We start from the raw sequence: 72089 nt of genomic DNA, 5'->3' as shown, positions 1-72089 counted from the left end.
TTTTGGTATCATCAAAACAAGGATTAGGATATTTCATTAAGTTCCCAACAATTTTCCTCTTTTTGATGATGCCAAAACCACACAACAGTTCTAAGCAAGAAAAAGACAGAACTCAAAGCACAAGTTATAAAATAGGGTGAATACTATTCCCCCTTAACAATAGATCCTAAAACTTGTACTCAGAGAGAAGAACGCAACAGTTCAAACAGAACAAGGACAAGACAGAAAAACATTAATCAGAGCCTGGACAAAAAGTCATTGTCTTTAGGTTGAGGTAAAAAAGAAGTTCTTTTTCATTTAAAGAAAAAATGGGGCCAGTCTTGCATGCGGCGGTCACACTGCAGTGCGACGGGTCCGCCCCGACCCGTGCCTAAATTCGAAATCCTGAATCCTAAATTATTACATTTGTTTATAATAATTATTACTTTTAATAAGCATGAAATATACATTTGTTCGCACAAATGTATACTTATATAAATATAGGTATTTACCTTCGTTTCTTTTTTCCCTTGTGGTTTCTTTGTTTCATTTTGTTCTCTTTTGTGTTGTGAAGCCGGGATTTTCTAGGGGCGATGGTACGGCCGGAGCTTCTGAGATTCTCCCATTTCAGCTTCTAAACACTTCTTTCTTTTTAGACGAGTACTCTTTTTCCTCTTGCTGAGGTTTTAACAAGGCTCGGCCCTTAGTCTGCTTTCTGTGCTTTCAAGGGTTTAGGTTTTTTCTCTTCTCTTTTAATATAATCCTATTTTAATAATAGGTATTTACCTTCGTTTAATATAAAGTATTATATTTTCTAAACCCTAAATTCTATAAACTAAACCCTAAATCCTGTAAACTAAACCCTAAGCCTGAACACTAAACCCTAAACCCTGTAAACTACCCTAAGCCTGAACACTAAACCCTAATAGGAGTATTTACTTTTAATAAGTATAAGATATACATTTGGTCGCACAAATATATACTTATATTAATATAAATATTTACCTTCATTCAATATAAAATATTATACATATCAATATACATTTATATGAACAAATGTATATATTATGTTTATTAAAGGTAACAATTATTATAAACAAATGTAATAATTAGGAGTATGGGTCAAACCCACGCGGGTCAGGGTTCCGGGTCAGGAGGGCGGGTTTGGAGCCGGGTCGACCCGTCGCATACCTGTGCAACGGTCGCACCCAAGAATTGGCGGAAAAACTGATGAGACATCAGTTTGAGGTACAGGGCAAGACATACAAGGGAGAAAAAACAACAAAGAAAACACATGGAAAACCCATGGACTCCAGCAGTCTGCTTGTCTACCCCTTGAACTTCTTGATCTTCGTGTTCAGTCTTCATGTTCCTAAGCTTGTTCCACTCACACTTATTTTCCATTGACTTGAGGTCTTTACTGAAACATCATCCTTACAACTTCTGGTGATCCTTTTGCTTTACCATCTTCAGTCTTTCGAGAAGATGCAGGGAACCACCTTTGAGAAGGTTTTTCTCTGACTTCCTACTTTCCCCATTTTTGGCAACATCAAAAAGAGAGCTGATGATGGAAGCTATGATCAGACGGTACTTAACTTCGATTCTCAAGAACTCATGAGAGGACTCGAGAAGAGGATGAGTCCAGAGATGCAGAAGAGGAAGACGCCAGTGGGGAGGTGAGAGATGAGAAGGGAGACGGAGAAGTGAAGGAGAACGAGAGGATGAGGGAGACGGAAAGATGAAGGAGGCTGTCTTAGAAATGGGATAAGGCTGCCTTGGAGGAAGAAAGAGAGGCTTAAGAAGAAGAGAGAGGTGACGGGGGTGGAGAAAGAGAGAGAGAGTAAGGGAGAAGGGCATGAGAAGGAAAAATCGAATCAGCGATAGTCGTGAGGACTAACACTATCGATATTGCGCCGGTTGACAACTAGCTCCTGCTTATTGTTGTTGCACACCATGGAAGCTCACAAAAGATGTGAGAGAAGCCTGAAGGCCGGGTGAATTCCTCTTTGGAGAGAGGGACTTCAAACCGTATCCTTGAGAACCAAAGAGGCTTCTTGGTGTCGGGCATGAGGATGGAAGACACTCGCGTCGCTGGATATAAGTTAGAGTAGCAACAAGTTTGACGTCGAAGAGACGTTGAGATCCAATGGAAGGGTCCGGTGTAGACCAAATATGTGAGCGTCAATCTCCCACTCCATGACTTCGCAGCCATTGATTTCTCCTTTGTCGGAACAAAATTTTTTTCTGCAACTTTTTGAAAGATTGAAATTTTTCTCACAGTGAAGGTTGTGGAAATTGTTAGTTGATGCAGAAAATAAAAGAAGACATCAAGGTATAAATAGACCATTTTTACCAGGAAAGAAGGTGAAAAGGTTTTCGAAAACTATGCCTTAAACGTTTTGAAGGAAAATTTCACGTCCGCCGTTACTGCAGAGGACGGAAGCTTCAAAAGGTGAGAAAGATCATTTCATTTTGTCAAATCAATGAGATTCTCAAGATTTTCATTTCAGAGGCAAAAGGTTGAAAAGATTTTGAGAAAAGATCAGGACAAGTTAAATCAAATTCAAATCTTCTTAAAAGTACTTGTCCTTCACGGATATTTCATTTTCCAACAATCAATTAAAGATTTTGAAACAAACTGATCAGTTAGAGAAAACTTTTGAAAACAAACAAAACACTCATAACTGAAATAACTGATTTTCAAAGAGTAAGTTGAAGATACTTACTGATCATAGTCAGTCAATACCTCAGAATTTGGTTGACTTATCAGAATAAGTTCTCTTCAGATGAAGGCTTGTCTTCATAGCTTTCCACGTCAGCAGTGTTGGAGCACCAGTTGGTTGACCACCAGTCATCGTGACTGTTGAGGAGATCATCAAACACAACATCACTCTTCTGGGTTGATGAGGTCGATCCTTCCACATAGATCGTTGAACCTTTCTTCAGGAAGAGCTTTGGTCAGCAAGTCTGCTCTCTGAACAGCGGTCGGAATCCATTCAACAGAGATATTCTTCTTTTTGACGTGATCACGAATGAAGTGATGTCGAATAGTGATCTACTTGACTCTGGTATGATGAACTGGATTCTGTGAGATTGCAATAGCACTGGAGCGGTCGCAATAGATTGGGACTTCCTTCTCTTCGATCCCATAGTCCTTCAGTTGTTGGACTAACCATATGAGTTGTGAACAACAGCTTCCCGCAACAACATATTCAGCTTCAGTTGTGGTGGTGGCGACTGAAGTCTGCTTCTTTGAAAACCATGAGATAAGTTTGTTGCCTAGGAATTGACAAGTTCCCGAAGTTGATTTGCGATCAATTTTGCATCCTGCAAAATCTGAGTCTGAATATCCGGTGAGCTTGAAGTCATCGTCAGCTGGGTACCACAATCCTAAGTTGGGTGTGCCCTTGAGATATCGCAAAATTTATTTTGCAGCATCCATATGAGCTTCCTTTGGATCTGACTGATATCTTTAGGGGTGAGCAAAACCGGACCAAAACCGACAAACTGGACCGAACCGGTCGGTTTTTTCGGTCCGGGCCGGTTTTGGTCCAGTGATTGGTCCGGTCCGGTCCCATTTTACTGGATCGAATTATTGTCGGTTCGGTTTCGGTCCGGAGGAGGTGAAAACCGATGAAAACCGGACCGAACCGAATATATATATATATTAAATATATATTTAATATTTTTATTAATATTTTAATTATTTCTAATATTCTGAAAAATAGAGTAGAAACCCTAATTCCCTAAACTGAATCTCCCCCTTCGTCTCTCTCAGTTCTCCTCCCTTTCTCTCCTAAATTGCGCCCCCTACTGTCGCCGCCATTGTCGCCGGCTCGCGGCCCTCTGTTTGCCGCCAGCGGCCCAGCAGTTCGCCATCTCCAATCTCCTCCACTCTCCAATCTCGCTCCAGCAGTTCGCCATCTCCTCCACTCTCCAATCGCTCACCTCACCCTCACCCCGAAGTCGCTAGCCGCCAGCACCCAGCAGTTCGCAGCGCCCAGCGACTTCCCTCCGGCCGCAACTCCCCTGCCGGCCGCTCCAGTCTCCCGTCGCCTCACCAAAATCATTTCTTCATGTCAGATTTCAGTTTGTGCATATTGTGATTTCTGAATTCTGATATTGTTGATTAGAGCTAGGGCAGATTTTGAAACATGCTTATGATTTCAATTTGTGATATTGTGAATTGTCGAGCTATATCTTTCATTATTTCAGTTTGTGTCTTTTTGTATTCGATTGTTGGGCAGATTTTGTGTCGAGCTAGGGCAGATTTTGTATTCGATTGTTGGGCAGATTTTTGTGTCTTTTAAAATGTGTAAAAATGTGATTTTTTTGTTTGTTTCGCAACTGTCCAATTTTTTCGGTTTTGGACCGGACCGGACCGAGAACCGACGGCGGTTTCGGTCTGGTTCCGGTTCGGTCCCAGTGTTTAGGTTGGTCCGGTTCAGTCCTACAAATCTTAAGAATTCGCTCCTCGGTTTTGTCGGTCCGGTCCGGACCGACTGCTCACCCCTAGATATCTTGCACAAACCTCGACTGCATAAGCGATATCTGGTCTGCTAGCAGTCAAATACAGCAATGATCCAATGATTTCTCTGTATTTGATTGACGATACAGATTTTCCTTCTGATCCTGGATCTACCTTCCAGTTTGTGTTCATTGGAATCTTGACTGATTTCATGTGCTGAATACCGAACTTGGCGATCAGTTCCCTGGCGTACTTTGACTAGTTGATCAGTATTCCTTTGCTGGTCTGCTTGACTTGTAATCCAAGAAAGAAATTCATTTTTCCCATCATGGACATCTGAAACTTATTAGTCATGATATCAGCAAACTTCTTGCACATGCGTTCGGATTTAGATCCGAAGATTATGTCATCGACATAAATCTGAACAAGTAGGAGATCTTCTCCTTCTTTGAGAGTGAACAAGGTTCTGTCCACTGATCATTTCTTGAACCCTTGTTCTACAAGATACTCGGAAAGAGTATCATACCATGCTCTTGGTGCTTGTTTCATACCATAGAGCGCTTTCTTCAGCTTGTACACCTTTTCTGGTCCTGCAACCTCCAAACCTGGAGGTTGTTCCACTTAGACTTCATCGGTGAGCACTCCATTGAGAAATGCGCACTTCACATCCATTTGGTGTACCTTGAATCTTTGTGAGCGGCAAAGGCGAAGAAGAGCCTGACTGCTTCCAATCTGGCAACTGGGGCAAAAGTCTCATCGTAGTCGATTCCTTCTTCTTGATTGTGTCCTTTTGCTACTAGCCTTGCTTTGTTTCTCACTACATTTCCTTCTTCGTCTTTCTTGTTTTTGAAAATCCATTTCAAACCAATCACTTTTGCATCGTCTGGTCGATCCACAAATTCTCAAACTAAATTTTGATTGAATTCATTGAGCTCTTCTTGCATTGCGATGACCCATTGAGTGGACTTCAGAGCTTCTTCAATGTCTTTAGGCTCTGTAGATGATAAGAAATAATTGAAGTTCCTATCTTCGTAGATGCAGTTCTGGTTGATATCAAAGACGAGGTTGCACATTGATCTTCGAGTCTTTACACCGTCTGATGGTTCTCCAATGTTGTTCTTCTTTGAATAGAGTTCAAACCATCTTCAATACTTCTTGATTTCTTCTGGCGATGGTGGAGGTTCTTCAGTCAGAATGGTTCTGAATCGTTCAGCAGTTTCTCGAGCAGGGGAGTGTTGAACTGGTGTTGCTTCAGCAGGTTCGACTTGTTCTTCGGCAAATGGAGTCCCCCCTTGACTGATGCCATTCACAGTGGTTCCAATCTGAGCTTCAGACCTTTGACTGATCTTCTAATACTGAAGCTTTTCAGTATCTTCTTCTTTTTTGGGTCCCCACACCAAAACTGTAGAAGGTTCGATGTCCTGCCTTTCAGTTCTGGAAACTTCAATGTTCTCAACACTTCTTTCAGTTTTCTGTTTCCTGAAATCATCAGTAGACTCATCAAAATAACATGTGGTGTTTCTTCAACACAAAGAGTTTGAGAGTAAAACACTCGATAGGCTTTGCTGGATCGTTCAGTTCCAGAGTATCCAAAAAAATTTCTGGATCAGCCTTGCTATGAAATGTGTTTAATCTCCTCTTGTCATTGTTGTGAATGAAACACCGAGAACCGAAAGCATGAAAATATGAGATTGAAGGCTTCATGTTCTTTCATAGTTCGTATGGAGTTTTCCCATGTCTTTGAGTGAGAAAGGAGCGATTCTGCGTGTAGCATGCGTTGTTGACTGCTTCTACCCAAACTTCAAAGGGAGTTTTGATTCGGCTAGCATCGTTCTTGCTGCTTCCTTCAAAGATCTGTTTCTTCTTTCTGCTACTCCGTTTTGCTGAGGAGTCCTCGCTGCAGAAGTTTGATGACTGATTCCTTGTTCCTCACAGTAGTCACGAATGACCGCATTGAGGAATTCAATCCCTCGATCTGATCTGATGCTGATAATGTTGACTTCATTTTCAACCGCTTAGTCTTCTCAGCAGCTTTGGCATTCCAGCAGTGTCTCTCTCTTGGTGAAGAGAAAGATAACCCAAGTATATCGTGACTAATCATCCGCGACAACTAAGGTATACTTCCTACCGTTGTAACTTCTGGGGGAGATTGGGCCAAACAGATCCATGTGAAGTAGTTGAAGAATTCTTCCAGAGGAGTGTCCTGACTTTGACTTGAATGACGTCCTGCTTTGCTTTCCTCTTTGACATGCTTCACATTCTTGCTTCTTCTGGAACACAATAGAGGGTAAGCCCTCTACCAGTTGATGGTTAGCAAGCTTGTTGATCATTTTGAAGTTGAGGTGGTTTAGTCTCCTGTGCCACAGCCAGTTGAGCTCCGAGCTGCTTTTTGCTGATGAGAAATGTTTCTGGAGGGCTATCTTCCCATGAGACGACATAGAGACTTCTTTGTCTGATCCCTCTCAGAACCACCTTCCTTTGACGTTTCTGACAGTGAATTCATCATTTTTGATCTTCACTGCGAATCGCTGTCACAAAATTTACTCACAGACAACAAATTATGTTTTTAGTCCAGAAACAATAGCTAACATTACTGATACTGGCGTTACCCATGTCGAGTACACCATAGCCTTTTGTTTCTCCGATTGAGTTATCTCCGAATGCAACTTTTGATCTAGCTTCCCCAACATATTGAGTTAGATATTCTTCGTAGCCCGCCGCTATCCAGGTACCATGTTCTGATTGAGGCTTTAACTTTTCCTTCTTTTTGTGTTTCCTATTTTTGTCCTGCAAGGAAGAGTTAATTTAGGTACCCAATCAATGTTTGGGTCCTTCATTGTTAGCTCATGTTCCTTTTGGAACCCATATCTGCTTCAGAACTGGTGTTGGTGCTGATCTCTTGCGCTTTGCCGGTTGTTGACTAAAGTAGTCGGTGCTTCAGTTGGCACATGAGCAATCTTCTGTTGAGCTTTCCTTTTGAGAGCCTCACTCTTGTAGAAGCTTTGTCTGGTGAGTTGTTGAGGTCTTCTTTGCTCCACAGAGTATCTCCTTTGAGATACGTGAGTCATTCTTGACTGACGGAGACTTGACTGATGTTGTGGAACATGAGTCATATGATGTCAAGTTGCATGCTGTCGTGATTGGCATTTAGCTCGTCCGGACTTATCATAGCTTTGTCTCCATGGATGTTTTCTCTTCGGAACTGTACTGGTTTCAGTTTCTGACTGATGTTGTTGTTCTTCCCCCTGGACTGGTGAGGAAGATTCTGCTTGAGTCCTGATGTTCCTTACCCTATCTTTGACTGAAATCTGCTTCAGTCTTCTTAGTAGGATGATCTGGTTGGGGGCCTCCTTGGCTCGTCTGTAGCTTTGTGGAGGAGGAACATTTGTTCTTGCCATCAGTTTGCGTACGTTTCCGAACTTCTTCCATATCATGATCTCTTGATTCTTCTAAAGTGTTGTTTCCAGAAACGTCAGCTGCTTCTTCGATCACGATATTCTTTCCTTTAACAGTTGAAGCAACCTTTCCTCCTATGCTTTCGACAAGGGCTTTTGAAGGAAAGTTGATCATCATGGGAGACTTCATCATGCAGTCCTTGACGTTTCTTCCAATTTGTGATTGAGCCTTTGATTTCATGAGATGCTCTGTCACACTCTGAAGTAGAAATTCTGAGCTTTTCTACAAGTCGACTGTTCTCCATGATCAGTTCGTCAAGACAAGTTTCATCCGAAAAGTAGATGATTGTTTGATTCTTGATTCGTTCATCATTGATCCCGTTTTCCATTTTCTGATTCTGCTTGAGGAGATGTTCGAACATTTTCCTTAACTGACAGTGATCAGACATGAGCTGATCGTACTCATCGTTTCATCGACTGAGCTTTCTCCAAATTCTGAGTGATCTCCTGAAAACACCAGGGAGTTATCAGTATAAGGAGTTTTTGAGTGAGAGTTTACCTCTGAGCCGTTCATTCCGTTGTCATAGCTGTTGTCGGCCACACTTTCAGTTTCGTTAGCCATCAGGGCTTGGCTCTCATCATCTGAGCTGGTAGAGTTGAAGTCGGATGATTCTGATGCTTCTTCGGAAGATCCTGCATCGTCAGCAACCATCGCTTTCTTCTTCGCTATTTGCAATCTCTCTTTGCTTTCAGCTCCTTGCGCTCAGACTGCGTCAGTTCAGAGCATTCAGATCGAAAGTGCCCTTTCTTTTTGCATCCAAAGCATTCCACATCTTTCAAGTCAAAAGCGGTTGATTTTCTTTCTCCGCTTCTGTCAGTGGAATATCTGGACTTGCTTTCTCTTTCTTTTCCTTCCTGTCCTTGCGGAACTTCCTGTACTTGCGGAATTTAGACTCCATCTTGTTGAATATTTCAGTCAATAAAGCATATTGACTGAAGAAGTCTTCGGGCTTGAGTTCCGCCGGTTCCTTTGTCTGTTTCTTGCTTTCTTTTGCTGATGCTTTCAGCGCTGCTCCTTTTGAGGTTGATGGACCATCTTCATCTGATCCTCCAGCCCTCTTGGTTTCAAGATTTCTCTGAATGTCGTACTCATTAGTCAAGAGATCAGAGAAAAGCTTGTTTGTCGGGAGTCGACTCAATCCTGGCTTATTTTGATGAGCGACTGAGTAGATCTCCCAATCTCCTCGCAGAAGTACTCGAAGAATCTTCAGGTTGATTTCTCGTTGAGTGTACTTGTCCTTCGAGATGGATTAAACTTCGTTCAAGATCTGGTTGAATCTGAGTTCCATCTCGTCGACAGATTCATTCTTGAGCATGAGGAAAGAGTTGAATTTCTAACAAGCTATGGACAACTTGTTCTCCTTTATCTCCTCAGATCCGATGCACATTCCTTCAAGAATGTCCCACATCTCCTTTGCAGTTCTGCACTTGATGATCTTGGTGACGTGCTTGTCTGGAAATGTGCTGGAGATGATATTTTTTGCGAGGTTGTCAAGCTCATCCTGCTTTCTTTCTTCTGTGGTGAAGTCTGCCTTTGGCTTGATCTGGACATCGTTGAATGGATCTCTAGATGGTTCTAGAGGAATTCTTCTGACAATTTCAGTGATCACGATGGGTCCATTGGTGATGACTTCCCACATTCGGCAATGCTGGGCGGTGAGGAAGCTTTCAAGCTGAAACTTCCATATGTCGTATTTTTCAATACTAAACATAGGTAGAGAGGATACTCTGCTGTGGTTAGTCTCCATATAAAAAGAGAGAACAGATAATAACAGATAAGAAAAGCAGTAAGCACTTTTTGAAAGAGAAAAGTTTTCGAGACCTTTGAGAAAAAAGATCTAGTTCAATTAGAACCTAATCAAAACAGAATTGTTCTTGTGAACAACCTGCTTTGATACCAATTGTTAGGTCCGGAAGGTCTCGAATAGGTGTATATGGGGGGGGGGGGAATACACCTATAGGCTATTTTCAATCTTTACAAGAGATTGAAATGAAACTTCAAACACAAACTCAGAAACCTGTTTACTGAAAAGAGTTTTGACCAAAACAGGGTTGATGACTGATACTGAATACTCTTCAGTAAGGAGTTATCAGTTAAGTCAAAAGAACTTAACTGATGCACGTTAGGCTTCAGTCGAGTTTGATAAACAGAGATGTTATAAATCTTACTGACTATCAGAGGATAGATCAGTAAGACTGATAACACACGCAGCGGAAAACTTTTGCTTCGCAATAGCCTGTGAGTTGAGCATGTTGTTAGTCTTAAGTTTCTCTTTGCAATTAATCAGTTTTCAGTTTACGAAAGGAAGAGCACAAGTAAGAACGTAAATACTAAAGGCTGTAAATAACACAGAGATTTTTACGTGGTTCAGAAAACACTTCCTATATCCACGGTCGGTGGATCAGACCAACAACTTCACTCTGCAAGTGCTTACTAGTGCACTGCAAACCTGAACATGTGCTTACAGGTACACACAACCGAAACAACCGAAGATCCAATCTTCAGTACCAACACACCTTGTTGGATTTCTCAGTCCTAGCACGCACTGGGCACTAGGATCTCACGGAGACAGAACGTCATTCTGAACTCCTTTACAACACAAACACTCGATTCAGTCATTTGAAGGGAGGTTTGAAAACTTGCCAACTAAACGTCAAAGAACAAGTTCTTTGCAGTTAGTTTGACCTAGGCTTTGGGTAAACGAAGTTTGCCTAAGGTCTAAGAGAATTTATGTAATCAGTAGTGACTGATTTTTAGCTTTGGGATTCTCTTCTTCGATTCAAACTTTGGAGAGTCTGGGCTTTAGCTGAAAAACAATTTTGGCAGAGTTTCAGCTTATGTCGTTGAATCGGTGAAGATTGAAGTGATCCTCGAGCACTATTTATAGGAGAAGTCTTGAATAGATCCGCTGGCAGAGAAGGTCTTCAAGATTTTTTCCGTTAGAGAGTAATTTGAACTCGGGCTGAGGCTTCAATCATCGAGGTTCCTTGTTTGGTGAGAACGACTATCTTGAAGAGCAGGAGATGCAACATCTCTGAAAAGGTGATCACCAAAGAGGAATGACCTCTGCAGAGAAAGGACGATCCTGAGATCTCTGCATTTAATGCGGTTGTATTTTTGGAATGCGTGGCTTCTTTTGAACGTTGGAGGTTCAGTCGAGGAAGAATGTTTAACTGATACTTGACTTTAGTATCAGTCCGCTGATTCCACGTGGCACGCATTAAGTAATCAGTCAAAACTGATTCTTCGACTGATGCTTCAGTCGGCAACTTCAGCCTTCAATCCTTCGTATTTCAGTCTTCAGTCTTCAGTCTTCAGAACAACAAGCTAAACTAGAAAAAGAACTCTAACACTTGAGTTCGAGCTGTTATAGTCTATTACAAAAGAAACCTATTGATTTTGGTATCATCAAAACAAGGATTAGGATATTTCATTAAGTTTCCAACATTAGTTAATCAGTCATAACTGATGCTTTAGTGAGATCTTCGTCCAGTTGACTTCACTAGTATTTGACTTGGTCTTTTCACATGTTGTCTTCAGTCGTGAGGTCTTCAGTCTTCAGAACTTCAAACAAACTAAGCAACTGAACTCTAACACTTGAGTTCGAAAAGTTCTAGACTAAAATGAAATTTTAAGAGTTTTGGTATCATCAAAACTAGGGCTAGGATATTTCATTAAGTTCCCAACAGGTACACATCCATTATTTATAAAGGTTATACATAACGGCTTTTCACCGTTATGTATTTAGATTTTACCATTATGTATTAAATTTTTTGTTTTTTTTTCATCATAATTAACAGTTTTTTGTACTTTTTATAACGGTTTAAACCGTTATCTTTGTAAGAAATACATAACGGTTCCTACCGTTATGTATTAATGTTTTTACCGTTATGCTATTAGATTTATATTTTTTCCATCATAGTTAACAGTTTTTTGTACTTTTTATAACGGTTTTAACCGTTATCTTTAATATTTAATATTTTTTCTCAATTGTTATGTTATTTATCTCAAGAATATTAAAATAGGATTATATTAAAAAGATAAGAGAAAAAAAAAACTTAAACCCTTGAAAGCACAGAGAGCAGACTAAGGGCCGAGCCTCGTTAAAACCTCAGGAAGAGGAAAAAGAGTACTCGTCTAAAAGAAAAAGAAAAAAGTGTTTAGAAGCTGAAATGGGAGAATCTCAGAAGCTCCGGCCGTACCATCGCCCCTAGAAAATCCCGGCTTCACAACACCAACGAGAACAAAAATAAACAAAGAAGACCCAAGGGAAAAAAGAACCGAACCAACAAACCCGATGTCTGTCATAGAAGGATCCCCGGCCGGTAATACGCCGTCGCCGAGACCCTCCTCCAGCCATCGAGCAAACAAAGAGAAGGTACCAATCCGACAAAAAGCACGAACGGTCAAGGAAAGAACCCCGGCCGGTGAAACGCCGTCGCCGAGGCCCTCCTCCAACCACTGAAAACATCACGAAGGCACCTTCTCTGCAGCAGCCACAGAATGCAGGTGGTGCGAGGTATGAGAGACTCAGCCGGTAAAGCGCCGTCGCCGAGCTCTCTCACCCCATAACACCAAGCATACCAGATATCGGGAAGATAGGCAGATTAGCCGGTGAGGAGCCGTCGCCGCAGCCTCGTCCATCCCAACGCCACCCAACCAACAAACTCGAAAAACAGGGAGCAAGCTCCATACAAAGTCCATGAAACGCAGCCCAAAGAGCGCCCCCCAACTGTTTGAAGAAAAGTCACCGACGTCTGTCATAGAAGGATCCCCGGCCGGTAATACGCCGTCGCCGAAGCCCTCCTCCAGCCATCGAACAACCAAAGAGAAGGTGCCAAAAAGACAAAAAAACACGAGCTGTCGTGAAAAGAGCCCCGGCCGGTGATACACCGTCGCCGAGACCCTTCTCCAGCCAACTGAAACTTCTCTGCAACAGCCACAAAATCCAGATGTGGCGAGTAATGAGAGACTCAGCCGGTAAGGCTCCGTCGCCGAGCTCTCTCGTCCCATCAACAAACATGCACGAAAAATAGGAGCCAAGCTCCAGCCAAAAAACCACGAAAAACATTCCCAAAAGCGCCCCCAACTGTTTGAAGAAAAACCACTATAACAGCCAATCATGCACATCAAAATCCAGATGCTCCGCTTCATCCAATAATCCATGATCATCAGTCCAATCAACGTCCTCCAACTGAATGAAAAAATGTCGCAATAAAAACTCTCTATGAGCTTCCTACAGCACAGCCAACCTCGCAAATTCCTAGTCATCTCTCCAGAGAACACACTTCTTGTAAAATCCCGCTCACCAACAGTTCGACAAAACTCCTCAGCCAAATGAGGAACGCCAACACGTAGCCGTTCGCTAACATCAAAGTCATTCCAGATCATTCTTGAGAGCCGCATCTGGAGCCAAAAAATCCTCCCGCAGAGAATGAGAAAGAACGCTCGGGGCAACCACCGGAGAGATCCGTGAATTTCGATTCCCAGCACATGGAAAAGAACCAAAACCTCCTCCAAAGTCCACCCAAAAATAAACCAAAAACTCATTAATTCTTGATACGCAGGTGACTATGCGTGTGCATGTCAAGACGAACAGCTTTTTGAATTTCAGTAATTTCATGTGGCCACCATCCCTCCTCACGTTGATGGTTTGCCATAATATCCGCCGCCGCGTTACCTTCCCGATAAATGTGAGAGATTTGTAGTCTGAAGGTATTGAGAATGCTAAGGATAGAATGCCAAGAAGCAGCAAATCGCCAAGGAACATCTCTAGAGCGCGTGTTAAGCAGATGGACAACATAGCTAGAATCCGACTCAATCCACAGGTGATGCCATCCACGCAAATTAGCAATATGAATGGCGGTAATGACAGCCATTAATTCCGCCTCATAAGCGAACCCAACTCCTCCTTTAACATGAAAACATCCTCTAACCCAACTCCAATTATCTCTGAAAACACCTTCCTGCAGCAATGCGACCTGGAGCTCCCATTGCCGAACCGTCGGTATTAACTTTCATTCCAAGGGGCCGCCGGCGGCCACCAATGCACGGTAATAAACTCCGGGGGAGGAGCGGTCCTAGGAGCAACGCCAATTTTCCTTAGCATGGTGTAATCTGACCAAGAGTTATACATATGGCCAATATTCTTGTAGTTCATGTCCATTTCCTTAAAACAAACTTTAGCCATTTGAATAACCCGCCTAGAATCAAAAGTTTTGTCTTCAAAAACACAGCTGTTACGTTGTCCCCAAATAGCCCAAAGAACCGTGATGACTCCAGCTTTCCAGAGACAATTAAGTTGTGAGCTAAGCTTGATATTCCAAGCAGCCACTAGAAAGTTATTAATATCAATCTCCTGTAAAGCATGCTCAAATTAAACCAGCTAAGCAGCTCTTTCCAGATAGGTTGCACCGCCGAACAAGACCAGAAAACATGAGGAATACTTTCAGCCGCTTTAAAGCAAAAAGGACAATGGTTCGGCATTTTAATACCTTGTCGAATCAACCGATCAAGAGTAGGCAATCTATTATGAATGATTCTCCAAGAAATAAGCGACCTCCGAACAGGAATATACGATTCCCACAGCCATGTTCCCCAGACAACACGCGGGAATTTATGACATTCATTAGCAAACGCATTAGCCTATGAAACATTACCAGTCATAGAATGTTTCCAATATCTCATATCCGTATCCTCCCCAATAGGAATAAGAAGAATGTCACAAACGACGTGAGGGTACAAGTTTATGAAATCTTGAGTGAAATGCCAAACTCCATCGTAAAAGTATTCAGAAACCTGGATAATGCAGATAGCTCCACATGAAATGAGGGACATGACATTTATCAATTAAACGATATCCAAGCCAGTCGTCAGTCCAAAAGTTCGTGGAGCTTACCGTCCCCAATGAAGGAATAAGAATTTTCAACCAGACCTTCCGACTTCCTCTCTAATACTCATCCATAAAGTGGACGGAGTCGTGAGATTTTTCGTCCTGCAGAAATGATTAAGATATCGATCCTTGATCAAGTCAAAACCAAAATCTTTCCCGCAGATAATTTTCCAGGCGATTTTCATGAGGAAACATTTATTCATGATAGAGAAAGAACGAACCCCCAGCCTACCTTCTGTTTTAATCGAGCAGACACGATTCCCAGCGACCGGGCATGAGGGTTTTTTGCAAGTGTCACCAGTTCAGATGAAGTTACGACATTTCGAGTCCAACTCATGGAGAAGCTGTCGTGGCCAACGGTAAACCATCATAGAATGCGTTAAAGAGCTTTGAATCACAGATTTAACCAAACACAAACGTCCAGCCATAGAAAGTTTAAGACCCTTCCATCTAGAAAACTTATTCAAAATCTTATCATGAATCGAACGAAGATGAGCAGCACGGACTTTCCCTTTAAATATCGGCACTCCAAGATAAATAAAAGGAAGATTCCCAACAGAGAACGGAAGAGTTCTAGTGATCGAGCGACGCAAGAAGGTCGGAACTTTGTTTGAAAAGAAAATCTGAGACTTTTCAGGATTGAAGCTTTGCCCCGAAATCTTCCCATAATAATCTAAATATTGAGAATGGTCTGAGCATTTCTGTCATTAGCCGGGCAGAAGACCAAGATGTCATCGGCGTACAAAAGATGAGTGGGGAAGGAGGAACCCCTGCTCAACTTCATCGTAGAAAGATGACCCGAGTTGACACAATTAATAAAAAGAGTACTCAGAACATCTTCTGCGATTCCAAATAAAATCGGGGAAAGCGGATCTCCTTGTCGAACACCATGAGAGCAGCTAAAATAACCGCAAAGCTTACCATTATAAAGGATGGAAACTTTTGCAGACTTAAGAATGACATCAATCCATTTAATGAACCTTTGATCGTAGCCAGCTACACGAAGAACATTAAGAAGAAAGGTCCAGTTAATAGTATCAAAGGCTTTCCTAATGTCGATTTTGCAAGCCATATTAATGCCACTACCAGTTCTGTGCATGCAGTTCACTCCCTCCGACCCCAGCATGATACAATCGTGTATCGAACGTCCGCTAATAAACCCAAATTGGTTAGGCGTCACATAGTGATGGGCCAAAGAGCTAAGACGAGTAGCCAACACTTTGGAGACAATTTTGAATAAAAAATTCGACAGAACAATCGGGCGAAGATCCATCACAGAAACCACCGTATCCTTTTTAGGAATGAGAACCATAGTGCTAGAGTTGCAACCCGTCGGCAAATAAGAGCAAGTAAAGAAAGTACGAACAACATGATAAATATCTTCCTTGATAATATTCCAACAACTTTGATAGAAGCGACCAGAAAAACCGTCCGGTCCTGGCGAGCTTTGAGCATCCATATTAAAAACCGCAGCTGCAATCTCATCATCTTTAGGAATTTTCGAAAGAAGAGCATTATGCTGGTCCGTCACCATCCTGTCAATCACCGCCTCCACCGCAGTGATGTCATCAGTAATATCCCCGCTATCATCGAAAAGGTTGGTAAAATAATCAACAATGTGGTTTCCAATCTCTTCCTGATCATAAACTAAATCACCATTAATCGATAAGTGAGAAATAACCTTCGGCTTTCGCTTATACTTAAGCATCGTGTGGAAAAAAGTGGTATTCCTATCACCATCCTTAAGCCAATTAACTCTACTCTTTTGCTGCATTAAAGAGTTCTTCGCCGAGAGAGCGGTATTGATGGTCGCTTGCGCCTGAACCTCCTTCTCAAATAACTCCTCAGTATAACCATCTACAGCAATTTGAGCCTGAATATCCATAAGATCCTGCTGTGTCTCCATGATTTTTTTATCCACATTCCCAAAAGTATTTTTATTCCAGATCTTGAGAACGCTTCTGAGACGTTTGATTTTTGCCATAGCCGTATAGATAGGGCAGCTACAATCAACATTATCTTTCCAAGAATTTTCCACAACAGTCAGGAAATCAGGATGTAAAGTCCACATATCAAAGAAGCGGAAGAAGCGCCGACCACTATAAGAAGAAATGCAATGAAACACCAAGGGCGAATGATCAGACGTTAAACGCGGCAAGGCCTGCGTATAAACCTGCTGCCACATCTCGGAGATATCCATAGAAAATAACGCTCTATCCAGCGTTGATTCCACATGAGACGGCATGAATCTGCGGCCAGACCAAGTATATTTGAGACCCATCGTAGGAGACTCTATGAGCTCAAAAGCATCGATAAACTCGCAAAAATCCTGGCAAGCAGCCGAGTTAGGTCTACAACGACTGGAACGTTCGTGCGAACCTTTGACAGCATTAAAATCTCCAATAATAACCATATGTCTGGAAATAAAGCTTAATAAATCAGTCCAAAGATGACGCCTAAGCAAATAGTCATTAGAGCCATGTACCACCGCAACTCTGAACTGGTGATTAGCCCAACAACAATCCACAATGACAACCTGATCAGAAGAATAGACAACCGAAGTAGTAAGATCTGGATGCGAGAAAATCCAAATATTAGAACTCATATTCACTCTGTTATTTTGAAACCGAGGCACCATATTAATAGATTTCCAAAAACCAGCATTGGTTCTGGAAAAATCAGACTTTGGTTCAATAAGACCCAAAAAAATAGGAGAAAAAGAGCTACAATGCTCTCTAAGAACACGTTTAGATTCATCCGAAATACCACGGATGTTCCAAACGATAGCATTCATCAATCAACTTTTGTGAGAGTCCCGGACATCGCCGGCTTCCACTTCAGCTGCCCAACTTTGAGTTGCAACATTCGACATGGGCCGTGCGCTGCTGGTTGGATGTTTCGTGACCACGTAATCCCTAGGGGTCTGTCCAGATAATCGTGCTTTATTTAACTTTGAACTTATAATCTGATCCGCCTCAGCCGCAGGGGCCGTACGCATGTATTCCGATTTTCGAAGCCTTCATTTGATACTATCCTGCGCTGTCGAAAGCTTTCTCATCCCCTCAGGTTTTTGCTCAGTTTTTGGTGGCCGCCCCCTCTTTTTAGGGATAGAGTTCTGTTCCATTGACGGTTGCTCAGTTTGTTTAGTCATTTTTCCTTGCGCCAGATGCTCCACATGTTGTGTTTGTATCTGAGTTTCAACAATTCTGCGAGTCTCTCCCGACACTTGCTCCGTGTCAATTTCCTCATCATACTCTTCCGAATCAGAGGCCTCAATCTGTTTATCTAAATCGTGGTTACCAGAGCCCTCACCTGTATGACTCGAAGCCAGCAGCGATAAGTCCGGCCCATACATAACAGGGGATTTATCACGATTCCTCATCATTTCCTGATCATCACCTTCTTTCTCCTTGCTCATCACGTTGCCCGAATTTTCAGTAGGACTTAAGACCAGACCGCTGTCACTCGATCTCTGTGGTTTCTCCAACTGTTCTGCCGAATTTTGAAGAACAGAAAATCTGTTTCCTGCGTTGGGTCCATTCACCACGTCCTTACCAGATTTGTCCATCTGTTTTTGGTGCCAATGAGGTTGACGCTTACCATTTCTGACCTCTTGAAATCCATTTTTGTTATCCGGCTTCCTGCTTTTATCCTTCTTTGCTTTCCCTTCAACCAAAGTTTCCTTCGCATTATCCGAAGATTTGATAATCTTGTTACATTTATCAATAGAATGTCCCGTAATCTTGCATTTATTGCAAAATAACGGTAGCTTCTCAAATCCAAATTCAACGTAGAAATATCCATCTTCACAATCAATCTTAACAGAGTCCAGCAAGGGTAAAGCAAGATCAATTTCCACTAACATTCTAGCAAAATGTCCAACATCTCCAGACGCCGAAGCATAGTCAACTTTTATGGGAGTACCTAGAGCACGCCCGATCACAGCAAACACCTCAGGGAGCCAGTATTCGCTTGGAAGGCGAAAAAATCCGCACCCAAACTTGGCAGACAGAAGAAATCTCCTTATACGGATCGAAATTGCGTACCCAATCCCGAACACGGAACGATCCAATCGGCAAATCCCAAACCAGTTTAGTTTTGGCTCTTTTTTTGTCGTCGAGAGAACTAAATTGGATAGTGTAAAAACCTTTAGCATGCGGTATAATTTTCCACTCACCCGTAGGTTTCCAAAGTTGCTTCAGGTCCTCCTGCAGATCATTCAAAGTACGAGGAGTGTCGCCTTTGCGAAGGAGCAATCTGCCGATGATAGCAAATTCAAAGTCTTTAACTTTTTGCTGATAAACTTCCTTAGGCAACGTGATAACGATTTCTTCGCCACACTTCTTTGGCTGGAGCAAAGAGTATCGATGAATTAAAACATCTGGCTTGCGAGCAATTCTAGGAGCAATGGCCATAGCATATGATTTCGTTGTATCATACGCCTTGGGAGTAGAAGCCAATTGTATGGATTCCGTATTTTCAGAAGTAGGGTTTTCAAAAACCCTAGCGTCTGCATGTTTCTCTATCGCAGAGGGAGAAGAAAGTTTCGCAGTGGGTAGAGACGGGAAGTCTCTTTCGGACGAAATCGAACCGCAGGCATTCGTGTCGATGTGTATGTTCGGGAGGCTATTGGAGTGACGATGGTTTTTGTTCACCGGCGCCGGAAAATCCATGGCGGCGGCGGCGGGGAAGAGCTAGGGTTACCACAAGAGTCGCCAGAGAGTCATCCGCTCAATTGTTCATCCATCAACATTATTATTATTATTATTATTATTATTATTATTATTATTATTATTATTATTATTATTATTATTATTATTATTATTATTATTATTATTATTATTATTCTTGTTCTTGTTATTATTCTTGTTCTTGTTATTATTCTTATTCTTATTCTTATTCTTATTATTCTTATTATTCCTATTGTTATTATTGTTATTGTTATTATTCTTATTCTTATTATTATTATTCTTATTATTCTTATTATTATTCTTATTGTTATTATTGTTATTGTTATTATTATTATTATCCTTATTATTATCCTTATTATATTATTATCCTTATTATTGTTGTTATTATTATTATTATTATTATTATTATTATTATTATTATTATTATTATTATTATTATTATTATTATTATTATTATTATTATTGTTATTATTATTATTGTTATTGTTATTATTATTATTATCCTTATTATTGTTGTTATTATTATTATTATTGTTGTTATTATTATTATTATTATTATTATTATTATTATTATTATTGTTATTGTTATTATTATTATTATCCTTATTATATTATTATCCTTATTATTGTTGTTATTATTATTATTGTTGTTATTATAATTATTATTATTATTATTATTATTATTATTATTATTATTGTTATTGTTATTATTATTATTGTCATTATTATTATTATTATTATTATTATTATTATTATTATTATTATTATTATTATTATTATTATTGTCATTATTATTATTATTATTATTATCAAATAGCTAGTGAAAGATTAGTAAAAGTAATCACAATACATTAACACTACCCTTTTAGTCTTTTACACCACCTTTTTCAGCTTTCTTAGTATCCGTGCCGAACCCCAACTGAGAGTTTTTTTGGTGGACGGAGGGAGTACTTTTTATTATAACAATAATTAAGTTTTGTTACAACAATAATTATAATTAATATAATATTTTTGAAATATTACATTTCTCCATATCAAATATTACTTTTTATTATAACAATGATTACTTTTAATAAGCATAAATAATTACATTATTATTTGATCAAATAATTATTATAGTGAGAAAAAGAAATTATTGATATGTATAATGTTTTATATTGAATGAAGGTAAATATTTATATTAACATAAGTATATATTTTTGCGACCAAATGTATATCTTATGCTTATTAAAAGTAAATATTCCTACTAGAGTTTAGTGTTCAAGTTTAGGGTTTAGTTTACAGGGTTTAGGGTTTAGAAAATATAATACTTTATATTAAATGAAGGTAAATACTTATATTTATATAAGTATACATTATGCGAACAAATGTATATATCATGCTTATTAAAAGTAACAATTATTATAAATAAATATAATAATTTAAGTTTAAGGATTTCAAGTCTGGGGTGCTGGGTTGGGCGCGGGTCAGGGGCGGCCCCACCGCACGCTATGCGACGGTCGCATCAGAGACCAGCTGGTCAACATTATATTGTTCGAAACACCATGCCTAATGATTTATCAATGCAAACTTTATTTAGCCATCACCTATGTTGCATAGGTACGGAGGTGCGGATGCGGGGGCGATACGATACGAGTACGGGGATACGAGTTTTTAAAAATTATAGGATGCGATTCGGCAAGGATACATCTAATTATTAAAATTTTGTGATATATAATGCTTATAAAATATATACAATTTAAATTTTCTTAAATTAATTATATGTAATTTACATTTTATTTTATCCAAAAGTTAAGCATTTTCAATTATATAAGTTAATTGAGCAATAATATAACGATTCAAATATTATTAGTCCAATATATAAATCATAACTGAAAATAAAATTATTAAAATAACTTTTTGTAGGCCTTTCGTGCACGAGATACGTGAATTTCACCTATGAAATTTGTGAATCCGATTTATTTTTATAAATTGTTTTAAAAGATACGCCACTTTTATAAATTGTTTTAAAAGATACGCCACGTGGCGAATCGGGTGCGAATCCGACGAGAATCCGAGAGAATCGCACCCTAAAAGAATCCGATTCGCCGTACATGCTAGTTTTTGAAGAATCCGTGCATCAATGGCCATCACGTATCATGATCAAAGAATTTGTATATGATTTCCCCACTATTTTAACAAATTTTAAGTAAATACTGTTTAAAATATTATGAAACAAATATTCACATGTATTTACTAGGCTGGGTAAATACTCAGCGAAAATTCTTCGAGCATCTCTAATATGATGTGCTTAAGGGCTATTTAACGCAAATTATTGTGTGCGGTCAACAGCGTGCGGTTGACCCATATATGCACGTATAAGTTCCAATTGTTGAGAAAAAATGAAGAAAGTAATGTAGTGGTGCAGTGGTAGGTGGTATTGTCTCACCGTTTTTCAAAGGTCACGCGTTCGAAGCTCCTTACCCCCACTTTTCGAATTTTTTCCTTTTTCTTCCTTTTATTTATTTTTTTTTTTACGTTTTTTATGCTTTTTTTTTCCTGGTTTTGTTTCCTTTTTTTTTCCTTTTCCTGTTTTCTTTATTTTTAGGTTTTTTGCAAAAAAAAAAAAATCCCTTTTATTTATTTATTTTAAGTTTTTTTCTGGTTTTTCCTTTTTTTTCCCTTTTCCTGTTATGTTCATTTTTTTTTATATTTACTTTTTTTGTTCTTTTTAGTATTTTCTTTTTTTCTTTTTACTGTTTTCTTTCGCATTTTTTTTTATATTTTGATTTTTTTATCCTTTATGGTATTTTCTTTGTTGTTTGTTTTTTATTTATTAATTTTCTTTTGCATTATTTTATATATTTTTGTGAAAAATGTAATACTTAAAAAAATTACATTCTTCATAACAATAATTACTTTTTCTGATGATAATAATTATTTGAACAAATAGCTAAAAGCATAAGTTCTTGTGAGTAAAAATAACAATTATCGTGAACAAATGTTTTAAAATTATTACATTTGTTTATGACAATAGTTACTTTTTTTATTAGAACTTGTACTGTTAATTATTTGATTAAGTAATTATTATAGTACAAAAAGGTAATTATTGATATGAATAAAAGTAGTGCTTAATTTTACTCATTAGAACTTAGATTTTTAGTTATTTAGTCAAGTAAAACTTGTCCTAAGAAAAAGTAACCATTGACATGATAAAAGGTACTGTTTTAATAATATTTTCTTCACAGTAATATTTATTTTTGTTCATAAGACCCGACCAGGAGAAGAAAATAAGGCCCATGAACAACACACCGAACCAAAGGTAAGGAGGAGATTAAGGGTTCGAGTTACTAAATTGGAGAATGCGAATGGTATACTGATTTGTGCATCTCTCCAGGTGCGCACGAACCATCTCCTCTGGGTGAGAATCGAATAAAGCAACATATATATCCTTAATAATGTTTAAGGCAATCTTTTTTACTACAAATGGTTCATCTTCAAACACAAGTCGATTACGAGCGAACCATAAATGGTTGGTTGTAGTCTGAAAAATGAAAGCCAAAGCTTTTTTATATATTGCCGATCCTTTGCCTTTTTCGTAGGGGTGTTTCACAACACTTAGTAGTGTCAGCATGGCATGGCTGATCTTAGCCCACTCACTTATGTATAACTAAACCTTTGCGGTTCCTGCACAAGCAAAAAAAGAGATGGGTATTAGATTCCTTAGCTAAGTTACAGATGCAACATATTTTAGAGATAGGTTTGTGAGTAATCCATTCAGTCATGAAGAGCCAGCTTTGGATGGGTTTCTAGGTCGTGACTGAAAATTTTGGCAGTATAAAGCTGCCTTAGATTTTTCTGTGCCAATAGTGAGATTCTCCCTTAGGCCGGACAATTTCATAGGCTTTGGCAACCACTTCTTAAATGGTCCATTTTTCCATGGTTTCAACAAGCTTCGGTCGATGGTTCCCAAGCTTTTGAAATAGCAAATCCCGAGTGTCTATGATGTTCTTGATTAAGGGCGAGTCCCCATTTCTTTTCTTGATCATTCAATAGTCCCAACCCTTGATGTACTCTCTGTGGATCCATTTTATCCAAAGTGAGTAAGATTTTTTATGTATGTTCCACAAAATCTTGCTAAGTAGGGCTTTGTTCCAAGCGGTGAGGTCCCTTACGGAGAGTCCCCCTACACTCTTTGGTTTGCAAACGTTCTTCCTTGTCACTGGCTTGATTTGTTGTTCCAAACAAATTTTTGTACAATCTGGTTGATCCTCTCAACAACGGTGGCCAGGACAGGAAAAAACACTACAACAAAAACTGTAATAGAAACCACTTAAAAGAAATCGGTTTTTACTTAAAACCGGTTTCATAGCTTCAAAAACCGGTTTCGTAGATATAACCGGTTTCTATTTTAAAAAAAAGCGCTGATAGAAACCGGTTTTTAAGTACCGGTTTCTTTTATGCGGTATCGTAGGTATGTTATGAAATCGGTTTTAATTAAATCATATTATACCGGTTTAAAACCGGTTTTAAAGAACTTTTCAAGATTAAAAAAAATAAAAATAGAAAATCAAACTTTGAAACACACATTCAGCACCAACAGCCGCCCACTATGTTCTTCTCGAAGTTTCAGTCGAGCTCCCCCTTTCAGTCGACCTCTCCGGCGCCGCCCCACCCCGACCGACGCCACATGTCCCCTGCGCCGCCTCCATATCTCACCCCCGCTATCTCAACGGCCGACGCAACCACAAAATATCATCTCTGTCGCCTGCCCCCAAATCTAAAACCCTACTTGAAATTCATCTCATCTGCCGCACAACTGATGTTCTCCGCCTCCATCTCCCCGCGCCACCATATCTAGCCGACGCTACACGTCCTGGCCTCGCCTCCATCCCTCACTAAATCGTCAATTCCTCATCACTGAAGTCAGATTTTATGAGTTTCACCGGCGTATTTGGCCTCCTGCCGTGAACTTTCAGGGAATAATTTGGCGTCTCATTCACTGAAGGAAAACCTAGGGGCAGATTTCTTCTAGGACGCTCTACTCTGCCTTCACACCCTCCTCTCTCTCTTCCGCATTCTTTCTCAGGTGTTTATATCTTCTTTTGAGTTTCTTGAGTTTGGTTGTCACTAAACAGTGCGATAAAACATTTTTTGATGTCACAGATGGATATTTTGCATCAAAAGGTCTTCCCCTGACTTCCAGAGTTCGATTTTCGAAACAAAAAAAGTTAAGGGTAAAAAGGTTTCTGAAGATCTTGCCTGGTGCCAGAAAGCCATTCTGATGTGAATCCTTCTGAACTCTTAAGAGGAACTACGATGAGGCCTGAGAAAGGGAAGAGGGTTTTCTTTTAGAAAAGAAAGCCCAACCTTTGGGAGAAGAAAATGAAATTGATACTAGAGATGATATGTAAGTTATCATCATTATTTTAAATTATATTCACATGTTTGAATTTCATTACTTCTACTTCAAAGGTTTAATCATATGGTGAACTGTGTGTTGAAGATGAATGTGCATAGACCTGTGGGTACTAGGGTTGTATTTGGTGATAAATGCAATACCTTACCACCTCTTGCTCCAATACTGGATCAAATTCATCAATCTGGGCCAAAAAAGGTCGATTAATTCTTCCATGTGTTTTTGTTGCCTTGCAATATGCTATTTCAATTGGCTTTCTAGTTTTATAATTCTACACTATATGTTGGGGGGGCCTATGTGTGGATAGATGATGTGAGCTAAAAGATACTGATATAGTTCAAAGTTCTTACAACTAAAAATTTGAGAGCTACCTTATTCATGCATGCTAAACGACTAAAATTTTGCTGACAGCTTTTCGTGCTATTTTGATAATTAAATATGTTGTTGCTGCTTCATATTAGCAAAATCTGCTTCATTTGTTGTTCCTGCCATATTCTTATAAAAGCAAAAGAGGAATGTTATCTTGAAAGCAAAAGCATGTCTGTGAATGTTTCTTGAATTATGTTCTCCCCTTCTACTCTTAGAATGAAAAATCTATTGTGCTCGTTTTTATTGTGAAGGAATTGGATTACTTGTCTTCCAACAGCTATCTAGAATGAAAAATCTATTGTGCGTTGTCTTTGTGCATTGCTAAAGGTTGTATTTTTCTTGGTTTAGATGAGTACATCCTTCCAAAGATTGCAGAAAGAAACTTGAGGCAATTTGCTAACCTTCGTTCGACTTCATCGGAATTAGAACTCCGTTTGCCAATTAATGAGGTATGTGGGAGCAGTCCGTTTGGTTAAGACTACATGGCTGTATATTCAATTAGTTTTGGTTGTGAGTGTAGATGTCAGTGAAATGTCCTGTATCAACGAAAAATCCAGGGAAGGGACTATTTTAAGGTTTCATGGGAAGACATGGACGGAGTCGAGGCATCGATTGTACCGGCTGATCTTGTGGAGAGGTATGATGTGAATACTTTCTTTTCCATTTCAAGATTCTAAAAATGTCATATTGTGGAGTGTGATCTTGCAGAGCTTGCCCCGAAAAGATAGTGGAATTCGAGCAACTAAAAGCTCAGAAGAAGAAGCCCAGTCGTAAAGCAAGACAAAAGAAACAAGGCATCTGAGGAGATTGATAGAAAGCTGCAACAACTAGTAGACGAGATCGAGAAAGAGAGCAATCAGGAGAAGATAATAGACACCGTTGAAAATGATAGGAAGCTGTAGGAACTAATTATTTGTTGTTTATTATTTTTGTTATAAATTTTATTTTATTTTATTAAAAGCCCTTTTTATAGGGGCTACAAAATAATTTTTTTTCCCCACAAATAACCTACAAAACCGGTTAAAAACCGGTTTCTATTATCCTATTATGTAGTGGTGTCTATCAATGCAAAACACACCGCTAAAAAATGCGCTATTAGAAACCGGTTAATAACCGGTGTCTTACATACCTACGAAACCGGTTATTAACCGGTTTCTATCAGCGCCTTTATTTCTACCCCTACGAAACCGCTAGCTACGAAACCGGTAGTTTGTGCTAATAGAAACCGGTTAAAAACCGGTTTCTATCAGCATTTTTCTTGTAGTGAAAATTGAAGCCAATATGCCACGGTGCCTTGTAGGAAAGCCCTAGCCGATTCGAGTGTCCCTACAATGGAAAGACTTAGATTAGACCATTTATTACTCCCTCCGTCCCATGAAGCATGACCCATTCTTTTTCGGCACGAGAATTAAGAACTTGGTATTTTGTGTGTTAAGTGTGGTAGGTGAAAAAGTGAAAAGGTGAATAAAGAGTAAATTTTTTGCCATTTTTAGAAACAGGTCAAGCTTCATGGGATAAATTAAAAAGGAAACTGGGTCATACTTCGTGGGACGGAGGGAGTAATAGATTTCGAAATTTTAGAAATTATAGAAGCGTATTGGTTAACAAGGAGTTTCTTGGCAGCCAAGGGGATGTCAAGGTATTTGATACGAATGGTTTCTTCTTGAAAGCCAAACATTTGTAAGATTTGATTCTTGTCCGCCACGTTCACTCCGGCAAAAAAGACATGAGATTTTGCTTTATTTATGTTAAGCCCCGAGGTATCCGCGAATTCTTGTAAAATATCCGCAAGAATAGTCATTGACCCGACATCACCCATGCCAAACAAGAGCAAAACATCAGAGAAAGCTAAGTGTGTAATATTTAAAGCTTCCTATTTAGGGTGAAAATTAAATTCTAGATCCCTTGTGCGAGGTTGGATGAGTCTGGAGAGGTATTCCCTGCAAGGAAGAAATAAAGTTGGTGACATCGGGTCCCCTTGGCGTAAACCTCTTTTCCCTTGAATAAAGCCATGGTGACTTCTGTTTATAGCAATCGTGAATGTTGTCGATGTTACACACGTCATGATCCAATGGGAGAAAAACGGGTGAAAATTCAAGCCTTGAAGCACTTTGTGTAGGAATTTCCATGAAATTGTATCATAGGCCTTTTGAAGGTCTATCTTGATCATACAACGTGGTGAAATTCTCTTTCTCTCATATTTCCTAATCAATTCCTGCGCAAGAAAAATATTACTCCATCCGTTCCACAAAGAGTGTGTGGTCCATTTGGGGGGGGGGGGGAAAGTCTTTAACCAGCGGTTCAGGATCAGGTTAAAAATTGTCGATTCAAAGGCTGAACCGTCGATCTTTTCGATGTTCATTTTATTTATTTAGTTTTTTATATTTAGTTTGAGTGTTGTGTATATTTTTCGTTTAAAAAATTACATAATTTACTACATTACATTTAATTTAATTATTGAAAATTATAAATGAAATAAAATTATAACACTCAACTACTATAACAAAAAGCATTGTAACCATCTAATTGATTCCAATTGATTTAACCATCCATATTTTTTATTATATGATTTTGGTTAGAATATGGTGTTTTCTTAAAATATATTTGTTGACGACAATTGTAAATTATATTCCCTCCGTCCATAAAAAAATAGTCAATTTTTGTCATTTTGGGATGTCCATAAAAATAAATTTCTTTTTATTTTTAGAAACTATCTATCACATGGTGGGCCCTATTCTCCACTCACAATACAATTAATTCTTATTGTTAACACTACTTTTAAGTGAGCCTCTTTCTCCACTCAAAATAAATTAAACTATTTTCATTAAAATTCGTCTCGTTTCCTTCTAGGACTATTTGTTGTGGATGAAGGGAGTATAAGAAAACATGTGATCTAAAGAAACATGTGATCTAAAGTTAATTTCACATAACTACTAAAGCAAAACATTGAAAAGTAGTACTTCTTGAATTGGTTTGGAATGGTGGAGTGGAGATAATATTCTATTTGTAATTGGTTTCGGATTGTGGAGTATTCTAAAACATTGAAAAGTAGTAGTTGTTGAATTGTAAACGCGTGTTGAATAAAAAGAAATTATATTATTTGACTTGTAAAAGCAGCAAAGCATACAATTACAATGACATGTTGTGTCCATTATTGTTTCTCTGTTTGCCTCCACACTTTCACTATTTTGTTTTGGCAGCAAGTCGAATCATTCCCTCCTTCTGTGACGCGGTTAGGAATGGCAATCGGGTACGATGGGTATGGATAGTGACTATCCATACCCATACCCACGAACTAAATGGATAGTGGTTGCTACCCACGAAACTATCCATGGATATCAAATGGTATCCAAACCCACTACCCGCGGATACCCACTACCCGTCGGGTATCCGCGAAACCCGCTATCCGACGGGTATCCGTCACCCACTATCCGACGGATACCCGTTATCCGCCGGATACCCACTATCCGCCGGATACCTACTATCCGCTGGATACCCACGAAATAGAATTTAAATATTAATTTACAACAAATTTAATAGAAAAAAAAAATCAACACAAATATCATAGTTCAAATCCACAAAGAACAATGTTTAAATTCAAATTCACAAAGAACAATGTTCAAATTCATCAACTAAAATATAAAATCCAACAAAGAACAATGTCTATAATATACTAGCCCATAACCTTAAAATATATATTCAAGGCCCATATTTTATGAATTTTTTTGTGGATATTTGACGGGTAATTGACGGATAATTAGCGGGTATTTTTGGCGGGTAAACGGGTTTCGCGGGTATGGATAGTAAGTATCCAAACCCATACCCACGAACTAAATGGATAGTGAATTGCACCCACGAAACTATCCGTGGATATCAAATGGTATCCAAACCCTACCCTAATGAGTGCGGGTTTTCGCGGATACCCGCTACCCGCGGGTAGATTGCCATCCCTAGACGCGGTCAAAAACTGAAACAGATGGATATATACCTAACCATTTATTTTCTCTTCTTTTTTATATATTGTATAATTAAAGTGTATGTGGGAAGTGACTATATCATTAGTAGGTCGTACTCAATTCAATTGGTATATACTCCCTCCGTCCCAAACGAAATGACCTATTTCTTTTCGGCACGGAGATTAAGAAATGAGTATAAAGTAGATAAAGTGGGTTGGTGTAAATTATTTAAATATTAAGTATAGAGAGAGTGTGTATTGCCAAAAAAGGAAACATGACATTTCGTTTGGGACAGCCCAAAAAGGAAAACAGAACATTTCGTTTGGGACGGAGGGAGTATATTATAGAAGCAAAACATAAAAATATTTATGCACATGCAATTATGCAGCAAGATATATATATTTCTACTAGAGTGAGTGCCACTCATATATTACTAAACTAAAAGGTGTCATCCTCCAAACAATACTCTTACCGAACAAAGGGCATATAAAACTTTTATAACTAAAACCTAAAGTTACCAAATCTCTCTCAACTCCTTTGATGATGACAAATTCAACTCAAGACGACGTGCTGCAGTCATTACAAAAGTCCCTCAATTAGTGATCAAAGAATTAGGTTGGAATGGTAAAACAATGCATTCATCCTCTTTTCAACGAGTCCCAATGATATAATGTCAATTATATGTAAAACAATCTCTCAATTAAAGTTAGTGGAACTTCACACACGTCCTTTTTAATTTTTTGTCAATGAAGCTTAGCTGAAATGATAAAATTGAGGCATCCAAAAATTCTCTTTTATGAGAGATCTTTGAGTCAATCCCGTCTGCGTGTGGATAGTTTTTCTCACCTGTGTGAGTAGTATCCATTGCTTGTTTAATTATACATTAAATATCTTTTGTAATTCTAAAAAAAAAAAAAAAAAAACTTCACTTACGTCCAAATCACAAACTCGTTTAAGAACAAACTGACCTCGCAATTCGTAATAAGTCCCAACATATTTGATATAAAATATTAAAGATAATTCTCTCAAAATATATTATGGATAATAACAGTTAAACCGCGATCTTATTGCAGATGACACCTCTATTTTAAAATATTTTAATAGTATTCCAATCTTCCGATTTATAGTAAAAATTCATCTCTCCTATTTTTTGGCATTAGTTTGGAAGTGAGATTTCGAAGTTCATCTAACATCAAAATTCAAAATTGATTGATGGCATTTAAATTATCTAAATTGTCCTCCCTTATTGTTAATTTCATCATTGGATGTCCGACGTTGAGTAATTGAGTTGGTGGTTGGCACAACAAAATTAGGACTCCCCAATTAGAGATGACAATGGATCGTGAACCTGATCCAGATCCGTGGATCCAGATCCATTTTTTAGGGTCTAGATCTCAAGTTTTTGGACCCGTGGATCTGGATCTCAATTTTTAAAACAGATCTAGATCTGAATCTTGAAATTTGAGATTCGGATCCGACCCGTGGATCCGTTTTATTTAATATATATTATTTATTTTTTTACATTTATTTTATTAATAATATTAAATATTAAAAATAATACACAAATTAGAATTACAAATTAAAATGCTTTGTTTTGTGCAATATTTATTATGAAGAAAATTAAATGTTGTTGATTTTGTGACTTTTTTTTAATTTAATTTAAAAATAGTAGATCCATGGATCTAGACCCGCGGACCCGCGGATCTGGATCCTAAATTTTCAGAACCGCGGATTTGGATCGGAATCTGGTATTGATGAGATCCGGCCTGTTGCCATCCCTATCCCCAATAGTTCGTGTAGCAGTTCAAGACATCCAACAACAAGACTGACAATATGGAAGGATAATTCACACAATGAGCTTCAAAAGTACTTAATAAATTTTAAGTTGACTGAAAGTCCAAATCTCAACTCCGAACTCACACAAAAATTTAGAGAGATGAATTTACTGCAAATAAAAAAATAGGCAAATAGCACCAAAATCCTCGAAGTTTCGTCGAATTCGCATTTTTCCCTTGACCTTTAAATTTCTTGTTAAAATCCTTTAACTTAATTTCGATTCTCGTTTTTCCCATAAAATTGATTGACAATTTAACTAATGCTGACATGGTTGTTGGAAAGCCATGTAGGATTAAATTTCCGGCGACGCAAACGACAATATGGAAGGATAATTCAGACAATGAGCTTCAAAAGTACTTAATAAATTTTAAGTTGACTGAAAGTCCAAATCTCAACTCCGAACTCACACAAAAATTTAGAGAGATGAATTTACTGCAAATAAAAAAATGGGCAAATAGCACCAAAATCCTTGAAATTTCGTCGAATTCGCATTTTTCGCTTGACCTTTAAATTTGTTGTTAAAATCCTTGAACTTAATTTCGATTCTCGTTTTTCCCATAAAATTGATTGACAATTTAACTAATGCTGACATGGTTGTCGGAAAGTCATGTAGGATTAAGTTTCCGGCGACGCAAACTACATAGTTTCGCCAAAATTCTCGAAGTTTCGCCGAATTCGCAATTTTCCCTTGACCTCAAATTAGGGTTCTTGAGACAAAAAAACACCCAATCCATGTCTTCGTCTTCGTCATCCCGCTGGAACTTCAGCCACGGACACACAAGTACGACGCTGCCACCGCTGTAACTTCGGCGAGGAGCCCCCTCGTCCTTCGTCTGTACTCCCTCAAACTGAAGCACCCTCTGAATCTCCCTCTCTGTCCACTCCCATCCGCCCTTGGCTGGGCAGCAGCGACACCGCCGCCGCCGACCCCAGCCTCAGTCTTCTCTCTCAATTCTGCCTTTATCTCAAACGACGACACACAACAATCGACCGCCTTGTTTCCTCAACCAAACCAGACACCCTCAACAAGAAGCTTAGCAAAACGTTGTCGTTTAGCTTCATTCTAAGGTCTAGGGAAAAATGAGAATCGCGCCAAACTTCAGGGATTTCGATGCTATTAGGTTAGACGCAAAACGACGTCGTTTAACTTCTAATTAATCTATTCAGCATAAGTGTGCCACGTTGGTGACACGTCATCTAATTAATGGCCGGAAAACGTCACTAAGGGAAAAACGAGAATCGAAGCAACGATTAAGGATTTTAACAAGAAATTTAAAGGTCAAGTGAAAAATGCAAATTTCGCGAAACTATAAGGATTTTGGTGCTATTTGTCCTAAAAAAATTGGACATTATTGAATGTTTTAAATTTTTTTGGTCTAACTTGCAACAAGATTGAAAGAGTGAGAATTAACTAGCAATTGTCTGATTATCTCAAAATATTAAGCACAAGGTGCAATACATAAACCAATGCGAAATCAAACTGGGTGAATAAACTATTCTGTATAAAAGGTAAGCTACGTTGCAAGCATCAAACTCTCATTTAAAAAAACATTGTCATACTATATAAATATGAGCCCAAGAAAAGTTCAGCTGGCCACATTAAAAGTTTATCTTAACTCCACTCACAAATAGATGGGGGCTAAACTAAATCCTTAAAATTCCAAACATGAGAAAGAAAAAAAAAATCCTCTTAAAGACTCAGAAACAAATACAATATCCAATCCTTGATAACAAAGTGAAAACATTCCCAGAAACAGACACAATATCCAATTTTTGATTCAGAGATAGCCAGTGTTAAAATATGTTTCCGATTACGCATTGATTTCTCTATTCAATATCAACTGCACAATGACCTTAGTATTGGGATGCATCACATCACTGGAATAACTGCAATTTTTTAACTAGTGAGATCCAAAACGTTGATATTTGAACACCAGACATTATGATTTTCAGGGGAGAATAAAACAAAATCTTGTGTGCATATAGCAAAAGAAGTTTTGCAAAGAACTACAATTAGAATTTAAAAACTAACTACTAATTGGTAATTAAAGCTTGAGGGAGAGTTGTTTTCCTATTCTAGCGCCCTAGGTTCTACTTGTTTCACTAATTCAAATCCAGCATGAACAAATACCTCTCAAGAAGCGCCTTCTAGCGTGGGACAAACCGGGCAATATTAGCTAGTACTGTCCTTAAACTTCGGATACCAGCACCAGTTTTCGAGCTTATCATCATCTGTAGTTAGACAAGGTTATTGTAATTATGATTCATATTATAGAATAAAACTACACGTAAAGAGAAATTATTGATGTCCATACCAAGGGCTGAACTGCAGATTTCTTTGCTTTGAGGTTCTGTAAGATCACAGATGATGTTGCTCCAGTCAGAAAAGCATATATGGATGTGATTTCTATACTATTACACGTCTACAATACTTACCTCTTCAATTTGCATTGCTCGTCGCGCCACATCAATTGGAAAAACCAAATCAGTTTTTGTTAAAACAATTTGATACTTTGTCTCATACCTGCACATTTAAGATGAAGAAGGGTTAGCAGAATTCTCATTAGTGGAATTAACAACAAAATAGCAGCAAATTGATTTTCAGGATGATGCTCCATCAAGTCACTAAAAACAATTGTACACATAATCTAAATCTTCAATAGCCCACTTATTTTCGCAGTTGGCCTGTTTAGCATTACAGACATAATACTCCCTCCGTCTCTTAAAATTATGCATGGTTGACTTAGGCACGAGTTTTAATAAAAAGTTGTTTGAAGTAATGATAGTGGAGAAAGGGTCCCACATTGAGGGTATTGTTAAGTAGATTGTGGGTAAATAGTGAAAGTTAAAAGGGTAAAATTATAAGAATTATGTGTGGGGTAGTGTCCAAAAATAGAGTATGCATAAATTTGGGGGACGTACCAAAAAGGCAAGGTATGCATAAATATGGGGGACGGAGGAAGTATTAAATACTCCCTCCATCCCATAAAAACATGCATAGTATGGGACGACGCGAGTTTTAAGAAATCTTGTAAAATGTAGTGTGAGTGGAGAAAGGGTCCCACATTGATTGTGATGTTTAGTGGGAGAGTTATTACTATAAATGGGGTATGCATGTTTTTATGGGCTGGAGGGAGTACAATTTACAACATATGACTAATAAATACCCAAGGAAAAATATAAAGCAACTTTGGACCACCTCTGCCATGTGATTCAACCATTTATAATATAAAGTTATGGACATCACTCTGTCACTGAAATTCACCAATAGAAAGATTTTGCAACAGAAAAAGAAACACACGATGATGGAGGTCGTGCAAATAATTTATGTACCTTTCCATCAGATCAATAAGTTCAAAATCCCTTGGCTTCATACCCCATTTTGTGTCTATAAGAAGACATACCCGCTTTAGACCAACACGTGTCATGACATACTCTTTTACCTAAAAAGGATTTGGGACATAAAAAACACAACAATTAGAAACTGAATGTAATCTACACCTTGACAAAATATATCAAACAACGCAAAGAGAAATCACCAGCACATGAAACCCCTAAAGAAAGCTTAATCACCATAGTTGAACAGGAAGATGTTAATCTAGTTTATAGAGAAAAGTATTCCACTTAAAATCTTTTGATTGCATATGAGGCATTCAACAAGAGATAAGTTAATTTTGATTATCCTTTTTGCGAATGGACAAATGTGATGAGAATGAAACTGCAACGTTAGATTTTCAAATCCTATGGTTGATATTTACCTAGAGGAGGCGAATTTTTACCTAGGTTTGAATCCTAAAGGAATCGGAAATTTTATCAATTAATTGAATACCGTTATTCAATCATTACAAGAAACTTATGCAACACTATATACTGACTTATGCATTATTTTCATTTCTCACAAAAAATAGCATTCTCACTATAACCTAACTCTCTCTCTCTCTCTCTCTCTATATATATATATATATAAATATATAATATGTGTATTTATTGGATGAAACTTTGTTTCCCATGTTCGAAATGTTTTCTCATTAAGACCTCACCTAGCAAAACATCATGCGAGGTAGGCATCCAAACATTAACAAAAATTGATTTTTTTTAATATCACTTTATCCAAATTGGTCTCTGATACTTTAATAAAGGTGTAATTGCATTAACATTTGAAGAGGGTGCTTCCTTCCCCGTACAGAGGGCCTGAGTTGAAGTGTGAGATTATGTTTGCTTCTTGTGCTTGTTCTCAACCCTCACATACCTCACAAAAATCATAAGGACATGATGTCATATCGTGCTATGATCACTAATCCAAGCTCATCATTGACAAGCTAGACCTAGTTTTCCCTTCCTTCTACAGACAAAAGTTGCTGATCACCATCATCATTTAACCTTTAGTTTCTTGAAATTTTCCAGTATAAAATGACTTTCTTTTTTCCTCTTTTTTATCTTACCTTTTCAAGAAATTGACAAATACTAGTTTTCTTTTCTTAGGAGTGACCGAACGTGTGATAATCACCAACAAATCACAAGAAATCCAGAATGGCTGAAGGAAAATTAGAGACAGAAATAGAGATGTGAAATGGAACAAAGTTGTAGTGGTTGTTAGAATACTCACAAGTTCCTCCCATGCTTCCTTCACCTCTTCTTTGGCATAAGCAAAACCATATCCAGGCAAATCCACCATACATAGCTTTGGTCCAAGCTTAAAAAAATTGATACTCTGCAAAAGGATGGTAAAATGTTAGTGTGTGTGCATATATATTTTGAGTGTTAGCAGTAACAACACATGCAGCACCTGTGTGAGGCCCGGCTTGTCTGACGTCCGTACAACACCCCATTGCCTCGTTAGTGCATTGAGCAATGATGACTTTCCCACATTTGACCGGCCTAACAGAATAAACAGTCCAAAGTAAGTACTAGAAACTTATTCTGAAATGAAGCTGAATGTTTTCCCAGGAAGTTCATAATATAAGTTCCATAACATTAAAATCCAAATCATCTTGTAAGAAAGACAACAATACAAGAGCCCTAAGATAAACTGGACCAGCTAATTGTCTTTTATCTATACTTCGGTCTTCATGCATTCAAATTTCATGTGCCAGAAAGTATAGTATACATAGGAAAGCAAACTTAAAACAGGAAAAAGAACAAAAACGAGAACTGTGCTCAAGGAAATGCAAAATCCAAAAAACTAACTTTTCACTCTATTTATATTGAAAGGAGGTGACTAATATTACGATTCTACCTGCAAATGCAATCTCAGGAAGATCAGGAGGGGGAAATGATGAGGAAATCTTTGCAGCAGCAAAGAATTCTAATTTGTTTCTAAATGCCTGCAATGTGATCAAATTAGCAAGAGTAAGGATTCAATGTAAGATCCAATAACAGTTTTAGACAACCACATCACATAGCATATTTTTTTTTTTATAAATTACAGGTAATTATAATGAAAAAAGGAGAAGACGTCATGCAATAAAAGCATAATATTGAATATATCTTAGTTTGGCTAGCATCAGAAGTCCGAATTTCATGTTAAGCAGATGATAGTAGGTATCAAGAATAATGGGAAGAATCAAAGACAGGTGATATTCCAGCCTTATTTTCCAACAACCCACCATTAATCCCATTCAGCCTTAGTCAACTTCAAATATCAAACATGAACATGGTAAAAACAATTCAAAATTGGAAGAGAGTAACTCCATACTGGTACTTCGATCCGTTCTCTTTCTGGAGTCGTTGAGAAGGGTATGTTGTCTAAAGGAGCAGGAAGCTCAATGTTGTAGCCAGCTCTCCTAAATACAATTTCACGTCTACGTCCTAATAACTGGATAAAGATTTTCCAGAGAAAAAGAAAAGAATCACAACGTTAACAGTTGAGAATGTAACTATAGGAGTTGCCAATGACATATAGGTTGAATGGGTTATTACATTGTCTTCTACAAAGGAAAGGATGGAGGAGCTAGGACATATAGCACGAAATTGCGCATTCTTTGACATTTGAGAACCACTGCTTTCTGTCTCATCCATCTTCCCCAGATTATTACCTGGACATCATGCATAGAAATCAAACTGAAGCCAAAGTTCCATCCCAAAAATTCATTCATCATTTATGGTTTTGTAGAATTTGGGTTTGGCACGGCTCACTCAACTGAAAGGATTGTGCCAGCCCCTAGTTGTAATGACAAATATATTCTTTTAAACAAGTGAAGCTAGTTGTTTTTCAATTGAAGACAACACTAATCTGCTACCGTACTATCAAAATTAGGATTTGCTTGGGCTGATAAAAATCCAAAACCACAAGCTTGATCCGTAAGACAGTAGGAGCTGAATGAGTACCATATGGATCTCTGGGTGAATAGAATCTAAAGATAATTTTGCTTTGCCTCATGGATTTATAAGAGATTAAAACCTCATGATAATGCAATTCATAATTCAACTGGTAAGAAAATCTGATGTAACCTTCCATTTTGCCAAATTCTGGAAGTCAAAATCCTTTACTAAGGAAAACAAAGGAACATGTATAAAATAACATACAAAACTAATGGAAGATTGGTATTCTTTTGACAACTAAAAATAGAAATCATAAATCTAGACTGGTACAGAGACAAGGCTAGCCATTAGAAGAAAAACCATACTAACCTTTATCAGATATGCTATCATCCAATCTCTTGTTCGATGTATCATAAGGATCTATCCGGAAACCTCGTTTTTTCTTCTTAGGTGGTGCCTCTGTTAAATCTGAACCATTAACCAAGGCCTTCATTCTCTGATCCTTTCTATTGTGACGGACAGAACCAACTGCATTTATTCTCTGATTCAACTCCTTTTGTGTGGCCAAAGGAGCTTTCCTGTTATCACTTATCTTTGATTTTACATTCCCTAAGCCATTGTCTCTAACATATTTTGGCTTATCAGCACGCCCCATCTTACCGTTCTGACCTCTCTTATCAAGTGATTCACTTCCTCTGAATTTACCACTCTCTGTCACTGATTTGTTTCTGCTAGAGACCTTAAATTCATAATCCTTTCCAAGTGATTCACTTCCCTTGAATTTATGACTCTCTGTCACCCGTTTGTTTCTGCTAGAGTCCGTAAACTCACAATCCTTTTGCCTCGACAGCTTCTTTCCATTATCCATACATGAGTCTGATTTGTTTCTTCTAGAGTCCTTAAATGCATAATCCTTTCCAAGTGATTCACTTCCCCTGAATTTATCCCTACTTGAGTTGAGCACATTTTCTTTAGATTGAGACCTAAACTTTCTATCATTACCACCGAACTTTCCTTGCTCAACTAGCCCAGGATCAGCACTGATTCTCTTCCTCTTCCTATCTAACTTCCCATCAACAACTGCTTCAAGCCCCTCGCTCCCACTCTTCGTTTTCCAATCCCTTTTCCCCCTGCCACGTGTATCACTCGATCTTCCATTCACACTGTGATACGGAACATCATCACTACCATTTCCTCTGCTTTGCAACTTTCTATTCCCTATCTTCTTACCATCTCCAGTTCTAACACTACCACTTGACCCGTTCGACCCATCCGTTGGAACTCTTGCTTTCCTTTGGCCTCTACCAATACCACTATCCCTTGACCGTGGGGTTCTCACACCATCTTCCGACCCTTTTGAGCTCCCTACGGCAACCCTCGGTTTTCTACTAACTTTAACAGAACCGTCATTGCTTGAACTTCTTCTCACAGGCATTGTTTTCTACTAAATACACACAAACAAATGACAAAATATCATATGTCAGTTGATACGATTGGTTAAGGGGAAAAAGCTTCATGTCATGAAAAATGTAGCACGATAACCAGAGAGAGAGAGAGAGAGTCTGAGTAGATTACCTGAATCCAAATGATTTAATATGGTGTTGGCTACAATTCCAGTGGAAAGGCGGAGTTGGAATAACGCACATCAATTGTTTGATGAAATGCTTGAGTCGGATGCACGCGCGTGCTAAAAATCACGAAGAGCATACCAGGCGGCGGCTGCGCTCAACGAAGGACGACGAGATGCGATAGGCGGCGGAGGAGAAGAATCATAAGAAGGAGAGTGTTTCGCCGGAAATGGAAAAAGACGAAGAGTTTGGTTGCGCTTTGCACACAGCGCGCCTGAGAAAAGGAAACGAGGGTCGGGCCTTGCTTTGTTAAATTAACTATTGGGCCACTCTCATAAATAATGGGTATTTCTTGTGTAACTGAAGGATGATTCTCTGCATTAATTACCCTGGACGATGAGGGCAGTTTGTTGGTAAAACGTTTCTCCTTCAATTAATAAGTTGGAGGTTCGAGTCATCTAGAAGGTATTAATAACACCCCGATTTTCCATAAGATAATACTCCCTCCGTCCCATAATAAGTGGCCACATTTCCTTTTTCGTCTGTCCCACTATAAGTGGCTGCTTTCTAAAAATGGCAAAAGTTTACTTTAATTAAGTCAACAATTACTCACTAATTTGGTCAACAATTGTAGGCCACTTTCTAAAAATGCCAAAATTACTTTAATTAAGTCAACAATTACTCACTAATTTGGTCAACAATTGTAGGCCACACTCTATTAAAATATATAACACCCAATTTCTTAATCTCCGTGCCGAAAAGAATGTGGCCACTTATTATGGGACGGAGGGAGTATTAGATTATTTTTAGAATATTTGGTAGAATTTATTTAGGATTTATTTGAGCCTAAAATAAATTAGATCTTAGTATAATGTGTCATTACTCATTTCTCATCATATTTAAAATTTGCATTTACATTTCTTTAAGCATTTTCACAGCATTAGCTCAACTGCATTATATTGCCATATTATTTAATTTTATTTTTTCTAAATTTGAAGATATATTTTACCTAAAAGAATTTAGAGTGGATTTTTAAAATGGCCACTTTCATATTGTAAAGATAAAAAATGTCCACTAAAATAAAAAACTTAAAAAATGTCCACTGTTACCAAAATACCCTTCACATTAAAAATTAAAAAAATGTCTACTTTACATCACCCCTTTAAAAAATCCCGCAATTCACAACCAGTGTGAATTCACAACCAAAATTTTTTGGTTGTGAATTCACACTGGTTGTGAATTGAGAATTCACAACCAGTCGAATTCACAACCAGAATTTTTTGTTTGTGAATTCACAACTAGTCGAATTCACAGCCAAAATTTAATTCACAACCAGTCGAATTCACAACCAAAATTTAATTCACAATTAGAATTTTTTGGTTGTGAATTCACAACAAACGAATTCACAACCAAAATTTAATTCACAACCAGTCGAATTCACAACCTGAATTTAATTCACAACCTGAATTTAATTAACAACTATAATTTATTTTGGTTGTGAATTCAAATAGTTGTGAATTTGAGTTTTTAAAGTTTGGATTCACAACTAAAACTAGAATTTAGTTTGGTTGTGAATTCATAGATCTCGTTGTGAATTCAAGAATATTAAATTGTGAATTCATCGAGTTGATTGTGAATTGAAGAACATTAAGTTGTGAATTCATAGATCTGAGCGTGAATTCAAGAATATTATGTTGTGAATTCATAAGAAAATGATTCACTATACATACAAAAAATAAATAAAAAAATAAGTGAAAATATTGTTTTCCACCCTCAACGTTACCTCAAACAGAATATCTGCAAATTAATTATAGTTTGAGTGTGGAGATGGTGTAAAAATTAATCACAGTTTGGACAAGTCTACAGGTAATTAGATTGAAATAATTTCTTTAAAAATGAATTAATATAAACACGAATTAGTATATACAGATGTAGGTAATGAATTAAATAGATTTGATATTCTGGTGTTGCACAACCAAAACAGAGACAGGCACAGTGAGATCCGGCGCCACCAGCATGTCCCCGACGGGTCCGAGCTCCGGCAGGTCATTCCACTCGCTGAGGCCCAGCAGCTGCGGCGTATCTTCCTTATGCCTCATCCCCACCCTGATGAGATCAAAGGCCTCTTCCATGGCGTGTATGAGCAGCGCCGTCTCCGCCCCATCTTTCACCCTCTCCTCCCTGTACACGATGTTGTCCTGGTGGGCCCCCTGCATCCTGGTGTCCTTCAATATCTCGGCGTCCAGCACCGCGTCCCACTGGTTGTCCCCGGCGTATATGTCCCACGGCCGACTCACCAGATCTGGAGCAAGATGTCGAAGACAACACCCCACCTACCGCCGTCCGACCCCATCCTCTATTGCCTGCGCCAGATCTGCCGTTCAGTGGGCAGCTCACGGCCGCGCCAGATCTGCCCAGCCACCATTGTCGAGCTCCAAAATGTCCAGATCTGTCGATCATTGTCGACGAGATCTCGTTGTTGTTGGCGAAGCTCTCCTAGTCAGAATCGAGAGAGAGAGATAGAAAGAGGCGCCGCGGTGGTGGTGGCTGTGCGGCGCTGCGGAGATTGAGTGGCGGCGGAGCGGCGGGGGTGAAGCAGGAGATGGCGGAGGCGACGAGGCGGCTGATTTCCGACGCCGAGAGAGAGATGGAGCAGATCTCGACTCGCTGAGCGGAGGAGCTTCTGGTGGCGCGGATTTCCGACGTCGAGAGAGATGGTGGAGGCGGCGGCGGCGGCGGCGGCGGCGGAGGATGCTACGAGGGAGAGGTGGTGGCGGTAGTGAGATAGAGAGAGAGTGACGTGAAGGTGAGGAGAGAGAGAGGAGAGAGGGGGTAGAAGTGAGTGGATATTTTTTATTATTTTAAAGTGAGGGTTATTTCTGTCTTTTCAACCACAAAGTGGACATTTTTTATCATTTTTATCTTAGTGGACATTTTTTATCTTTACAATATGAAAGTGGACAGTTTTATATATTTGCTCAAGAATTTATTTAGGATTTTTGAAATAAATATACTTATACATATAATAGATGTATAATTATATATTCTTTTAAAATTGCTTATAAATATAATATAATATAGCATATACATATATATATATATATATATATATATCTTAAGATAATTGTATATATGTTATACGTATATATAGCCATATAAATAGGCTTTAGTTAATAAATATTTACATTATATATAATAAGTACGTAGTGTATATATTATACTAATATATATTATATTATAATATAGGGAGCTAAAAAAAAGTTGCTACATATAACATGCATGCATGGATAATTTAAGAATTTAAAAGTCTTAAATGTGTACATACGTAACATGCATGAATAAGAAATGCATGGATGTAATCATATTTGACAAAATGACTACGTGTGTATTCTAATACACATCTAAACATCTAACCTATGATTCATCAAAGCTATATATATACGTGTAAATTTTCTATTTAAGGTAAGCAAACCTAGTAACCTACAAAGTGAGCCTAGCAAGCCTATGATTAAAGGCCTATAAATAGTCGGCCAATGAATCAAAAGAAAACATAACAACAAATAAAGAAACAATAGTAAAGTAGTAAGAGGCCGATTAGATTGAGTAGAAGGATTTCGAGTTATTAACAAAAAGCATTGTAAGGTTAAAGTGGGTTCTATTTTCTAAAATAAATTTGAGTTATTAAGCTCTAATGTTATTATTTGAAATGTGGTATGTCCATGAAATGTTTTCACGTTCTCCCGCTGTTTAATGCTCTTATGTTAACAATTGTGGTTTTTAATGAGTCTCACACACCTATTAAAAGTTGTGCGCACGGTCTTAAGGTAGTGGATTGATACCCACGAGCCTTATAGACGAAAGGAGGATTTTGGGTTCGTCCTTAATACGGCTAGATGGTGTAGCTGACGTGGGTTTGTCTCGAGGTCCCATCTAGTTAATGAATGAATGAATGAATGATTACTTCCCAGGGGTCGCCTAGGAACTACGAATGAAATGATAAGGGTAACAGTGGTGCTACGGTATGGCGCGCGCAAATGAATGAAAATGATTTGTGATTATAGAAGTTAAATGTTTTATTTTTAAAACCTTCTATAATTCACGTATGTGCATGGACTATCATATGAAAATGATTATTTTAAAAATGCACGACCCACTGGGTACACTAGTTTTCAGCCCACAAATCTTTTCAATCTTTTCAGGTTAGTAAGATGGTGGAGACGGAAGCAGCTGTGTCGGGTTGCCTGCAATATGTTGAAATAGCTAGCTAGTATTATATTTAAAAATATGTCATATATTTTGAGTATGTAAAATGCTAGTTAAAAAGATTATATATATGATATTATTTTTATACAATAATTTATTTATCACTCGATGGAGAGTGCATGTAGTCAGCCCCTCTTGGACGCTTGACCAAAGCCCTCATGATCATGTTGTGCTATGCCAATTTCATGAGTGAGCTGGTCGGTCAACTCCTTTTGGCGAGCTAGACTCGGTTACCCCATAATTTACCGCTTTATTAAAATTGTAATTTATTAAAATTGTAATTAAATGTCCAATTGTTTAGCCGCACGTAGTTGTAGACTGGTTCTAAACCACCAGCGTGCTGAGCCAAACTTTCCGACTTTAATATTAAAAATATTGCTACTTAATTATTATTATTATTATTATTATTATTATTATTATTATTATTATTATTATTATTATTATTATTATTATTATTACCCCTTCTTAAATCCAACCCCTAGTCACGTTTCGGCATTCGTGCCTTCCTTCGGGAATTGGGGCGTGACAGTGTTAGAGCGCGAATGTATTTTTTTTCTCTCTTTAGGTGTAACAATTTTTTTTTAAAATTCTATGCATTACCCTTATTTTATTTATTTTAACTTTTTATTTAATAAAATAATAAAAATATTTAATAAACTTATTATTCTATTCCCATAGCTTAAAACTAAAATATTATTAAAATAATAACTATCCTTATAGCTCCCCAATTTCTATGTCGACATTCATCATCACTGTCACTCCTCTCGACTCTTGCAACATCTCCCCATGAAAATCTTGTCGCGCTAACTGCGACCTCAATCCAACAACTTTTACTTCGAATCGTCCAAACAATCTCAACACCTTCATCAACCGTCATCCCACCATCAAAATCTTCTCGCCCAAGAACATGCAATAATGTATGAGAAGCATCAATAGTAGCCCTTTTGCTATTAAAATCTTCTCGCCCAATTTTTAGATTCAATTAAGTGTCTAAAATTAATTTTCTTGTCCAAACAACAAGCAAATATCTTGTCTTGAAATATATCATTTGTGGGCGTATTACAATGAAATATAAATGAAGAAGTTAAGATTACAAAGGAATAAACTAAATTGAAATTACAGTAGAACAAACTTGTGGAAAACAGAACATTCTGTCACACCCCAAGTCTTGAAAGAATAAATATTAAATACAATCGAGGTGCAACCATTTTATAGAAATAAACAAGGACAAATCTTGTTAAAACCCGAATAATAAGATAACGAGTCGGGCTAGGCCCATTTGGATCACAAGTTTTGTCTCATGTTTCTGACAACCGACATTCATTAGCATAAAACTAGAAATTTCAAATTGAAGCTCGACATGAAGTCATCTTAAGTTGAGAAAACAAAAGATGTATAAGAGTTATTACTACAGCGGAAAGTCTATATAGAAATTGAACCCTAGCCTCAGCTCAGTCCCGTCAGCACCGGCCAGCCAACCTAAAAACATTTGAAAGTATTTTTGGGCTAAGTACTAATGTACTCAGTGGGCAAGCATTTTCATAAACATTTCATATTTTAGTAAGAGCAGTTTATCCAGTCATACTTGACATGACTTAGAAGTTTTTAAGTTGAAAGAACTTCTAAGCATGTTAAAATAATTTCTTTCATTTGTGCGCACATGTCACACTCTTTCTGTTACTCGCTGTGATCCCGGACCTTTTAGCCACCGACGGATCTATTTCTCCCATTGCACTTGCCCTGAGGACGTAACTCAGACAAGTTGAATTGACCTCGGGACGCTACCCAGGCAGGCCCTTACATTACATGGTTCGGAACACATCCAACAAGCACCCTTATAACGCCTCTTAGTTAGTGCCCGATGGAGATCAACCCACCGAGTCAGCTAACGAGTGTACACAATTCTCAAATAACGTGTTAGGCCATAAGAGAACCTCAATTGATTCGTTGTGGCGAGCCTTAAACATAGCAGAGTGCACATAAACATTTTATTGGATAAACAGTTTGCATTTCATTGAATAAATAATTTGCATTTTATTGAAACATTTAGAGCTTAATAACTCAATCATACTTTATACATTTGGAAAGTAAGCCCACCTGGATAGGCAAAGCTTGAAGATCATAATCACATAAACTCATCTTGGGAAAGCAGTGCTAATCCCCTTGGTCCACAAAGCCTACAAGAAATTCTATTCTTAATAGGTCTCATGAAACTAATCTTAATGTCTTAGTGGATGTACTAAACATACTTGATTCATCACGCCGGGTTTCCAAAATTTAGTAAATAAATAATTGAAAACTAAATTCTTGAGTTAAGGACACCAATAATATCCTTACTCGATTTTCTTAAATAATTGAATTTATAAATAAACCAATTAAATCATGAATACTTTCACTCACAAAAATACTTGATGCAAATCATTTCATGCTTAATCATATATGCACATAATAATAATATGATATTATTATGAAATCATCCTTTTTAAAATAATTAAACACAATGTTAATTAAAAGCAAAGGCTCAATCTCAATTAAATAACAATAGCCCATTTTAAAATTATTAGGTAGCAGCCCAACTAAATAAATAGACATGACCCAATTAAATAATAAAAACGGGCCCAACATTCATTAAAATCGGCCCAAGACCTGGCCCAACAAACCAGCAACTTAAACCCTACTCCTCCTTTCTTCATCCCTAGCTGCGCCCCCATCCCATCTCACTCTCTCTCTCTTCACGCCAAAAATCCGCCCCCTTCTCCCTCGGAACTCCGCCGCCGCCGAAGCTTGCCGGAGCAACAGCGACCGCCGCTGACGACGCTCGGCCCTCCCTCCTCAGGTCGACGGCAGCTGAAGCCAGCCACCGCCAGTCCGCCCCTCTCCCTCGAATCTCCGGCCGCCGCCCGTAGATCAGGCGACGCCGCCTCCAACTCTCTCCCAGCCCATTCCTCTCTCTCACAACACTCCTTAAATCACCACAGTTCAGACACACCCCCACGAAGGTCAGCGCCGCCGCCGGAGCTTCCTAAGCTCAGCCTCCCCCGCCCTGACTCGACTTAAGCACACACACACAGTTCACAACAGCACCAGTCTATCTCCCTCCACCATTTCTTTCTTTCTTACATCAATGAATGCAAGGTTCCAGTTTAGATCAGTTCTAGTTCTTCTAAAAGTAAAAGTTTGCATCTTGTACAGTTCATAAAGCAATCAAGGTCAAGTCTTTTCCTATAAATATACATTGCTACTCATATTTGCATATTCAAAATGTATAGACATGTATGCGAACATATGTATGAATGTATTTTTCTAAAAATGAAAGATTGAGTTGTTGCCTACTTTAGTAAACACTGCGTAAATAATTTGGTTGAAATAAAACCTTGAGTTGATGAACATCTTGGTGGTTTTGATTTGGCAGTCTGCTTCAATAGTGAATTTGAAATGAAACCTTGATGAAAATGTTGTTTGTTTCTGGACTGGACTGGAGCTCTATCTCTGGTTGAGAAATTTGTGTGGGAAGTTTGAATGGAGAGTGTAGAAACTCAGTTGAATTATTGCTGAAGTTTGGTCTATGTATTGTGACTTAAAGACGTGGGTGATGGGAAGTGAAGGGCATGACTGTTGGAGGTGGTATGGTGAAGGCCATCCCTATGTACTTGAATGAGGTATACACACGAAAAGGGGGAGAGAGATATTATGGCTGATGGGAAGAAATTTCAAGGGCTATGATGTGTTGGCCAATTAAAATTCTTATAGCATAAAAATAAATTGATATGCAAAATATATTCGGGTCTTGTAAATTTAAAATACTCTTTAAAACTTTAAATGATCAAACTTTAGTAAATATGACATGCAAAAGAATTAAAATAGCTAAAAATTTACAAAATGTTTTTTGTAAATAATTTTGTTGGAATTAAAATAAATAAATTTATTTTCTTTTATCCAGCGTGAATCATATAAACACCTAAGTTCAAAATAAATTCTAAATTAATGATAAACTTATTAGGAAAAGTTCGGGTTATTACACATTCTTACTAGAATGTATGCGGTGAGAGTGAGTGCTTATGTGTTGATTTTCGTGGTGTTTGAAATGCATGAGTGGTTGTCCTATTCATAGGCACAATCCTTCATGAGTGGAGCCAACAAACTTAAAGTCCCATAAATCGGGAGCCTACTGAATTCAAACTCACCAGCATTTACTGTTGTAACTACTCTCTTCTCATCAAGGCCCGGCTGAAACTCCTATTGTCGTCATCAACGGTGGTGGTCACCAACGTAACATCCACCCGTCCCATTATAACTGGAAGTTTCTGGGTGTTGTAGGATAACTCCTGGTGCAACATTTACAAGAGACCAACGAGTGGACCTTCTAGATCAACTACGAGATGGGTCTCCATGTGCACTCACAAGCCCAATGGATTGGGCCTCGATCATTTAGGCCGAAGAAATCGATGGTCCAAATATATAGTTCAATAGAGTAAAATGTCTAGCCCAAAGATAACCCAAAGACCAATTGTCAAGATCCAAAGTCTAAGTCCAAGTCCAAGTCCAAGGCTATGGATGCGAACGTCGGGAGCCAAGTATCGGGTGCCGGGAGAACAAGGCACAGGGCATGGGGTAGGGGCCAGGCCGGGCACGAAACCAGAACCGGGACTGGGCTGGGGCAGGGTGGGTGGCAGAGGTGGCGTACATGTGCATGCATGTGAGCTTTGCAGCTCGTCACTTGTGCACATAATTATTAATCAATATAATAACTTATATACTTGATTAATTAATGTTAATTAATCAATGTGGGATAAGTATAACTTACTTAAATGCTTAGACTATCTCTAGTAGTGACCGGTCCAACAATCCAATCTTTTCAATATTTAATTAATTTCTCTCTCTTCCACATCACTAATATTCTATCCAACTCAACCATGCTTATGTTTTATAGTTTATCAGTGACCACTCCAACCACGCAACCACAATATTTTATATAATTATTTTCTTATTACTTTTAATTATAGTATTTTTTTTATTATGTTAAACATAAATTAAAATTATAAAAATTCGAAAAAGGACAAAATAATAAAAATTAAAACGTCACAAACTAAGAATAAAAATTATAACAATCAAAATACGAAATACGAAATTAAAAATACACAACCCATTAAAATAAAATTACATAAACCAAAAGCTACTGCATGATAATAACTAAAATAACATAAACTAAAATAACAAGCAATCAAAAGTACAACCAGTTTGGAAATAATTTCATCATCATTTTCAAGTCTTCTTCTTGTAGAGATAAGTGGCTTTGGTTCATCAATGTAGTTAACATAATCATGTCCATGCTTTTATTCATTACGTCAACTTCCTCTCAACGCACATCAATTTCCTTTTCACATGTGTTTCTCATCGCACAAAGTTTTGTAGTGAAATCATCTTGGATAACTAAAGATTGCAATATCGTGACTTTTCATTTTCTTTTAGCTTTAACCTTGTCTCTACCAACGAGAAGACTAATTGTTGAAGCACGACTAATTGGAGCTTCTGGACGTGAGCCGGTTATTTGATCCATCTTCTTCAGTCGTTGATCTTTTTAAACTATCACCACCTTTATGAATGTTATCTTCATCGTCTGGATGTTTACAGATATTTTCACTACTCAATTTCAATTCCCACTTGGGATGATAGCATATTAGTTGTTCAAAAACCTCTCGGTTTGAAAACTTTGAAGCTTCGTAAATTGTTCGAGCCTCCCTTTAAACATCTGGTCAGAATCCCGCTCATTTTTTGACCATATGCTTCCTTGTATGCACCAATCCACTTGGTCACATTTGCATTAAGTTGTTTATAACAATTTCTTAGTGACTCCGTTGATCTTTTTTCGCTTAATCGTAGATTGGTTGCTTGCGCTTCTTGATACAAATCTAAAATGTGTTGTCATAACTCATCACCGTTTTGGTTGGTGCCAACAATTAGATTCTCGCTAAATATACACCAAGAAAACAATAGTGACGTATCTTCTTGATCTGTCCAACCTTGTGTACCGACATAATTGTTTGTGCTTGTTTTTTGAACCTTTTGACGTGAGCTTCGAAGGATATTTTCAGAGGTTTGATTTTATTTAGGGATAGAAGATTCAGTGATATTTGGTAAAAATTAGGAATTTATAGCGGTTTCGAACTGCATGAATCCCTCAGAGCTTGGGATATTTTCAAGGCTTGGATAATAATCTTGCAATGATAAGAAATTTTGAGAGTTTGAGAAATTTTTTTGATTGGGATCCTTAAGTAAAGAGAGACAGAAGGAAATGCAACAAATATAAAATCTTAAATGAATTTGAAGATAGATATATATAACATGCTTGTGACTCTATATATATATTTTTGATAAATTATATAAGTAAACAAATAAATTTTTAAAAACCGTGCGATGAAGGACTCGAGCCTAGGACCTCAGGTCTTGAAACTTAACCTCCTACCACTAGGCCAACACATACACACAAACATGCATGTGACTCTTTAAACAAGGGAGAGTCCAAATAACAAATGTATGAGACTCTGCAAAAAAGATAGAGCCAAATACAATTTTTGATATTTTTAAATAATATAATATGTAAAAAATATATTAATATCCAAAAAATTTAATCTATTAATCAAAAGATAACACGTGGCATTATCATATCTTAAAATCTAAGATATTAATAAAAATATGACATGTGACATTATCTATTTTTATAAATTCATTTTTTATCTTAATATTATAATAAAATTTGACAAATTAATTACAATGTGACATGTATCATTATCTATACAAAATTAAAAATATACTGATTGAAATAAAAAATTAAAACTATATTAATATCCAACAAAAATCTAAGATACTAATAAAAATGTGACAAGTAGCATTATGTATAAGTTTAATACCATACAAATCCGATCCAAAAGAAAAAAAAAACTTTAATTAATATAATAAAATAAATAAAGAAAGAGAAAAACAAATAATAACAAAAAAGAATAAAATAATTAAAGAAAGAACAAAAAGTCAAATAAAAAGGCAAGGTTGGTTGGTGATGTGGACCTCGTCGGTCTTAGTCTGAACTTTGTCGGACCGATCAATCAAACACGCACGAAAGACTTAGAACGAGGACAGAAATAAAATAAAGTATGGAATTATCCCTAAACCCCTGAATCTAATCTACGAAGTTATCTAGAGAACGGATCCCTAAACCCCAACGATGTGATTGATGCAGCAACTCGGGGATGCTGAATGACACGCGACGAGGGATGGTGAACTCGCCGTTACGTCGATAGATAAATTCGTTCTTGGCACAATCAAGAAGAATTCGAGTAACTCAAGAGAGAATAAACTCACAATACCATATATCAAAAATTAGCTAAACCTCGTCCAACAAGTAGCAGCCATATATATAGGCAAAGCTAAACCCTAATCTAATGAAGGAAATAACGTAAACAAGGAAACAAAGAAAACAAGGAAATAAAGAAAAACTTGTTCAACAAGCTTGGTCAAATCTGGCGAGAAAGCCAGCTTTGGAATACGTAGCTCTGGAAACGCCAGCTCTGAAAAACTCCATCTCTGAAAAACTCCAGCTCTGAGAAACTCCAGCTCTGAAAAACTTAGCCCTGCTCTGGAACGTCAGCTCTGCTCTGTAATTCCGCTATGCTCTGAACGTCCTCTCTGCTCTGAACGTCAGCTTTGCTCTGTAATCCCGCTCTGCTCTGAACGTCCGCTCTGCTCTGTAAGTCCGCTCTGCTCTGGGCCGTTTGCTCTGCTCTGCAAGTCTGCTCTGCTTGCTCTGCTCTGCAAGTCTGCTCTGCTTGCTCTGCTCTGCAAGTCTGCTCCGCTCTGCAAGTATGCTCTGCTCTGGCATTCCGACTTCAGCTCTGGCGAGCTTGGCTCTGCTCTGGGTATTCAGCTCTGATGAGTTTAGCTCTGTTCTGGCGCGAGTTTGGCTCTACTCGGGCTGCATCATTCCCCTCTTCTTGAAGATGATTTGTCCTCAAATCCAAGTCGTCAATGCAAATACCTGGATCAAAAATGAAATCTTCGTTTGTTGCAAGAAACGACAGTTGGACCATAGCTTTTCTCGCTTGTCCATCCTTCGGCTTGCTGGGATCAAAAACTAGATACTTCGGCTCTAACTCTGATTTTTCGTGAACCTTTAACATGAAGAAGTTGTTGTTGAAAATACCGCCATGCTGCACTTCTCTTCCGAACAGCCATGGTTGCTCCCACCATTTATACTTAGCTTGCATCGGCGCTTCATCATAAAAGACTTCACTTGCATACTTGTTGATCTGCGTCAAAACCTTTGCTTCCAAAGTAGTTGGAACAGATTCCTTAAGCAGCACTTCCTCATGTGGCTCCAACTTAGGATTAGACTCATCAACTTTGACATCAACCTCGACTTCCAACTTCACCCTTCTTCTCCTGTTTCTCCACCAGCTGTTCCTTAGTGTTAACCTTCTCCGCCGCTTTTTCGTCGACATCGCATCGCTGCTCCTTTTCAACGCTCCTATCTTGCGTCAACGCCTTTGCTTCCAACTTAGATGGAGTAGAGTCCTTACGCACTTCCTCACGTGATTCCTTCAATTTCAGCAACGGAAGATTAGACTCCTCATCTTGGACAGCAACAACCTCTCTATCGACTTCCACCACAACTGCCACTTCTTCGTCGGTCTCCTCACCATCAGTCACCACCTCGCCATCATCTCTCACGATCATAACGTGTGTGTTCGAACACTCACTCATAGAATGTCCGAATCCCAAACACTTGGAACACTTGTCATCTCGATAGTAACCATCGGAAACTGCCGGATTGCCCTGATTTACTGAACGCATACCCTCTGGATTCTGGCGCTGATTGCTGGTGTTGTTGGCGCCATAAAAGTATCGACGAGTAGTCTCGAAGACTTCTTCTTCGCAAGGTTGAGACTGCCTCCAATTGCGCTGATTCTGGCGCTGATTGCTGTAGTTGTTGGTGCCATAAAATTGTGCAGCAGGTCTGTCATAATCCCTTGCACCATTTCATCTTGTCTCGCTGCCATAAAACTATCGACGATCATTCTCGAGGTCTTCATCGAAAGATTTTGCTTCTTGCATGAGACCCCTTCGAAAATTCTGAGCTGGTCGCTGTTGAGGTTGCTCCCGGTAGTAATGATTCGGCACATAACGCTTTCTGATCACCGCCTTCATCTCTTGCCAAGTCTGAATAGGTGGTTCTCCGTTCTTCCTCCTACTTGTTATCATCTGATCCCACCACACATATGCGTAGTCTTTGAACTTAAGTGCTGCCAACTTTACCTTCTTGAGCTTGGAATAGTTATGGCAATCAAAGATCAACTCGACCTTTCTCTCCCACTCAAGATATAGTTCTGGATCGATCTTTCCTTGGAATGAAGGCATGGACATCTTCCCTGGATACGAAACGCGGCCAAACTGATACCAAATGATGTGGACCTCACCGGTCTTAGTCAGAACTTTGTCGGACCGATCAAATAAACACGCACGGAAGACTTAGAACGAGGACTGAAATAAAATATAGTATAGAATTATCCCAAAACCCCTAAATCTAATCTGCGAAGTTATCTAGAGAACGGATCCCTAAACCCCAACGATGTGATTGATGCAACAACTCGGGGACGCTGAATGACACGTGACGAGGGATGGTGAACTCGTCGTTACGTCGATAGATGAATTCGTTTTTGGCACAATCAAGAAGAATTCGAGTAACTCAAGAGAGAATAAACTCACAATATCATATATAAAAAATTAGCTAAACCTCGTCCAACAAGTAGCAGCCATATATATAGGCAAAGCTAAACCCTAATCTAATGGAGGAAATAACGTAAACAAGGAAACAAAGAAAACAAGGAAACAAAGAAAAACTTGTTCAACAAGCTTGGTCAAATCTGGCGAGAAAGCAGGTGGAGAGCGGAAGGGTCAGCCTCGGGGGCTCCGGCCTGACCATCGCCCCCAGGCCATCCCGGCTCATCCACCCCACACAAATCTGAAGACAAGGAATCATGTTTAAAGCAGACCAAAAACTCTACCGAATTTTCTGAAAATTTGACTTAGGTTCAAAAAAACCTAAAAGCATAGGAGTAAACAAATGACAAAACTCCTTAAGAAACCGCTTCGATTCGTTCGTTAGTCCCCGGACGTTCCAAATGAGTATGTTCATCAAAAAGTCGAGGATGTCGTGTGCTGGCTCTCACCCAGCTCCACCTCATTCGCCCAGCTTTTATTAGCAACAAAATCCATCACCCTCATGCTGTCGTGATTGCTACGATCAACGACATAATTACTCGGTTTAATACCCGAATCCGTCTTCTTTCTAAGACGAGCCTTAGTATTCTCCTCTTGGTGCTTCAAAGTATTGTTGTGATTGCGCGTAACCTGAACTTGCTCATGCTTAGGAGGCCGCCCACGCCCTATCTTAACTGTATTGTCTGAGCTCGGCTGCCCCAAAGAATTTTGAACCAAAGTCGTCAACTCCTTTTCGCGAGGCAGGTCGTCCATGTTGTTGGGTGTTTGAGCCTGCTCTGTCGCTGCAAAATCCTGCTGGACAGGCGAGCTGCTCGCTGGCAGCCCCTCATCTAACTGCGCGACATTCGCTTGCTGAGTTGGAGACGGTTGTTGCTTAGCCTCCAACCCCGACTCCTTATCCACCGGCTGCCCAACCTTGGACGAAAAAACCTGTTGAGAGCCATCTTCCGGACCTTCATCAAACACCTGACATGTATGCTCACGTCTAGAGGAAAGAGAACTTTGCTGTTGTCGAGCTTCAGTAGGCTCAAAAACTCCCTCCGTTTGCTGTCTTGTATCCTTGCCGCACTGGCCAAGCGCACCCGCTTATTGCCTCTCTTGCGGAGTAGAATGCTGCTGCAATTCAACCCTTGGTATTTCATCAAGCACTTGGCATGCAGCCAAGTTGTGCTGCTTATTCCATTCCAACCTGCCCACAGTGGGAGTGAGAGACGTCCGGATTCTATCCTGAGCCAGAGTATCGTCAACCTCTTCCGTTACATCCTCCGTTTTGCCCTCTTCCACAACGCCTTCCCTGTAAACATCCTTAACGCAGTCTAAGCCATTGGCTAAAGCAGCCTCAAGCGGCCGTTCCGACGGTTTTGACACAAGAATTTTTTCAAGCAGATCTGGTCCTAAGAGTTGCTGCTGTTGCTGATCCTCCCGAATATGCTCAGGAACCTGAAAAGAAATTTCCATGATTAGCTTGCAAAGTATTATCTTTTTGAGGCCGCCTGCCTCCCACTATTTGCCATTGAGATTCTTTACTCTTTGCCAACTTGGTTTGCATTGTCACAGGAGCTTTAGTTTCCTTTGCCGTCTCTCTCTGTGTATCTGTCCCCGTCTTCTCCTTAAGAACCTTACGACATTTGTCCACCGAGTGACCAATAATTTTGCATTGCGGGCAAAATGAAGGAAAGTTTTCAAAACTAAATTCCACCGTGAAAGAGCAGTCCCCACCATCAACCATCAGAGTTTCCAGGATATATTGTGTCAAATCCATCTCCACAAGAACCCGCACAAACTGACCAACTTCTCCACTCAACGAAGCCGCATCCATTCTAAGAGGTTGTCCAAGACTTCCAGCTATTCCAGCAATAACTTCAGGATGCCAGTATTCCACTGGCAGATAATATATGCGTACCCAAACTTGAGCGAACGAAGATGTTGCTTTGTAAGGATTAAAGTTCCAGACCCAATTTTGAATCATTAACTGCCCAGTGACAAGCTCCCACGACGATCTAGCATTAACCAAGCATTTATCTTCATTGTTTTGGAATTTCAACGTGTAGTAGCCTTTACCCATTGGCATGAACGTCCATGAGTCTTTAGGCTTCCATAATCTTTGCAACTCCGCTTTAAGTTCAAGAGAAGACCTTGGCTTGTCGCCCTTGCTGAGAAGAAGCCTGCCAATAAGAGAAAATTTAAAGTGTGAAACCTGCTTCAAGTAAAGATCACGAGGAATAGTGATAGAGGCCGACTCCCCGTATTTAATCGCTTTCAGCGCGTGGAAACTATGGAGAGGTATATCAGGCTTGCGCACGGGTCTGGGTGCAACCTTATCAGCGTAGGAAATCATCGGAATAGCCCGATCCGTGTCTGTGCAAAGCGTGCCATTAGAACGATTAGAGTTAGAAGCCCTACGTTGAAGGTTCTCCGCAGATGACAGAGCTCCGTCCCGTGACATCTGCCGGGTAGTAAGATCAGTAGCCGAAGCAGCGCGATTCTCACATACGCCAAGCGGCGTAACCAAAGGAAGGACCTCTGGGGTTGTTTTGTGACCAGTAGAATGAAGAGAACCCTCGAAATTCGACGAGACAGGCGGAAGGTTGGGTCTGCTTCTATCCAGAGTGGTTTGGTGGTGCGTATCGGCGGCCATGTCCGGCGAACAACAAGGCGGCATAAAACTAGGGTTTCATCCGATGCTAAAATAAAATTAAGGCAACTTAATTTACAACTTGTAATTGGGGAAAAAAGAAATAAAGGAAACAGGAGTTGAGCTTAATTATAACATTTAAGTTATAATTGAGTTGCCTACGTATCTCGAAGGAATCAAAGTCTACGTAGTTCTCTTACCTTTGGTGACACAGGATAATCATGAAGTCTTCTATATGTTGAAGTTGAAGTCATCGTCGAAGTCTTCGCCTTTGGTGCATTGAGATGACTCGCTCGCATCGGTGGTATCGCCTTCGGTCGTGGATATGAGGTACTCTACGAACAAATCATCTCATTTGTTTTCTTGCTCTCTTGCTTCGGCTAATGTATGATCTTTGAGCAATAGTTGGGCTTCAAGATTATGCGGTGTCATTTGGGATCTTCCTTCGTCGAGCATGTATCCTTTTTTCGCTAAAAGCTTGCTCGACCGCTACAGTTGGTGTCAGGACGGAAAAGATCTCTTTCGCCATGATTGCAAGGATGTGGTATTGTCCTTACTTAATTGACCACCAATTTAACACGTCCAGGTCATTTGGCCCCGCATTAAGTAATTCCCCTCTCTTTGGCTCCCTAAGGTATTCTTCTAATTCGGAAAAAAGTTGTTGACTACTACTATGACCTTTGTTTGCAAAAAAAAAAATTGAATCATAAGACCTGCTTGAGTACTAGTGTCAAATCCATAAGAAGAAGACCCACTACTCCTAACTGTTTGTTTACGACCAATATTTGGATCATATTTTGAAGTACATTCTTGAAAAAGACTTTGTAACTCACAATAAAGAGTACCTTGACATCCAAGAAATTTGGCAACTCTAAAGCTTCATGAGTAAGACCATCGCAATATTTTATATGTACAAAAAATTGATAATAAATTTCTAAAAGATTGCACACACCTTCGTATTTGAAAGATGGATCTAAACATTTTGCAATTAAAAAAATATTAAGAATATATTTAAAATATTTTAACCATTGAATATCCATGAGTGTGATGGATTTTTGTAAATTTTCTTTAGTACTACAATGTGTTAATTGAGCCAAAATCATAGTACAATGAACAAGAACCACGTTATCAAGTAGGATAATAAACACCCGATAAATCTTTAGTAGTCGTCTCAAAAACACGTAGTAATTGAACAAGATCATAACATTCACCCCAATAAATAGGCAATAAAATCATATTATTCACTTCAAGTGTAAAAGTTTTTACTAATAAATACTTAAATTCATATGTTGAATTCAACATTTCATATGTTGAATTCCACCTACTACACACGTCTATGTTAAAGCACTTGCTACGTCCAGTTTGAGCTTTACAAAATTTTAGCCATGACCTATATAATTTTTGTTTATCACGTAATAATTCAACAACTTTCCTAATTGGTTTTATTGATCTCTCTAAATTCTTAAGCTCATCTTGAACACATAAATTTAATATATGCGATGCAAAAACTATTTACCTTGTAAAGTCGGATTACATGCAACAATTAAAGAAGGTACACTAGCGGTATTGACACTTGCATTGTCAAAATCTATTGAAAATATTTTTTCAGTAATCTTAAATTGTTGCAAAATTTTTAAGATAATAACAACACTATTTTCGACGGTATGAGCATAATTAAATTTTTTGAAAGCAATAACACGTTTGTTCAAATTCCATTGCAAATCAACCCAATGAACAATCATACCCATGTAAGAATTATGTTCAAATGCACATGTCCAAATATTGGAGCAAACAGAAATTCTATGTGGTAAACAAAAATTAAAACACTTCGTAGTTGAATTTTATATCTTCTAGCTAATTTAACTATGGTCCTAGTGATAGTTGTACGTGGTATTCTTTCAGCTAAATGATTATATGCTAATTTCATTGAATTTTCAAAATTTATGTTATAGGCAAATTGAAAAGCAAGAGATTTTGTACTAACAAATCTAGACATAACGTCCTTAACAACTAGATCGTTAAACTTAAAAAGAGAGATTTCGGGTGTACCTTGCGCGCCGAGGGTGAAGGTAAGTTGCGTTTGTTTACCTTTGTTGGGAGGATGCACATTCTTAATGTGCTTGTGGTAGGTGCCATAGCCGTTGCCCACGTTAAAAACGTAGGCTTTGCCACAATGGTTGCAAACGGCCTTCGTGATTGTTTTGCCGTTATCGGGATCCCTAACTAGTTCTTTTTTGAAGTACACCATGAAGACATTGGAATGTGGAGTTCGTTCTTTCCTCCCCGCCGATAGTCGAGACTGGTGGTTCGATCCAAACTTGTCCATCTCATCCTCCAAATCAATGGCCTCGACATCGTCTTATTGTCCTTGGTACGTGGATGGAATTTCTTCATCGTCATGTTGTTGAGCAAGACGCGCTTTCGTATTGGCTTACATTTGTGCCTTCTCCATTTGTTCACTTTCACGACGATTAGGCACCCTTCGGACTCGAGAAGTAGGATCCTTACTTCTAACGTAGGTTGATTCGTCAGGATCTTCTCGAATAACAACACCACATAAATGACGAGGACCTTATGGTCTGTTTCCAATGGTAGCATCGTAGTCAATAGGGTTTTTGCCCTTACCACTACGACCAGAGCCGAAACCGAAAGAAGCCATTTGTAGTGAGGATGGAAAATTGGAGATGATAATAGAAGAATGAAGAGTAGTAGTAGTGAGGATGGAATATTGGTGTGAGAAAGAGTAGTAGAGAGAGCTTTAGTAGTATAGACTATATAGAGAATGCTTATAAAAAAAGTGATAGAGATAGAGCTTTAGTGACTATAGATATTAGAGAGTAATAGAGAGGTGATAGTTGGTGTGAGGAAATGGTGAGGAATGGCGGGGATGGGGTATTTATAGGAAAAAAATGAGGGAGAAGTGAAGGTATTTGAAATTCAAATTTTTTAAATTTGAATTATGGAAGGCATGGGGTTAGGAAGAGTGCTGCAGCAAAAGTGAATGGGGTAGGTAGGGAAGCTTTTCCTGTAACATTGAATGGGGAAAGAAATATTGCAGCAAAATTTCAAGCACGCAAATCCAGGCGGTTCAGCCGGTTCCAGGTGGTCATCGGTTCCACGGTTCTCGAGGCGGTTCTAGATTCTACGGTTCTAGGAGTGGTTCCCGGTTCAACGGTTCGGTTCTGATTCAGAATCGGGAACCACCGATTTCGAAAATTAGGGACCGTAACCGAACCACCCAAGCACGGTTTTGGTTTCAGTTTAGAACCATCTAACACGGCTCCGATTCCATAATCCATCCGGATGGTCCGATTTCACAGTTTGGTTCTTGGTTTCGATTTTTTTGGCCACCTTTACTTAGCCTTACCACTAAGCATGCTTCAACACCCAGTTGCTGATGCAGCCCGAACAGAGCCAAACTCGCGCTAGAACAGAGCTAAATTCATCAGAGCTGAACGCGCCATAACAGAGCCAAGCTCGCCAAAGCTGAAGTCTTTGTGCAGAGCAGAGCAGACTTGTAGAGCAGAGCAGACTTGCCGAGTAGAGTAGACTTGAAGAGCAGAGCATACTTGCCGAGCAGAGCAGACTTGCAGAGTAGAGCAGACTTGCCGAGCAGAGCACACTTGCCGAGCAGAGCAAACTTGCCGAGCAGAGCAGACTTGCAGAGCAGAGCATACTTGCCGAGCAGAGCAGACTAGCAGAGTAGAGCAGATTTCCAGAGTCAGAGCAGAGCTGGCGTCCAGAGCAGAACTGAAGTCCAGAGCAGAGCTGGCTCTAGTCCAGAGCAGAGCTAAGTTCCAGAGCTGGAGTTTTTCAGAGCTGGAGTTTTCAGAGCTGGAGTTTTCAGATCTGGAGTTTTCTAGAGCTGGAGTTTTCAGAGCTGGAGTCTTTGTCAGAGCTGGCGTAATTTCAGAACTGGCATTTTCCGGAGTTGGCTTTCTTGCTAGTTTTGTTTAAACGTGATGAACAAGTTTTAGTTGTTTCCTTGTTTTAAGTTTTCTTGTTTTCACACTATTTCCTTCATTAGATTAGGGTTTAGTATGCCTATATATATGGCTGATTATTATTGGACGAAATTTTAACTAATTTTGATATATGAAATTGTGAGTTAATCTCTCTTGAGTTCTTCGAATTCCTCTTGATTGTGCCAAGACGAATTCAACTTATCGGCGTATCGGTGAGTTCATCATCCCTCGTCGTATGTCATTCAGCGTCCCCGAGTTGCTGCATCAATCACATTGTTGGGGTTTAGGGATCCATTCTCTAGATAACTTCGTAGATTAGATTCAGGGGTTTTGGGATAATTTCATACTTTATTTTATTTTAGTTCTCGTTCTAAGTCTTCCGTGAGTGTTTATTTGATCGGTCCGGCAGGGTTCCGACTAAGACCGACGGGGTTCACATCAGCTCCCACCCAAGAAAATTCCAATTGGTTCTAAAATAGTTGATTGTATTTTTATTGGGTATGCACTCAATAGCAATGTACATTATTTTCTAGTTCACAAGTTTGACATACCTACAATGATTGTGGAAAAGATGACAAAATCAAGTAATGTTGTTTATTTTGAGAATATCTTTCCTTGTAAAGACAAGGAAGAAGCTAGTATTAGCAATAGTACTATAGATGAAATTATGAGTTTTAATCCTATTGATATAGTACCCGAATCACGAAAGTGATCAGGTTTTGATCTCAAATTTTTAGAACCGAGACGTAGCAAGAGAGTAGAATTGCAAAGGACTTTGGTCCGAAATACATCGCCTTCATATTAGATGAAGAGCCATGGTCTATTAAAATGACTTTCTAGACCTGATGGATTACTCTAGGAGAAAGTAGTCCAAAGTGAAATGGATTACATTATGCAAAATCACACTTAGGTGTTGGTTGATTTTTCAGAAGGTTGTAAGCCTTTTATGCAAATCGATCCTTAAAAGGAAATATACGCCAGATGGATCAATTGTCAAATACAAAGCGCGCTTAATCAATAAAGGCTTTAAGACGGATTGAGGGAACCAAATGTACAAATTACTAGAGGGAATGGATGTAAAATCCACAACTTAAGGACGCTTATAGTAGTAATCCAATCATAATGACTGGAGATCCCAAGAACTTGGTTTAGTGAAAAAACTAAGTTGTAAGAGTCTGTGTAGAACACTCGACTAACTGCATTACCTAGAAAAGCAACTGATGTGAACCTCGCCGGTCTTAGTCGGAACCTTGCCGGACCGATCAAATAAACACCCACGGAAGACTTAGAACGAGAACTGAAATAAAATAAGTATGGAATTATCCCAAAACCACTGAGTCTAATCTACGAAGTTATCTAGAGAACGGATCCCTAAACCCCAACGATGTGATTGATGCAGCAACTCGGGGACGCTGAATGACACACGACGAGGGATGATGAACTCGCCGATACGTCGATAAGTTGAATTCGTCTTGGCACAATCAAGAGGAATTCGAAGAACTCAAGAGAGATTAACTCACAATTTCATATATCAAATCCAACAATAATCAGTCATATATATAGGCATACTAAACCCTAATCTAATGAAGGAAATAGTGTGAAAACAAGGAAACTTAAAACAAGGAAACAACTAAAACTTGTTCATCACGTTTAAACAAAACTAGCGAGAAAGCCAACTCCGGAAAACGCCAGTTCTGAAATTACGCTAGCTCTGACAAAGACTCCAGCTCTGAAAACTCCAGCTCTGGAAAATTCCAGCTCTGAAAACTCCAGCTCTGAAAACTCCAGCTCTGAAAAACTCCAGCTCTAGAACTTAGCTTTGCTCTGGACTAGAGCCAGCTCTGCTCTGGACTTCAATTCTGCTCTAGACGCCAGCTCTGCTCTGACTCTGGAAATCTGTTTTGATCTGCAAGTCTGCTCTGCTTGGCAAGTATGCTCTGCTCTTCAAGTCTGCTCTGCTCGGCAAGTCTGCTCTGCTCTGCAAGTCTGCTCTGCTCTGCAAGTCTGCTCTGCTCTGCACAAAGACTTCAGCTTTGGCGAGCTTGTCTCTGTTCTGGCGCGTTCAGCTCTGTTCTGGCACAAGTTTGGCTCTGTTCGGGCTGCATCAGGGGCACTTGCACCTTAGCCAAATACCTCCACACTTTTATATATTTGTGTGCAGGTTTCCTTCCTTTCCGTAGCTTGTAGAGAGTGACGTCTCTTCCATAGAGAGGAATTTTATTGAGGATATAATTTGTTGCTAAAACAGCTTCCCCCACATGTTCTAAGATAACCCAAAACTTATCAACAAGGCATTTATCATCTCCTCAAAAGTTCGATTCTTATGTTATGCAACGCCATTAGACTGAGATGAATATGGATCTATTGATTAATTAATTGTATCACTTACATTACATAATTCATCCAATGGGGCTTGTTAGGTCCCGGGGGTCTCGAATAGGTGTATGGGGGGGGGGGAATACACCTATGGGCTATTTTTACAAATTCCTCAGTCAGAGGGATCTCAAGATAGAGATCAAAACGAAACTTTACACGCAAACAAAGACACCTGTTGACTAAAAACAGTTTTGACCAAACAGGGTTGACGACTGATACTGAAAGCTCTTCAGTAAGGAGTTATCAGTTAAGTTACTGGAACATAACTGATGAACTTATGGGCTTCAGTCGAGTTTGCTAAAACAGAGATGATAACACTCTTCCTGACTATCAAAAGATAGATCAGTTAGACTGATATCATACGCAGTGGAAATTAAACTTAGTTTCGCAATAGCCTCGGTTGAGCACGTTGTTGGTCTTAGGTTTCTCTTTGCCGTTAATCAGTATTCAGTTTATCAATTGAAACAACACAAGTAAGAATGTAAAACTGAAAGCTGTAAATAACACATAGACTTTTACGTAGTTTGAAAAAACCCTTTCCTACATCCACGGTCGGTTGATCAGACTAACAATCCACTCCGCAAGTGCTTAACAGGTGCACTGCAAACCAAACCGTGTGCTTGCCGGTGCACACAGTACCCACGCTTCACTCGCGTCGGATTTCTCTTGCTTAGCACAACCCGTGCTAAGACTCTGTCGCAGCCCGATATAGCCAGTGATAGCATATATCAAGTATCGTACGACTAATAAAAGAAATAGTGAAAGAAATAGAAATACATCTTGTTTTAGCGGAAGCAATTTCAAACTTTACTCATTTTAAAGAAGGATTTCAAGACTGAAATATTTTCTTACTTGGGTAAAACATAAATAAGCAATTGTAGACTTAGCAAAGGTTTGAACAGTATTTTCCCTTATGGGATATTACAGACATAAGCAAATTAAATAAAGAGTTTCATCAGAGTTATGCAGCGAGATACGTTACTATATGTGTGAAGACATATAGCAGGGAGTTCAATTTCTTATAGAGTCAACGCATATAAAGATAAATATGAGACATAGGAAAGACACAGCCAACTGACAATTCCAACAGCCTTTACCCATCCTCGCGTCCAGCTAGACCTGCACATTTAGAAATACATGCAGGGCTGAGTACCAAAAAGCACTCAGTGGACTCATGCCGGAAATAATTGAAATGTTGCTCTTAGAGCTATATGTCAATATTGCCCTTTTCAATGCATCAACAGGATTTAGTGAGATTAAAAATACCTGTTCATGTTTTTCTGTCATAAACTTATTTGCATCATCATAATAATATCATTAGTCTGCAGACATTATATTCAGGGTATGTGCCAACTATGAGAACTCATATAACATATATATACTAGGTGAAGAGAAGCAGGCCTCCTTCAAATCACCGTGATCGGCCGACTAGAGACGGCTCACGATCACCTCTGCGCACAAAACCTTTACTGTCATATAAATCAGTTAAAGGCCGATATCTTGCATCATGATCATAGTCATGTCTTTCATAGAGGCAACATACCACATCTCATTCTCATCAATAATAAATGTGGCAAGTTGACAATTTTCATAATACTCATCAATAATACTTCAACATGCTTCATTTTCATAAGATTTTGCATTTGAACTCATTATCATGGTAGCTTGCCATAATAGAGTTAGAATAAAGCCCACCTGTCTCAAGGGTCGATGACGTAACGCTCAGAGTCGTACTAACGCCGGCCATCACTCGAACCTTTGGTGGCGCACGTGGTTTAGATTGCCATGTGACAAAATAAACTCTAGTTAGATTTTCATTTAACTAATATCTAATACTTATACTTTCATCATGTGCTTAATCTCATCTTATAACTTCTCTACTATTTACCCAATTGGACCTCCCAATTTAATTGGATATCTTATCCAATTAAAAGACTCTCAATCCTAGATAAATAGCATTCAAATAAATCACTTAGTCATTCATACTTCAAATTACTCAATTATTCCATATAATATATTTATGAATTATCTCAATATTCAAGTGACTTAAAAGTCACTCTATGAACTTGAAATCTTTTACCCTTGTAAATAAATTCTCAAATATTCATGTAAGCTTTGGAAAATATATAAAATTTTCTAGTAGCATTTTCATGCCATAACATGGTGTATATCTCCACCAAAACTTTTAAAAATCCTTAAAACAAAATCAAGGTAGAATTTTTCGGACACCTACAGTTTACCATTCTGTTCTGCCTCAACTTTAACGAATAAACTATTTTAACTCAGAAATCTCCTGGATTCAAGACTTATACCGATGAAAACCTCTTTGAGTCTAGTTTTGTTTAAAAAAAGTATAGTGAAAAACTCCAAGTGGTTTAAGAGATATGGGTGTTTTCCCACAGTCTACCAGATTCGGCAGTTTTGCACGACTGGAAGTTAGGATTTTTAAAATTAGTAAACGTTGTCCAAATGGTTTGAAATTTGACGTGCATCGGTATCTTTCTGCCATAAAAACTTGGGAGGCTGAATGTTTTTGGAAGTCACTAAAAAGTGTGACTCTAGGGACTGCCCTTCTAAATTTCCGGCGGAAATGTGCAGTAAAAGTTTTATGTTTTAAAAAGGTAGTAAACAAGGTCCAAATGATTTGAAATTTTACCAGAGCTTACAAAACACATATATCTATACACCATAAAATTTTGAAGATTTTTAGACGAGGGAAACCTCATCGACTCATCAGTCCAGAACGTAAGAAAACTTCCCGAAATGGTTGAAATAATAACATTTACACATATCCTTTTAGATCTATAATTTCACCATCATTCTCATGCATTTTCTCACTAAGACTCATCATTCTTCAATTATCATAACATATAACCCTCTCAAGGGTTTTCAAGAAATATATCTTCCCTTCTCATGCATCTAACATGTAGAGGTGTATAAGCATATGAAAAGTAGTTGAAAGTTGAAAGTTGGAGTTCATAATGCTTTCTTTCACCAAATTTTTTGAAAATTATAAGTAGAGAAGGAACTATCATGCTTCAATATGCTTTAATATACATGCTTATTCATCATGAAAATATATACATAACATAAGAGGAGGATTTGAAGGTTACTACCAACAAGATCAAGGGAGGTGGAGTAGAGGATGGTGCGTAGGATTCTTGAAGCTTGTGCTTGAAGGTTGGAGCACTCTTGGTGGCTTTGGTGTGAAGGTAGAACACTTTTGGCTTCCTTAACTCTTTCTATAAATGGTGAAACAAGAAAAGAAGTGTAGTGGAGTGAGGAGGGGTGGCTGCCGAAAAATAGAGAAGAAGAAGAAGAGAGGTGACGTGAGGGTGTGAAAAATTTTATCTATGCTTGCCTTGATGAGAGGTGACGTGAGGGTGTGATTTCTTTCATAAATGCAAATCTTGTAGTAAATAGGATGATGGTGGTGAGGATGTCATGCTCTTAATTGTACAGGAGAGTGAGAGACCGAGCAAAGGGGGGGGGGGGGGAAGAAAGGAGTGCATGTGCATGTGTGAGCTCAAAATGGGGAGGATGTTGGCTAGATAGGTTAGCCTTTTAGAGGGGGTTGTTAATGGTGCATGTGGTCTTCATTTATGGGGGAAGAAAAAGAGTAATGTGGGAGAGGGGAGGGAGCTGCGTGAGGGAGAGAGTGAGAGAGATCGTGAGGGAGAGAGTGAGAGAGATCGTGAGGGAGAGTGAGTGAGAGAGAGTGAGAGAGATCGTGAGGGAGAGAGAGTGAGAGAGAGAGTGAGAGAGAGTGAGAGAGATATATAGATATATATATATATATATATATATATATATATATATATATATATATATGCTTGAATAATTTTATCTCTAATTTTGTGTGTAGGAATGTATCCCACGGAAATATATCTATTTTCGTGTGGGGAAAATTTTATCTCAATTATGATATTACTAATACCATAATTACAATCCATCAATAAAGTATATGTGAATATTCCACCACGTAAAATATTAATATCACATAGACATTTCAATAAAAATATAGGGCGAAGATATGTCTCTCAATAATAGGATTTATAAGGTCCGTGAAAATAATAGCGCCTCCTATTAAACTCTCAAAATAATTCTTATCTCATTTATTCGCCCACGTTCATAATTCCTCTAGCTACTATTAAAAAAAACTCAATTTAAGTTCGAGCTAGGGCACAAATAGCTTCTCAAAATACGGGGTGCTACAAACTCTCAGAGTCAGATAACCCTTTTGAACTCCGAATCACTCAAAACACACAAATCTTTCTTTTGGAAAGGAGGTTTGAACGAGTGCCAACTATACTGCAAAGAACAAGTTCTTTGTAGCAAGTTTGACCTTGGCTTCTGGGTAAACAGAGGTTTGCCTAAGGTCTAAGAGAATGTATGTAATCAGCAGTGACTGATTTTGGCTTTGGAATTCTCTTCTTCGATTCAAGCTTTGGGGAGGTTAAGCTTTAGGCTGAGTAGCAATTTCGGCAGAGCTTCAGCTTATGTCGTTGAATCGGTGAAGGTTGAAGTGATCCTCGAGCGCTATTTGTAGGAGGACTCTTGAATAGATCCGTTGGCGTAGAATCGTCCTCAAGATTTCTTCCGTTGGAGAGCAATTCGAATTTGGGCTGAGGCTTCAATCTTCGAGGTTCATTGTCTGGTGGAAATGGCTCTCTTGAGGGACAGGAGATGTGACGTCTCTGATAAAGTAACCACCAAATAGGAATGACCTCTGCAGAGATAAGATCCTGAGATCTCTGCATTTAATGCGGCTGTACTCTTGTGAGTACGTGGCTTCCTTTGCACGTTGGAAGATCAGTCCGAGGAAGAATGATCAACTGATACTTGACTTTAGTATCAGTCTGTGGCACGCATTAAGTAATCAGTTCCAAACTGATTCTTCAACTGATACTTCAATTGGTATCTTCAGTCTTCAGTCTTCAGTCTTCCGAAGCGCATACTAAACTAGAAATGAACTCTAACACTTGAGTTCAAAACTGTTCTAGTGTATTACAATTAAGACCTATGAGTTTTGGTATCATCAAAATAAGTATTAGGATATTCCACAAGGTTCCCAACAATTTCCCCATTTTTGATGATGCCAAAACCATACAGCAGTTCTAGACAACAAAAAGACTGAACTCACAGCACAAGTTCTAAAACTGGGGTGAAAACAGTTCCCCCTTAACAATAGAACCTAAAAACTTGTACTTAGAGTTAAGAACGAAACAGTTCTAAAATAGAACAGGAGAAGACATAAAAACATAATCAGAGCCTGGACCAAAAGTCATTGTCTTCAGGTTGAGATAAAAAAGAAGTTCTTTTTATTAATATCGGACTGATAAGCCATCAGTCTAAATTACAATTAAGAACAGAAAAGAACAACACCGAAAGGCAGAAGGCAACCAAAAGACTCAAGGTTTCCGATTATACAACTTGAAGACTGCTTCCCTGATGTCTTTGGCTGCAGGGGAGTCTGGATTCAAATTCCAGATCTTGCAGATGGCTCTGAACTTTGTCTTGATTTTGTCTCTGTTGACTCCATTCTTGATTCTTGGTGGAGCCACCATCTTCTTCATTGGATCAGGAATGCTAGTTCCGAGCTTTCTTTGGGCATCTTGCATTTTCAAGACCAAATGTCGTTCTGACTGCTGCAACAGGAAATATTTCCAGGCATCATTCCGGTAGTCTCTATCACCTTGGATGTTGGCGAAAACCATCCACTTGGTGTAGCATTCCTTTGTCTTCTCCCACCAGTCATTTAACTCAGATGGTATCCATTTGTCTTGACGTTCACACTTGTCCAAGTATGATACCATTAGTCCTTTGCTGAAGTAGTGCTGGAGCTTTTGACCTTCCAGCAGGCTTGATGCGAAATCGAGTTTCGTCTTCTTGATCGTTGGCTCGTTTGAGGAGCTTTCTCTGGCTCTTTTTCTGTTTAGATCAACTGAGGCAGTAGTAGGAGCAAGCTTTGAGATCAGATCATCAGCCTTGGCAAAGTCAAAGTCCTTCTTCAAGGATGGAGGAATCCAATCGTCTTCCCTTCGGTCGCGCTGCTTCTTCATATCCTTTTTCCCCCTTTTTGGCATCATTGGGAGGGAGTTGGCTTTTCAGCTCTTGAAGATCATTAAACATCTTCTGAAGAAGGGCAGAGTCAGGGGACTCTTGAGGTCGTTGGAGTTGCTGTTCAACTGCTGCAAGGCGAGTCAGGACAGGGTGTATTATTTCTGCAACAAGCAGTCTGACTTCAGTTGAAGGCATGAACGTCTACAAAAATTCGAGTTCCAATTTGTTGACCTGAGTTTTGAACTCATGAAGTTGCGTCTTCGTCTTGATCTCTGTTTCAAGAAACAGGTTGCATAAGTCATTGTGGTCCTTCTTGAGTTTGGGAAGACCTTTGTCTGGATCAATCATTTCTTTCTTGAAATTGATAAGATCAATCTCCTCATTCAGCAAGTCGGTTTTGAGCTTATGGATCAGATTGGCATGATGAATCATGTCGTCCGTTGCCTGTTGCTGAACTTCTTTGAGTTTTCTTACAAACTTTTCTCCGTAGATGTTCTGACGTTCGAGTTCATGATGAAGTGACTCGATTTCATGTTGTTGATTGGAGATGTGCTCGAGTAGGACAGCGATCGGATCTTCTTCATCTTTAGAAATCTGAAGCTGATTCTTGCGCGGTCGATTATGTTTCCAGAGTGTAAGGAGCTCATCAGTGTCTTCGTCTGAATCGAATAGAACAGGTCCTGTTGGGCGAGGAAGCTCAACGTGTTCTATCGAAATATCTGAGTCGTCAGACAGGGCCTTTGCTTGCTGACTGTCAACGGGAGCTTTTGAGGTGGATGCCCCGGCATTGCTCGGAGGAGCAGGGCATTCAGTTCCTTCTTCAGCGGAGAGCTGAGAGCTTGTCCGCTCTTGACTGATAGAAATGCCTTCGAATGGTGTAGGCTCATCAGTGTTCAAGAGGGGTGGTGATGAAGGCTGAGGAGACTTGATGATGTCCTCGACTCATCCTTCAGTGGATGAGGGATCAGCACAGTCAACTGATTTCAGTGCTGCTGTGGGCGAAGAGCAGAGAGGTGCATCTATTTCAATGACACCGGGTTGATTGTCTTCAACTGAGGTTGATGGAGGAGTTGAGACCAATTTCAACTGACTGATCGGATCAGTCATCAGTTGTTCAGGAGCGGCAGGATCAGCTGCAGATTCCGCTGGAGGAGCAGTCTCAAGAGCAGGTGCTTCTTGGGGATTCTGGCTCTGGGGCGATGAACTGAGTAAAACAGCTACTCGTTCAGAGATGAAGGGTTCTTCAGACGCCTTCGAAGTGCCAGCATCATCATTGACTGGGGTGGGATGTCTTGACTGGTTGAAAGAATTCAGATAATTCATGGCAAACATGTCAAAGCCATAAATTACATCCCAAACTTTCTCAATTTGAAAGAGGCTGATCAAGGATGCCTCTTCCATTTCAAATGAGTCTTCGGCTGGATTGCTGTGAAGACTGTTGATCCGAGGGCAGGGTGCTGTCTTCAGAAAGGTATACGTAAGAAGTCTGTGTAGATTCTGATAGACTTGTCGTGATGTATCAAAATCACCAAGGAGACGTTGAAGGTGACTTGTGGCATCTCGTTGAGCTTCTGATAGTAGTTCAACGATTTCTGGAATTTTCTCTGAAACACAGTAGAGACTGGTTCAGAGGTAATTTCCAAGACAGCTTTGCCTTTGGATTTTGGTGAGATGGGCTTTCTGGAGGATTTTTGAGGGAGGATGGAACGGGATCGGCGGGGTACATTCGTGTGAGCAGGAGGATTTGATGGAGGGGATTCAGGGGCATCAGATCCAGATGATTATGGGGTGGAGATATTGATTACCTTCGTCTTCGGAGAAGGTTTGGGTTCTCTTTTTGCAGGTTTAAAGAGACGAAGACTGTCTGTGAAATCAATCATCTTTAGCCATTGCACAAAGCTATGCTTCTTTGTTTCTCGGATGATGATCTGGGAAACCCTATTCCCTTGTCGAACCATTGTCGCAGGCTTTGTGTTGTGAGCTTCGTTGTAGAGAAGCTTCAGATAAGCTTCTTCCCAGATGAAGGATTCGTTCTTCAGAAGAGCTGCCATAACATTCTTCTGAGGTTGAGAAGCTTTGTCGGGGGTTCCGGTTGCACCTATCCAGCATTTCTGGATGATCTTGCACAGCATGGCATACTCAGGATGAAGGTGGGAAAGTGTGACTTGGCTTTCCGTTGATTCAGATTCATCCTTCAGAGCAGATTTGAGAGTCTTGTTCGCTTCCTCATCAGTCAGACTGGAGAAAGAGGTTGACTCATCCAAAAAACACCTAGCGGATGGACTCGAATTTATACGAGGTCGTCCTAGGGCGGTAAGGTGACTCAAGTCGTCTCTCAAGGAAGGCTTAGCAGGGCTTCGATCGTGCTACTCACAGGAAACAGGAAAGGAACCTAAACACTCTAATCAGAAGCTGGGTCTGACACTCTCTCCGATTAACTAGCGTGTAATAGAAAGAAAGCAGTAAAATTATCTAGGCGAGAAATAAATATGAAGCAATAGATCAAGCATAATAACTAGGATTCTAAGCTAATTAATCTAGAAAGCGATAAATAACCTAAATACGTAAAGCAATATTTATCTAGGCGCATAAAGAAACAATTATCTAGGCGATGAAAACATCAAAAGCATAAATCAAATATCATTATCTAAGTGCTCGATTATCTAGGCAATGCAATAACAAGAAAGCTTGTAAAGATTAACTAATCAAAATGAAGAACTTACAATCGATTCAATGAAAACAACGATCTAGCGGAATCCACAAGTATCTAAAACGTTTCTATCTACCTAAACTAAGGGAAAAGGCATAAAATCGCAGGTGGAGGCTGCTGGGGTCGGGAATGGGTTCCAAAACCCTAAAAATCGGCTTTTAAATGGAGAAACACGTAACTGCCGACTTCCAGCGACGACGGCCGCCGTGGACGGCGGCCGCCGTGGACGGCGGCCGCCGTGGGATGGCGCCGCCGTGGGTGGTCTTCGCAGTTTCTTCCAGGATTTGCACGGTGCGCGCCGTGGGGCAGCGGCCGGCTTCACGACGGCGGCCGCCGTGAGACGGCGGCGCCGTGGACGGCGGCCGCCGTGACACGGCGGCGCCGTAGGCATGCTTCGCAGATTTCACCAGAATTGCTCCCAAATGATGCCCAAACGCTCGGTAACTCCCGATTCCTGCGCACGACAGTAGCACACCCAAACAACATCGAGCAAGTGAAGGATAGATCAAAAAGACACGAAGCATGCTTGAATGCACAACAAAAAGGCCCATAAAAACATCACAAAATAGGGCTAAACAGAGGTTCCACTGTTCGGGAGTTTGAACAATTTTCTGACAATCCTAGAGACGTTGAGTCTCTTCAACACGATCTGTCGCGGTGTAGACGCTGATTTTGGAGATGAGCTCTTCGGAGTCGTTGAATTTGAGATTCTTATCAGTCAAGGAAATATAAACCGATAAACACAAGTTCCCAAAAATCAGTTAGGAAAACAGTCAAAAACTGATGATACTCAAATAGAGTTCCCCCTAAATTGGATAATCCATTATCAATTTAAACAGTTAGGCACAAGGAACAACAACTTGAGCAAGAATAGCAAAAGCAAATCAGTTCTGTATTCAATTAAAGACAAAGTTGCATGAAAGTGTAGAAGAACAAAGCAAGACAGAATGAACAAAGACATCCTAAGAACATCATTTACAAAAATGAGAATTTTCTGTTTAGATGACATTCCTGGATCTTCCCTTGTCCTTAGTTGATGCGGAGCTTCTTGCTTGGTTTCCTTGGAGGACTTCCTTTTGATTCTTCAGTCATTTTCCCTTTTCCCTTCTTGTCTTCTTCTCGTATGTCTTTGTCATCAGACTCAGGAGCACCGCTGTACTTATTCAGCATTTCCAGTTGCTGTTGAAGATGCATGACTGTTGATTCACGAATGGCCATTTTGACTTTCAGCTCATAAGTTGATTCTTCTTGAATGATCAGTCTTTCATAAAGCATTTGAGTTTCCTCATCGTTGAGAGGTCTTGCAGGTGTTTGATCTTCAGCAGCTGCCTCTTCACCTCTTGCATCGGCGGGAGCAGTCTGATGCGGTGGAGACTCACGGTGGACTTCAGTGTCCTCAGCATCATCTTCATTGAAAAGACCTCTGGAAATT

At 39.1% G+C, this 72089-nt stretch overlaps 1 protein-coding gene and 2 long non-coding RNA genes across 6 annotated transcripts; 1 reads left to right on the top strand and 2 right to left on the bottom strand.

Moving 5' to 3' along the window:
* Nucleotides 1–23910: 23910 nt before the first annotated feature.
* On the top strand, nucleotides 23911–26251 carry LOC131006685 (uncharacterized). Of its 2 annotated transcripts, XR_009095699.1 has the most exons (6): nucleotides 23911–24554; nucleotides 24632–24875; nucleotides 24972–25082; nucleotides 25602–25702; nucleotides 25774–25890; nucleotides 25962–26251. It is a non-coding gene; the product is annotated as an uncharacterized LOC131006685 (long non-coding RNA). The 2 variants fall into 2 exon arrangements; XR_009095700.1 differs by lacking the exon at nucleotides 24972–25082 and having other exon boundaries at nucleotides 23916–24554.
* A 6400-nt stretch (nucleotides 26252–32651) lies between these two features.
* Nucleotides 32652–39275, bottom strand: LOC131006669 (uncharacterized). 3 transcript variants are annotated; one of them, XM_057933829.1, is made up of 12 exons: nucleotides 38882–39194; nucleotides 37676–38750; nucleotides 36965–37080; nucleotides 36741–36860; nucleotides 36282–36369; nucleotides 35832–35923; nucleotides 35652–35756; nucleotides 34379–34488; nucleotides 33482–33569; nucleotides 33361–33396; nucleotides 33177–33277; nucleotides 32652–32932 (listed from the first exon to the last, which is right to left on the bottom strand). In XM_057933829.1, exons 2-11 carry the CDS (start codon nucleotides 38739–38741, stop codon nucleotides 33194–33196), a joined length of 1905 nt encoding a protein of 634 aa, XP_057789812.1. In that variant the 5' UTR covers nucleotides 38742–38750; nucleotides 38882–39194; the 3' UTR covers nucleotides 32652–32932; nucleotides 33177–33193. The 3 variants fall into 3 exon arrangements, with proteins under 3 accessions (XP_057789812.1, XP_057789814.1, XP_057789813.1); XM_057933831.1 differs by lacking the exon at nucleotides 32652–32932 and having other exon boundaries at nucleotides 33006–33277; nucleotides 37676–38747; nucleotides 38882–39275; XM_057933830.1 differs by lacking the exon at nucleotides 32652–32932 and having other exon boundaries at nucleotides 33006–33277; nucleotides 38882–39219.
* A 5082-nt stretch (nucleotides 39276–44357) lies between these two features.
* Nucleotides 44358–46791, bottom strand: LOC131006701 (uncharacterized). Its single transcript, XR_009095716.1, has 2 exons — nucleotides 46511–46791; nucleotides 44358–44616 (listed from the first exon to the last, which is right to left on the bottom strand). It is a non-coding gene; the product is annotated as an uncharacterized LOC131006701 (long non-coding RNA).
* Between the last annotated feature and the right edge of the window lie 25298 nt (nucleotides 46792–72089).

Source organism: Salvia miltiorrhiza, chromosome 1 (assembly GCF_028751815.1).
Source record: "Salvia miltiorrhiza cultivar Shanhuang (shh) chromosome 1, IMPLAD_Smil_shh, whole genome shotgun sequence".
NCBI classification, from domain to species: Eukaryota; Viridiplantae; Streptophyta; class Magnoliopsida; order Lamiales; family Lamiaceae; genus Salvia; species Salvia miltiorrhiza.
This window is presented reverse-complemented; position numbering and strand designations above follow the sequence as displayed.

What these genes read in the sequence shown, in the direction of transcription:
- LOC131006669 (XM_057933831.1), bottom strand. Translation starts at nt 38,741, where the DNA reads ATGCCTGTGAGAAGAAGTTCAAGCAATGACGGTTCTGTTAAAGTTAGT. An exon ending in TGATAGCATATCTGATAAAG is followed by an intron (nt 37,081 to 37,675) that starts GTTAGTATGGTT and finishes CATGATGTCCAG; the next exon opens with GTAATAATCTGGGGAAGATG. An exon ending in AGGAAGCATGGGAGGAACTT is followed by an intron (nt 34,489 to 35,651) that starts GTGAGTATTCTA and finishes AATCCTTTTTAG; the next exon opens with GTAAAAGAGTATGTCATGAC.